The following is a 72,089-nucleotide window of genomic DNA, read 5'->3' as shown; positions in this document are numbered from 1 at the left end:
CTAGCCCCTAGAAAACCCCCTCCCTCCCCAACAAGCTCTCAGTGTAAAAGGCAGAGCTTTCCAGCTAGGCTATATATCACACTTGATCACAGGTATTACCCAATTAAAGGAAACCTTATGTGACCTTTATCAATAACCTTTAATTAACTGCTTACACTTCGAGGAGCCCCCCCCCCCTCCCCCCGGAGATCTATACCTGGCCCCTCCTTTTCCCCCTCCACACCGCATCTCTTCGGCAAAAATAGATGATCTACAGGCTCACAACGTGAGCTTGTAGATCGGCTTTTTTCATAGAAATGTGGCCTATTGAGACATGACCAGTATTAAAGCCGGGACACTACGGTTTGTGTGGTTAATTATCTTTGAGGTTATCTGCTAATGCTGCGGAGCTGTATACAGGGAATTGTTATTGTTATGTTGTTATTATGTTAAGGGCATAGACCTGGGCGGCATGTGGCTCAGGGGTATAGAGTAGCCTCGGAAACGGACGTTTTCATTTCCAGGGAGAAAAAAAAGTCTGGGCCCGAGTCCACTTCAATTTGGCATACAGTAGCACAAACGTTGGTCTCTCTCTGCTGATTTCTGATATTCTGCACCATTGTTAAATTGACGCAGACACGCACACACGTACACACACTGCTCTCTCTCTAATTAATTAGTCTCATGTCCTGCAGATGTGTCTAGTTTCTCCCGGCGGATTCTGCCGGGAGCTGCCTATGCCATAGAAAGCATATAGGTGAGTTCCAGTCTAGGGGTAGAGATAGAGTGTAGAGTAGGGGTAGAGTTCGGCTGGATGGGAACTGTGAGCTTCCCAGTTCGATCCCGGGCTCCCCCAGAGTTAGTGTTGAAGTGTCCTTGAGCAAGACTCTGAACCCCTAATTGCTCCCGATGTGCAGGTTGGTGGCTTGCATAGTTTTCTCCACCAGGCATTGGTATGTGAATGTGTGCATGTATGGGTGAATGTAATGCACAATCTATATGTAAAGCGCTTTGGATAAAAGCGCTACAGTATATTAACCATTTAGACTTGCTTGTGGAGTGGGATGGGATGGTTCTGGGCCCTATAAGTACCTCCAGTTGGAATGGGTATAGGGGTACTAGGTGTACTATGGATTGTTGTTGGGTTAAGGATCACCCCTAGATATTTGGAAGGAATATCATCTGTCTATCTTTTGTACTCATTTACATTGTTTGTTTCCTTTTGCTGTAGCTGGTGTTTTTGTGTTGTAGTTGCTATTTTGTCCTGCTCGTCTTGCCTTGCATGTCCAAGGGCAACCAATATACATGTAAATAGCATTCACGTCGTGCTCACAGCATCCCATCTCTTCCAGAGTTTGGAGCTAATAATGCTTGTAATGTGTTGCAGCGTCCCAAACATAGGGTCCTGACCCCTTTTTAAAGGTTGTGAGTTAATGTCCCATTATTATTATTATTATTCATAAGGAATTCTGAGATTTTGCAGAAATGTAGTGTGAAAATAGCTGATCAAAATAATCCACTCAAGAACGATTTAAAGGAGCGTTCAGTGATTTGGGTGATTTGGAAAACCCACCAGTCTGCCAAGATGTGCACATTCAGTGCACAGTGGGGGGACACGCAACAGGCCAACAGCACACACACCGAGGCCCGCCCCTGCTCGATCATGATTGGCGGAAGGCCCCTCTCTATCCTGATTGGATGAAGGCTGGGACACCTAGCCAAAAACGAAACCTATGGTTTTTTGACCCCAGGGGTTAACTGGGGACAGGGAGGAACTCCTGGTCAGCACACTCTATAGTAGGGGAGGATTATCACAACAAAACAAAAGAAAGTGATATTTGAATTAAGTGAAATCACTGAATATACCTTTAAATGCAAATAGCAGATTTGCGATGCTGTGAAAAGACAGCCGAGAAGTGGAGACATTTTCTTTGGCTACTACCTTAATGTCGCTGGCCTATTTACCGTGTTGTGGTGTGTCCTCCTGTCAACAGAGTTCCCACAGAGAGAGCTACTGCTCGTTAGAGTTGCCCACTCGCGTGACAGGTGGAATGACTCGTACAAAAAAAATGGAAGCACAGAACCGTGGCCGTGATAACTTTCACAGCATATAGTGGTCATTACTCATTAGGGTGCTTCTTCTGAGTTTCCGGCAGACTGGACTAGAGACGCCCGTTGGCGTATATATTGCCTGCCACCATCTTCGGCCCACTGCCCACTGTTTGTATACTCTCTGACCTTATAGCACAAGGTGCAGGCGCAGGCCTGCAGAGAAGAGGAAATCAATCACAAAGGAAAACAGAGCACTCCAGTCTCTCCAGCAGTGTGCTCAGGACAACTCACCTGCTGTTGTTTCTTTCCCGCCACATTCGACACCACAGAGTCTATCCTGGTGTTTCACAATGTGTAATCTCTCAGGACATTAATTATCCTTATGCTCGGGTGGAATGGTTCAAGGGGGTGTCGGATTATTGGGATGGCGGATGTTAATCTGACATCCCAATAATCCGACAACCATAAATCCGACTACCCAATATTCCGACCATAGAACCCCATACGAACCCTAAACACACGCAGAAGCCATGTGAGTCTTAACCGGCCACGTAGTCGGACTAACAGCATGCTGGACTAACCCGTGCCACCCGGTTCAAGGTACAGGAGAGTACAGCAACTTGCAATGGGTTCTGGTCTTCAAGATACTCAAGAGTACAGGGGCGGCCTTAAGGATCGGGAGGCCCCGTTCATGACGTCATCATTTTAATTATTAATAATTATTAAAAATAATAAAGATAATACAAATAATAAATTGTGTGTATTATCGGACTTCAAAGCATGAACAGCATACTCAGCCAAGTAGAAAATACACAAAAGCAGCTTGCTTGATTAATTTTGTTTTTACTTTAAGGTATAACTGGAAGGCAGCATAGGCTATAAAATGATGCAATCTGTCAGCGCTGCTAGTGCAGTGAGTGCACACACTGGGAAGTGGGAACAATTACAACCAAACAACACAGGTCAATGTGACATGACAGGTCGAATACCTGCAGTGATTATTAGCTGCTGCCAACTAGTGGTAAGCGGACGTACAGGATGAGGCTGAATAATTGACAAGGCTGATTGGAAGGCTGCGATGCAATATTACTACTACTACTACTACTACTACTTCATTTTTTTATGTTATGAAACATATATAAGGCTGCCACTGAGTACAGGGACACCTGTACCCACTTCAATAATGTACAAGACAATCACAAAATATTAGCATCATTAAAATGTGTCGCCATGAGGCGAGGTTAAACGTTGCAACAGTGCAGTGTGTTGTTCTTTAGGTGAAATTAACTAGGCCAGTTTGTGTCGCAAAGAAAAATAGGAAAAAAGATAATAATAATCTAACTACCGGTACCTATTTAACTATAAAACCAACCCCCCCAAATCAGAGCAGAGGGCCACCTGTACTGGCCACTCAGGTAAAGAGCCATGCGACAGGAGTCTGCCCGGAGTCGTCCGCAGGTCGGGGATAGAGTAAAGTAAAAAGCTACTTTTTTTTTGTCCTGGGGTCCATGGAACCATCTGTGAAAATGTGCAAGTTGATTGGCCCAGTTCTCCTGCATCCTCTGGGTCTCTCGGCTATCCTCCTCCTCCTCCTCCTCCTCCTCCTCCTCCTCCTCCTCCCTCGTATACACTGAAACTTCTACCTCCAGGTTCGGTAGGAGCCATGTGGGAACAGGAAGCTGGACTACAGTAGTAGTACCCCCCCCCTCCCTCCCTCCACTCCACCCCCTTTACTCTGACTTTGATAACAAATCTCCCTCCACTTCCTCCCCATGCAGTCCCAGATCTCCTCTAGCAGATGTGAGCCTGGGTGAACTTGTACATCATGCCCATACGTTTTGTCCACATACTGTAGTGTCGAGGCTATACTGTAGTTTCCTTCTTCTAAATAGACTTAGCTGTGTCTCTCTCGTCTCTCCCGTCTCCACCAGCCGGGCTGAATGCCTCGATGCACACCCCTTAACGCCTAATGTTCGCACAACATCCACTTTTCATTCCTTAGGGTAGAAGTGACTCGTGATCTTTTAAGCGTACACAAGGAGGCAGAAGTACTCCTGCGAATTTGTGTGTGGGCGTGTGTGTGTGCGCGTGTGTGTGTGTGTGTGTGTGTGTGTGTGTGTGTGTGTGTGTGTAACACTTTTTTTGCCGGGGAATTCTTCAAAATAAAGAGTGCCAGCAGATATGGCAGATTTTACTCTGAGAAGCTCCTCCCTTCAGTTCCCCCCCAAAACCGGGAGGCATAATCTTCCATTCTTAACTCACACTGGTCACGCTAAAGTCGTTCTAGAAGTGTTAATATTCCAAACGAGAGGCATGCTGAGGTCAGAAATGAAGACAGAACATTGTTCTTCTAGAGTTCCCTAGATTAGGAGTTACGAGCCATTCGTTTGGAGCCGTAAACAAGGACGTGAACGGCAGTCCGCATGTGCGAAACAGCAAGGAGAGTACACTTCATTATCAAGGGCCTAATATCGACAGATATCATATCGTGAGGACGGTACCCATATCGTCCCACCCCTAGCATGCGTCCGTGCATGAGTGCATGTGTGTGCGTGCTTGCATGTGTGTGCATGTGTGAGTGAGCGTCTGAGCGAGCCTGCCGGTGTATGCGTCCTCGCGTTTGCACGTGTGCTCTTTGAATTGCACTATTGCAGGTGCAAGCCACTGAAAATAACTGGCGCTGCAGTATATACTATACTGGCGGTGTTGTTTGAGGTTAGGCCAATTCAAGCTGCTTTGGCTGATGCAAATCAACAGGGTTGTGAGCAGAGCTGCTATACGTTCCTCCATCGACACGACTAAGACAAATACAGCTCTGCTGCATTTTGTACTAAGAAACGGGGGTCCCTTTTTATCTGGGCCGGGGATGGTATGACTTTTCATGTGCCTGTGCAACAAGGCCTGCAGAACGAGTCTGAGAGCATCTGTTCCTGGCGCACACACGCGCACACGCACACACACACACACACACACACACACACACACACACACACACACACACACACACACACACACACACACACACTGAGAAAAGGGTACAGAGCTGGATGGAGCAACACAAGATGTGAGCCCAAAACATGCTCTCTGCTCTCTATCGGATAGACCGAACCATCTGCACAGTGCACATTCATGATCAGTCCTGATTATTTCCTCATTGAACTGCCTGGCAACAACAAGGGCTCCCTCTCTCATGTCCTTTGTTGTAGCCGACGGGTCCCCCCCCCCCCCCCCCCCCTTTGATTACGATGACAATGGAGTGTCCCGGCGTAATGAGAAACGGTCATTGTTGTGTATAGTATCTAATAGAGCTGTTCAGAATAATGTCATCCCTAAACGCCGCCACGCAGCTGCCACTGATGCCCCAGTGTTGTCTTATCTCGATACACGTTGATATTAATAAGATACACCTGCTCTCTCTGTCCCAGGCCTGTTCCACAGAGCCATCATCCAGAGTGGCTCGGCGCTGTCCAGCTGGGCCGTCAACTACCAGCCCGTCAAGTACACGCGCCTGCTGGCCGAGAAGGTGGGCTGCAACGTGCTGGACACGATGGACATGGTGGACTGCCTGCGCAAGAAGAGCTCCCGCGAGCTGGTGGAGCAGGTATAGAATGGCCTATCTTGAGAGCTGGTAGATACTTTTCTTCTAATGTATGGAATTTCTTAGATTTTTCTTTCATTTCTTCATGAAGATACTGGAAAAAAAAGTTTTTGTTTAATTCATGAAAGGTTTAGCTTTTTTTTTTTTATGTTTTGAAATAATAAACCAAATTTCCCTGCACCACGACCCAGCTGTGTGAGGAACCGCAGTGTAAATCTAACACGTTCCGCCGCCAGGACATCCAGCCAGCGCGCTACCACGTGGCGTTCGGGCCCGTGATCGACGGCGACGTCATCCCCGACGACCCCGAGATCCTGATGGAGCAGGGCGAGTTCCTCAACTATGACATCATGCTCGGTGTCAACCAGGGCGAGGGCCTGCGCTTCGTGGAGAACGTGGTGGACTCCGAGGTCTGAAAACCCTCTTCAGACATCTTAGCCCGTAGCACTTGCCCTAGCCTTGACGACCGTACAGCCGTTTGCAAAGGCTCAACTTTATGTGACTTAGATAGCATTTTATGTATAGACATAGCTTTCTATAGTCAGTGCATACGCATAGTTTAATTATATAGATTTTCCACTGTTAGCTTACGTATGATTCTTTCTTGATGACTATTTTTATGTATTTGACGCATTACCAATTTACCATGTTCTGTTCTTGATTACTGTATTTGGCTCTGGATTAAGAGCGTCTGCCAAATGCCTGAATTGTACATTTATAAATTGTAGGACGGCGTCTCGGGCAACGACTTCGACTTCTCCGTGTCCGACTTCGTGGACAGCCTGTACGGCTACCCGGAGGGCAAGGACACACTGCGCGAGACCATCAAGTTCATGTACACGGACTGGGCCGACCGCGACAACCCGGAGACGCGGCGCAAGACCCTGGTGGCGCTGTTCACCGACCACCAGTGGGTGGAGCCCTCGGTGGTGACGGCCGACCTGCACGCGCGCTACGGCTCGCCCACGTACTTCTACGCCTTCTACCACCACTGCCAGAGCCTGATGAAGCCCGCCTGGTCCGACGCGGCGCACGGCGACGAGGTCCCGTACGTGTTCGGCATCCCCATGATCGGCCCCACCGACCTGTTCCCCTGCAACTTCTCCAAGAACGACGTCATGCTCAGCGCCGTCGTCATGACCTACTGGACCAACTTCGCCAAGACCGGGTGAGTGGCGTGAACGTTTTGGATCGGTGCCTAACGATGAGTGGCCGCGTGTGTCTCTAATGTCTCCATGTGTCTCTATGTCTCAATGTCTGTCTGTCTGTTTGGGGTACGAACAGCTCTAATGTCTCTAATGTCTCCATGTGTCTCTATGTCTCAATGTCTGTCTGTCTGTTTGGGGTACGAACAGCTCTAATGTCTCTAATGTCTCCATGTGTCTCTATGTCTCAATGTCTGTCTGTCTGTTTGGGGTACGAACAGCTGCAATACGTCTCTAATGTCTCCATGTGTCTCTATGTCTCAATGTCTGTCTGTCTGTTTGGGGTACGAATTAACAGCTCTAATGTCTCTAATGTCTCCATGTGTCTCTATGTCTCAATGTCTGTCTGTCTGTTTGGGGTACGAACAGCTCTAATGTCTCTAATGTCTCCATGTGTCTCTATGTCTCAATGTCTGTCTGTCTGTTTGGGGTACGAACAGCTCTAATGTCTCTAATGTCTCCATGTGTCTCTATGTCTCAATGTCTGTCTGTCTGTTTGGGGTACGAACAGCTGCAATACGTCTCTAATGTCTCCATGTGTCTCTATGTCTCAATGTCTGTCTGTCTGTTTGGGGTACGAACAGCTGCAATACCGCTGGATGACCTAAAGGGACTTGAGAAGCCTAAAAGGGCCATTCACACTGAGCACTATAACTATAACTAACAATAAAACGGTACAGTTACAGTCCAGTACAGTCCAGTACAGTACAGTACAGTACAGTCCAGTACAGTCCAGTACAGTACAGTACAGTACAGTACAGTACAGTACAGTACAGTACAGTACAGTACAGTACAGTACAGTACAGTACAGTACAGTACAGTACAGTACAGTACAGTACAGTACAGTACACCAATCACACGGGTCACGGGTGTGATTTTTTTATCCAATGGAAATGAAGTACTAGGAATATCGCTGAGGCGCTGATCATAGAGTAAAAGCTTTAAGAATAGGGGAAAGAATGTGTCCAGGTGTAGCCGGTGTAGTAAAGTTCCTGCCCACCACTGCGTAGTAGACTAGGGATTTGAATTGTCGGCGGTGCCTCTGGCTTGGCCCGGGAGCTCCAAAGGACATCAAATTTATGGCCATTTACTGTAGGAAGCTGGCAGGGAGGTTTCTGTCACTGCACTAGCAACTCAAATAGGTTCGTGTTCCTCTGCATGCATGCGTCACGTCCTCCGGGAGAAACTCAATAAAACTCAAGGAGACACGACGTGCAGAGAGAAAGTATCTGCAAAGGCACAAGGTCATGCAGCACACTCCAGATCTTTTATCATTTATTTATCTCTCACGGACAAGCAATGGGCACGTTTTGACCCTCCCCAGCATTGAGAGAGGTAAATAAAACGTGTGTGAAAAGAATGCATGTATTATGTGCTGGTTATTTCAGAAATCCAACAACTAATGTATCTTTTGTAAGTCATCAAGGATCAGATGGAATTCTTTGACGCACATCAAAAGGGTTTGCGAGTACTTCAAGTGCACTCGAAAAACACACCACTGCAGAATCGTCGGTGGTTGCTTTTTATCTAGGGGATGATGGCAGGGCTTTCTTTCTTCGTTCGAGCAATTCATGTGCCTTTGCTACAAGGCCTGTAGAACTACAGCATCTGCTCCTGGCACACATGTAAACACACACACACGCACACGCACACACGGTTCATTACTGCGAGAGCATATACTGTAGAGCTGGATGGAGCAACACAAGATGGAAGCACTAAATGTGAGAGTCCCTCTTCTGTCTGACAGGCTGAACCATCATCTGCACATTCATTATCACAGTCATCATGATTTCATCATCGTACTGCATGGCAACAAGGGCTCTCTCTCTCTCTCTCTCTCTCTCTCTCTCTCTCTATCCTTCGCTATGCGCGTTCCAGTTCCATAATGTGTTTTTCGGTCTCTCTTCGAGATCATCGGATGGAAATTCTCTGATCTCGAGCCGAATTAAGGCCAGGCAGGTGTTATTGAATAAAGAAGAATGCATAAAGACCTGGAGTGTCAAAGACACAGTCTTTTCTCTGTTTATGAATGTTTATCAAGTCAATAATCACATTTTTCCATCAGGCAAGTCTTTGTTTTATGGGCATAATAGCTGCAACACCATCACGCTTCAACAGCCACTGTTAATCGACAGAAATACGAGTAAAATAAATATTATCTTGGCTCTACTGAGAGAACTCCTGTGCTCTGTGCAAATACTGGAGGGAAAAAGAGTGAATGGAAACAGACAGAAAGCATTGTTCAGCACACATTTCTTTCCAGCTGTGTTTTTACGCTTATAGCCTTCCTGGGACTGCAGCCTGAAAACCTGAGACCAATCGAATCTGAGGACAATTAAATGTCCCCCTATGCAACGTGCACAGGCCGGCGCCGTGCACTCGGCCGACTGTTTAGGGCCGGGTACGTGTGTGACCGCCTGTGACATGTCGACTTGTGTATGTGCACATGCACTTGTGTGTGTGACCGCACGACGCACGTGTTTGGCTGGAAACACCTTCTACGCTCCATTATACCGAAGCCCAAAAGACACAGGGGCTTATCAGCGAGGCATATCACACTCCTGCACACGGCCGCATCGATCCCCCTCTGCCCTGGCCGAGTCGATCACTTCTGCCCCCGGTGACTTCCGCTATGCCCACACCGTTCAATTCCCACCCCCACCTCGCACAACGCAGCTCCATTTGTATGAGGACTACTAGTAATCACTGCTAACAGCTGAAATGTAATGTGACAATCCCCGTTACCAGAGAAATATTGATCACGCAGTTATCTTACATCTCTGTTTCCTATCCGTCTCTATATCATTTGCTGTCCGATCAGCTATCGTTTACATTCAGTTGTCTGGCCGCTAGGCTGACCTCAGGGTCTTCAGGGGTCTTGAACCGCTAATGTGGTTAGTCTATGTTTTGTAATAATAAGCTAAATCTACAAAGTAACTAGTAACCAAAGGTTTCACATAAATGTAGTGGATCTGAGATGTAGTAGAAGTAAGAAATATTGGAAATTAAATTAAATGTACTCCCACCACCACTGCCGATCAGCTATCGTTTACATTCAGCTGTCTGGCCGCTATAGGCTGACCTCCGGGGCTACAGGGTCTTGAACCGCTAATGTCAGACGAGAACAGATAGACTGATATCCGCTCCTCCAGGACAGCGCAGACGCCACCTCCGTGACCCTGCGGTCTAAATAGCTGTCCCTCCCGCCCACCTGGCTATCCTGTCTTATGCAGATGGAGGAACTCCATCGAGTTTCTTTTTTAGAAATGCTACGCTAGAGGTTTTCTACGTACAAAATAAAAAAAGAGGAGAAATGCGGTGTGATTTTGAGGTGCCCGGCGGAGGTAATGACGCAGCGCGTTAATGCGCCGAATCCCCCCGTAACCTTGGACGTCACGTTTGTCAGTGCGCTTCATTCTGATGGATTGTGACAGCCTGCCCACATTTTACCCTTAACCGCACCGCTCGGATTCCCTGCAGTGCTGCGGACAGCTACTGGGCTATCTGTTCCTCTGAACTAACCTGGCTTTCACCCCAGCCTGGCAGGACAATTCATGACAACAAAACTGCAGTTTTTGACTCTGCAGAGTATTTCGGGGGGGGGGGGGGGGAAGCTGGGATATCCACCCCAGCTGATTGCAATTAGAATCTGTGGGATGGTAAACTGGTCCTAGATGTCCGCCCTGCGGCGTGTTGCCTTGGCGTCTCTCCAAACGGCAGGATTAGGCTCAGGCCAGAAGCATGAGCCACTGAGCTGCTAAAGAGCCTGGGATTTAGATGCCAGGATAATAGAAAACCCAGAGTGGTGCTCAGAGGGTCGTTTTGTTCAGGCCCAAGTAAAGGTTTCTAGCACCAAGCCCACAGGGGCAAGGACACCAAGCCCACAGGGGCAAGTAAAGGTTTCTAGCACCAAGCCCACAGGGGCAAGTAAAGGTTTCTAGCACCAAGCCCACAGGGGCAAGTAAAGGTTTCTAGCACCAAGCCCACAGGGGCAAGTAAAGGTTTCTAGCACCAAGCCCACAGGGGCAAGTAAAGGTTTCTAGCACCAAGCCCACAGGGGCAAGTAAAGGTTTCTAGCACCAAGCCCACAGGGGCAAGTAAAGGTTTCTAGCACCAAGCCCACAGGGGCAAGTAAAGGTTTCTAGCACCAAGCCCACAGGGGCAAGTAAAGGTTTCTAGCACCAAGCCCACAGGGGCAAGTAAAGGTTTCTAGCACCAAGCCCACAGGGGCAAGTAAAGGTTTCTAGCACCAAGCCCACAGGGGCAAGTAAAGGTTTCTAGCACCAAGCCCACAGGGGCAAGTAAAGGGTTCTATCACCAAGCCCACAGGGGCAAGGACACCAAGCCCACAGGGGCAAGTAAAGGTTTCTAGCACCAAGCCCACAGGGGCAAGTAAAGGGTTCTATCACCAAGCCCACAGGGGCAAGGACACCAAGCCCACAGGGACAAGGAAGTAGGTACAATTCAAACCCTAAAAAGGTAGGCTACTGTATATTTCCAAATAGCAGCCTCCTTCCAATAGCCGCCTGGTGCCGCCTTTTGCGAATTAAACATCCCTTCCAAATAACCCCTGTGGATAATTTGCAATTTCTTCAGCCCAATTGGAATTTGCAAAATAATGGCCCGGTGCAGGCCAGTGCAAAAATATGTAAAAGCCACCTGGTTCCACCGGGCTAGACTATTTGGAAATATGCAGGTATCTCTCCTCATATAGGCTTTGTTTTTAAGTTCATCCTCTCCATTCAGAGCACACAGGGGAGCCTCGGATGCCACTGCCCGTCCCATTTGCCTCTGGTAGACCTCATTATAATTAAGACCCAGCTGAATTAACCCCCTCCCTCCCCCGTGCTTGAGTGGCCCGTCCAAGCCAGCCAGCCAGCCAGCCAGCCACCCTGCCTGTATCTCCATCAGCCCCCCAGATGTTCATAATGACTTGACCCAGATTGCGCCTCCTGCCCTCCTCGTCTGTAAATAGGCTGTTGAAATGTGCGTGACACCATGTTGAGACACACTTGACGGCTGCATGTCAACAGTGCTCTCTCCGGTAGTGGTACTATATGAACATAAAAAATAATCGATTCAGAAATGCGTTGCGTTTTCGGGCCGTGCACAATTCTGCATCGATGCAGCAACGTGACATAAACAAAGCCTAAATGTAATTATAGATCATTTTAATACTGCATGTATTATATAATTCTAAATAAAATGTGTGCAGGCTCAGTATCTGACTGCTTGTATTGACAATGCATTGTAGAATCCTGCAGACATATAAAAACATGCACACACTCAAATCTTCTTACAGTGCAGATGTGTGTGTGTGTGTGTGTGTGTGTGTGTGTGTGTGTGTGTGTGTGTGTGTGTGTGTGTGTGTGTGTGTGTGTGTGTGTGTGTGTGTGTGTGTGTGTGTGTGTGTGTGTGTGTGTGTGTGTGTGCGTGTGGGTGTGTGCATGCGTGCGCAATTGTGCATGCATGCATGTACACATTGCATTGTGAGGCTGTGGTTGTCCTGGTCAGAAGTGTTTCTTGCCTCTGAGAGTTATTATTTTCCTCCCACCTGGCTTGTTTTACTAGCCTCCACTGTCCACTAGCACAGTTACAGGACCACATGCTGCACACACACACACACAGTATATCTGCACTTCACTATACAAACATATGTACGTATACACACAGTACATACAGACAGTCAGAACCTGACAAGTCCAGACAACAACACAACTACACACACTGAGCACTGGCGTCACCTCAGAAAAGACAGCATGATGAAAGGCTGTACAAGATCAATCAAAATAGATCATTAGTGCTGGTGCATCAACAGTTTCCACACTTCCTGTGTGTTTTGCATGTTAGAAGGCCCCCTATCGTGTGTGTGCGTGCGTGTGTGTGTGTGTGTGTGTGTGCGTGTGCGTGTGCGTGTGCGTGTGCGTGTGCGTGTGCGTGTGCGTGTGTGTGTGTGTGTGTGTGTGTGTGTGTGTGTGTGTGTGTGTGTGTGACTGTGAGAGAGCCCTGCCAGTTAGTTAAACAGCAGAGCGCTGTCATGTATTGGATTTCTCTCTCTCAAGCCCACTCTCTCTTGCTATCACTCGTCTGTTATTCTGCATGAAAACAGCCTGGTTTACATTTCTTACATGGTCTAAAACATGCAGTATTGATCGCGCGGTGTGCACAGGGACAGCGGTTGGCTATAACTAAACAAATGCAGACAGAGAGCACTTGTGTCTCGACGGTGCACACACGATACCGCCACAATGCTTTGATTTACAATGCGGCGAGTTGATTCCCGTTTCTTTTGTTTTTCGTTGAGCGTGTTAAATCGAACGGCCCACCCCTTGCAGGGTTAACGACGCGTATTCATCAACCATTACTCCCCCGGCACTCTGTTTGACCCCCGTGCACACACCGCCGCGACCTCTTCACCCCTGCTTTCCACTAATTACATCACTCATCCCACTCTGCCCCACTCCCTCCCTCTCCCCCTACCTCCATCATCAACATTTCTCTGGATGCTTTCTCACCTCCCACCCAACAACCCCCACCGCAGCTGGCTCCCCTCACCCGTCCTCCTCATTAAGGCCGACTCCACAGAGCCGGTTTTCGACCGGTGGCATGACCTGGCCTGGCCTGGCCAAAAGTATCAATACTGCAGTGTAGAAATACTATGTTACAAGTAAAGTATTGGTATCAAAATGCACTTAAGCGACGGATTGTGAGCTTGTAGATCGGCTATTTTCAAATGGCCAAAATGTATATGTACATGAAGTGGTTAATGTATGTTTTTTAATAATAATCAAAATACAAAGTCACTAGTAACTAATGTTTTAAAATGAACGGAGTGTAGTAAAAGTACAACATTTGGATCCTAGATGTAGTGGAGTAGAAGTAAAAGTATTGGTCTTTATGTGTGTAATATGTGTTTTTAGATATTTTAGATTTTAGCAGTGAGCCCAGTGCCTATGATGTCATGGACACTGAGCTAACTTACTTCCTGGACTACATGTTGTCTCAGTAAGACAGCCCTCCCCCTATCCACAGCTTAGAGTATATATTAATAGAGACGGCACCGGATTTCTCCTCCCATCCACTTGCATTAAGTTGCTCAAAAGCGCATGAGGCGATTTGATTTCACACGTCCTTCCGGGTATAGGAACATACTGTAGTGCATTCTAGGATGGATTGGGCCAAATCGTGAACTAGGACAGGTGTGTAGAGAAAAAGCCTTGTCCACACCTACTAGGACAGGTGGGTAGAGCAAAGGCCTTGTGCACTCCTACTAGGACAGGTGGGTAGAGAAAAGGCCTTGTGCACTCCTACTAGGACAGGTGGGTAGAGCAAAGGCCTTGTGCACTCCTACTAGGACAGGTGGGTAGAGAAAAGGCCTTGTGCACTCCTACTAGGACAGGTGGGTAGAGAAAAGGCCTTGTGCACTCCTACTAGGACAGGTGGGTAGAGAAAAAGCCTTGTGCACTCCTACTAGGACAGGTGGGTAGAGAAAAAGCCTTGTGCACTCCTACTAGGACAGGTGGGTAGAGAAAAAGCCTTGTGCACTCCTACTAGGACAGGTGGGTAGAGAAAAGGCCTTGTGCACTCCTACTAGGACAGGTGCGTATAGGAGCCGGCGGCCTTAATGCCAATCATGAGAAGAAAAGGGTCCCACACTTCACTTGATGACAACGTTTCGGTCTAAATGTCCTTCATCAGGCATGATCACCATGCAGGCAAACAGAACAAAAGAAAATACTTTCTGGCCTTGACAGCCCGTACATCCAACAGAAAGGTCCTATCTGATTGCATTAGACAACGTTAAACAATGTTAAACTCTCTTTGCCTCTCACTTTGCCACTCGATTTGCCACTCGATTTGCTATTGACTTCATGCATGCGCATACCCTCTATAACCTGATTAGCATTAGAGCAGCGTACGGAGGTCATATGGCTTGTTAGGAAGCTGTATGTCATTGATCGGTATCCCTGCTGTGGCCATGAATGCAATAAGAAGGGCATGAGTGGCGGGTGGGGGGGACAGACAGATGGCGTTTGAGTGTGGCGTGCATGTGTGCAGCTCTGTGAGTGTCTGCCACTCATCTGATCCAATGATGTCCATACAAAACACAGCTCAGCCTGTTCAACCGATGGCAGAGCGGCCGCACGATGCCATGCAGCACTGTTCATACAAATGGATGAAAGAGCTCAGGCCCAGTGATCTGCCAAAATAGAGAGAGATGACAAAATAGTCTCCCTGCGGCCCGCGGCAAACAGAATTCGACTTGGTAGCGAGGGATATTAATTATGAATAAAGAATGAGGCACTTTGGGTAGCGATGGAGTACCTGTCCACCACCGTGGGACCTAGAGGTTTGGTGCTTGGTGAAGTCTACATGAACACAACTGGTCAGAGTTTGGAAGTGCTGACAGAAAGTAGCTCATAACATGTTTACGGTGGATTTTTATGAAACACACTTTGCAGATAGAAAGAGGATAATTCAAGCTTTTTGTACAGCTGCTGTTGGTGAGTTTGACTTCGTTTAATACAATCAGATTGGACTTTTCTGTTTGGATGTATGGGCTGTCAATTGCAAATTGCAGCTAGTTGCCACCCTGCCATTAACTTAATGTCAAGATGGCTGCCGCGTGCATATGGTCTATGGCATGTGAGGTATGGTAAAATGAATTGGCGACTCTAAATAGAGATGTGTGAAAATCCAATGCACTTTACCCTTCTGTCATAACGGAAATTACAAATAGGTGTGCGCCTTAAGTTGTGTTACCTGGTAAGTAGATAAACAACTGCAGGGGATGAATTTGTTACACATGAACAACCGCAGCAACAAAAGAAAGTTAAAAAACAGGTTCCAAATTTGCATATTTTAAAGGCTTAACTAAGTGAACATCGGTGCCACCACATTAATGTTCCTTCATTGTTGTATATACAGAGCTTTACACTGCTCGGATATATTCACCGACCTGGAGTGGAGTGAAAATAGATTCTTGTCGCCCGCCTCGGGGCACCTAAACGTGTCTTTTCAGATGTGGTGATGGCTCGCTCTATGATCACTCAAGCGCTTCAAATTACACCAGGATGAAAAGGGGAAGGGAGGTACATGGAAAGAAAAAAGAAAGAAATTTATATTCATTCTTTCTCCCGTATCTACCGGTATATCTATATCTTTTACATCAGCCGCAGCTTGCAGTGAGCCAGGAATAGTATAATCAGTTCAGGTCTCACAGGGGAATGTTTGAGCTGTGTCATTCCGCTAGCACAGAGAGACGGTGACAGACGTTATAGAAAAGGTGTTTATCATTGGTACAAGGGTTTCAGATGGACAGTAGACTAGTAGACTAGTCCCAGAGGTCATCTTACAGGCACACAACACACACACACACACACACACACACCAGAAAAAAACACAGTCAATCACAGATACAAACACAACGCGCTAACCCCGGCCGGTCAAGGTCAGCGTGGGCTCTGCGGGTCACACAGGGTGGGGGGGGGGGGGGGTGCAGGGTGGCTCTGGTGAGATGAAGGAGCGGTTTTATAGCACCATGGCGTGCCCAAGTGGCCCCGGCCATATGAACACATCAGAGGAAATCAGAAAGGCCATTAAAACGCCTGTTTTTATGGGTGTAATAATCCCCCCCTCAGCCTGGGAGGCAGGCCACGGTTCCCCTACTTGCCTATACTACAACCATCCGGATTAAGTGGGGCAGCCTGACAGGAGGCAGGCTATCAGCTAATGCAGTGAGGGGGGAGCACAGAGAGAGCCCAACAGGGCCACAAACATGGCATTATGACGTGGTGGCGCATATGCTACACCGAGCCCAAAGCACACAGCGCGCTCGGTGGGTGTTTGAACAGCGGCAAGCTGTGTGATGATTTAACCTGTGACGCTTCGGATGTGTGAAACGACCAAAGTGAGCGTCGGGGTTTTTTCTTTTAAGTGCAGATGTCGGCTTTGAATTGAGGTCGTCTCGGGGCAAATAAAACGGATGGACAGGTGAGGAACTGCTTACCCTTTTAGCAGTCGTTCCCCTGCACACAAACGCACACACCTACCTCAGGTATTTTGGAATGATTAATATTCTAAAGTAGACTTTAAACTCTGCGACCTATCGATGTGCAATATTCATTACATTGGCTTTTCTGTATTTCAGTGCCTTCTATATTAGGATATATTCAGCTGTGACTCAGCTGACATCACAGACATTGTGTGTGTCACTTCACTTCCAAACGCAATGAAAAGATCAAAGAGTGCCACTGTCCAAACATTTCGCCAGTCTCCTTCCTGCATGTCTGGTGATACACAAGTCTTAGGGCTTCCCCCCAGCTTAGCAGAATGGCTTATAATGTTGTCGCATTTCATAGCTGGCGTGTGGCATTTACACAGATTGTTGTCAGCAGGATATTATGGCGCTGTGTAAATAAGGCCACCATTGAGCCAAATGCTGCAGGAAAAATAAGAAGTTCAGCACTCTACACTGCACTAAGGCGGATCCCACAACGTTGTACAGTAAGCAAGCCTAGTTCAGACCAAAGATTTGCGATGAGACTAAACCGGTTTAAGCCGGATTTATGCTTCATCACACAACGGCGCCAGGTGCCGAGAAATAGACGATCTACAAGCTCACCGCATTGTAACTTGTAGTCTTGTAGATCTGCCATTTCGGGCACACAACACCACCATACGACGGAGAATAAATGCAAGCATGTTCAGACCAAAGTTTTGCGTTGAGACTAAAGCGGTATAAGCCGGATTTATGCTTCGTCACACGACAGCGTCAGGTGCCGAAAAATAGACTGTCTACAAGCTCAACACATTGTTGTAGTCTTGTAGTTCTGCTATTTCCGGCACACGTACACCACCACCATATGACGGAGCATAAATGTAAGCATTATAACGTTGCATATTTTTTTAAATCACAGCGTTCTCTCAACCCTCACGTGTTACGCATATTGCTTTAACCCTCTAACACCCGCATTAATTTCTACTTGCAAAAAATAGATTTCAACCTTACTACTACTTTGTACTACTAGGACTGACACAAAAAAAGATGTTAAAAAAAAAAAAAAAAAAAAGTTTGATGAAAATTTTATAATAATTATATAATAAATTAATAATTTACATTTGGGGGATATCTTTCACAATAATGGATAAAACATGTTCTAGACATTCTAATGATCACAAAAAAACATATATTACAATTATTTTACCTACTTTTAATTAGGGTAAAGGTCAAAAGTCTTAGGTTAAAAAATGTTCAAAATCGCACAGAGTCCAGACATTTTTTATTTGTGTGAATTTCAGCCTCTGTGGGGGGTGTTTATATGCAAATATCATGACCAATGGCATTGAAATGGCATTGCAATGAACATCACTGATGACGTTTAGGTGAAAAAAGAACAGAAAAAAAAAATAATAATTTAGTAATTAATTCAATTAAATTTGTTGCTAAAAAGCAACTCTGGGTGCTAGAGGGTTAAAGTTGAATTCAAACGTTGCAGGGTAGCCTATACAGTGTTGATTTTGACAGCAAATTTAGATTTTAGTTTGAATCGTTTTCATTTAGATTTAGTCACATTTTAGTCACCACACTGGACGCGTTTTCGGATTTTTAGCTGCGTTTTTCCGTCAGTTTTCCGAAAAACACGTGCAGTGTCCAAACCACCTTTAGTCTATAGTTTTAGTCGACTAAATATCACAATATTTTAGTCGACTAAAATGTATTTTGGTGGGCCTTGATGCCATCGGTTCCAAACTAGCATTTACCTGGGGACCCCCTGGAACTCCGTCAAGGACACCTGGGGGTCCCCAGACCCAGCTTTGGGAACCACTGGCCAATATAACCCTCAGCAGCACGCAACCTGTCCAACAACAAAGACCGAGCTCAGATCTCTACCTCAAAAGCTTATGGTTGATGACTTGAAGGTTTTACCTTCAGAAGCCTAAAGTTGTTCAGAGGGACGTACCCCGTTTGCTATTGACATTGCAACAATTACCCGAGCATATGTGTGTGTAATTAGATAAGGCAGCCAGTTGTTCTCTAATGCGGCAAATCAAATTAACTAAAGATGCCACATTGATTTCTTTGTGTTCCCTAAATTATTCATCTTCTCCTGCACACTGAAGCAGCCAGCCAGCCACCGCCACGCGGCGTGTTGAAACCCCCGCTGCTCCCAATAGGCTCTGATTTGTTCCGTGAGATCTACCGCAGATACTTTGTACATATTTTTGCCATCACAATTTTACAGATTGATCCCCATGAGAAGAAAGCATTTACGGTGTTATGGAGGCGCCAGGAATTCCCATTAACTGAAATTGCTCTGACCCACCAATGTGATTGGTTGTCATCCGTTCGCGTGTGTGTGTGTGTGTGTGTGTGTGCGCACGCGCGTGTGTCTCCATGTCTAGGGAGAGAGGGAGAGAGAGCAGAGGTGGAAAAAGTACTCACATTTTTTACTTGAGTAAAAGTATCAATACTGTAATGTAGATATACTGTACATACTGTACAAGTAAAAGTCCGGAATTCAAAATGTACTAAAAGTACTCAAGTAAAGTACAAATACCAAAAAAGTAGTAAATGTACTTATAGTTACTTTCCAGTTTCCACCACTAGAGAGAGAGAGAGAGAGAGAGAGAGAGAGAGACAGAGAGAGACAGAGACAGAGCGAGAGAGAGAATCCTGTGAATTCACGAAGCGCCTCTGTTCCAGACGGCCTTGCATGCATGCGTGCGTGCGTGCGTGCGTGCGTGCGTGCGCAGGTCTCTGCTGCTACATTGACGTGCTGCTACACTGTGGCATGTTGTTGCGTCGCGCGGGGAGATCAATATGACCTTACCTCCGCCGCACGCTCCTTTGAAACTTAATTACTGATATGCAGCTACAAAGTCATCATAGCCCCGGCTGTCAATATTCATCGGGGATCATTACAGGCCTAATAAAGGAGGTTATTTACGGGCCGCTCCACTGACATGGCCCGTGCCCAGGGACTCGGATTCAGCCGTCTCAATTTGCTCTCCCATTCCATCCCATCTCTCTCTCTCTCCCCAATCCCCCCTTCCCCTCTCTCTCTATCCCATATCCCTCTCCTTCTGCCCCCCCCCCCCCCCCCATGCCACCCTCTCTCTCTCTCTCTCTCTCTCTCTCTCTCTCTGCCTCCCACCTTCTCAATATCAGCCTCTTTCTCTTCCTCCCTCTCACGTCTCCCAGAAGCACTGACCTGAAAAAGAAAAATTGACAGCAGCAAAAAAAAAAGCAAGCAGGAGGGTGGATGGAGGGTGAATTCTTGTAGCGTGAGCTTTTAATTCACTTGGCGGTGTTCGGAGCGTTGCAGCCAGCGCCAAAAAAATGGAGCTGCCACATCCCCAAATCCCAAAGTAAATTTGAACTTTGTTCGCCTCTGACTTCGCTCTCAGACCCTCACAGGGATATTTGGTGACATTTACAGAAAATGTCTCACAGATTCCTGGCCCTTACACAACAAAACAGTCCATTGACATCGACTATTGTGTTTTCGAGGCCACAGCACAATCGTTTTGCATTCTTCAGCACAAGAGAAGTATATTTTTTCCATTACATTTGAAGCAATAACACACACACACACACACACACACACACACCAACAGTTGCCTGATTGCCCGTGGCAAGTAAATAAAAAGGTTCGGGAAAGTGGAGTTTGCGTTCTGGTTGGCCGAAGGGCAATTAAGCGTGTTTGAAAGAGGAAGCAACAGTCTTCGTTAAATATCATTGGTTATTCATGAACAAATAATGCTCAATTCAGATTTCCAGAATGACTGTCGCCACTTGGCAGTTATCGATTGGATTAAGAATTAATTTGATTTACTTTTCAGACCTTTGGGCAAGTAGAACTTGACCTGTACGTGCCAAACGGGCAAGTGTCTCTGTGGCCCTAGTGTCAGTGTGCACACACGCACGCACCCACACACACACACCTCTCCTTCACGAGCATCCATGCCTGACAGTATAGCAACCTGGTCACATGGCAGGGTGTGACTGTAAGAGCATATTATGTTAATGAATTCACGCAATACATCAATAGCTTCAGTGGAATGGCTGCATGGCCATGATGGATGCTGAGAAGTGAAAAGTCAAACACTGTCCTCTCTAGATCAAAGCTGGTACTGCATCTTGGCACGCACTCCTATCCCGTTCCGTCTCCCTATTCCTCCCTATGCGTTGCACAGGGTGCACACCATCTCCCTATTCCTCCCCATCCCTGTCTGTGCGTTGTACACGGTGAACACCATCTCCCTATTCCTCCCCATCCCTGTCTGTGCGTTGCACAGGGTGCACACCATCTCCCTATTCCTCCCCATCCCTGTCTGTGCGTTGCACAGGGTGCACACCATCTCCCTATTCCTCCCCATCCCTGTCTGTGCGTTGCACAGGGTGCACACAGTCTCCCTATTCCTCCCCATCCCTGTCTGTGCGTTGCACAGGGTGCACACAGTCTCCCTATTCCTCCCCATCCCTGTCTGTGCGTTGTACACGGTGAACACCGTCTCCCTATTCCTCCCCATCCCTGTCTGTGCGTTGCACAGGGTGCACACATTAGCTTCCGCTGCAGCGGTCACTAGTCTTCCTGGGGTCCACATAAAACATCACAGCATAAAAACAACATACAATAGGCCTATACATGTACAAACAACTGACGCATCTAAATCTAAATTACAATTACATTAAAATGCCAAAGATATATATAAATAATATAGGTGTACAAAAGCAGTCAATCCAATTGTGTGATCTCTCCCAATAATATTTTTTAAGAGATTAAAAAAAAAGAGTATTCACTTTTTATTTCTTTTTTTTACAGAGAATTCACTGTTGGGATTTATTCCCCTGTCGACATTGATCCCCCACGTCTTGTATACACATGCACAGACACAGGCATGTGTGTAGGCAGATACAGACACAGATACACCCACGCACAGCTGATCTGCAGCTCCCTCTTGGCATCTTGATTAATATGGTCCACTTTCCATCAGTACACTGGAAGCTAATGCACACAGCGTTGCCTTCCCCAAGCAATTAGCAGAGGGGGGCCCCACTGGCGTCACATTATCAACAACTAGATGCCTCCTGACGTGAGCCCTGGAGCCTGCTGACTTATTCATATGTGTTTACATAAAAATAAAAATAAAGCCCCATCCTGGTTCTTTGAATGGAGGGGGGCTGCGTCAGACCGAAAGACGCGATACCTACCTTCAGTGGTGGAAGAAAGTGGAAAAACATGTTTTACTTAAGTAAAGGTATCAATGCTGCAATATATAGAACAACTATGTAAGTAAAACTCCGGAATTAAATATTTACCGAGTAAAAGTACAGAAGTATTGGTTTCAAAATAAGTACCAAAAGTCGAAAGTACTCATTGTGCAGAATGTCCCATTTCACCATTTTATAGGCTATAAAATCTTAGCAGATCTAAAATCTCACAATGTGTCGCATTGCGACGCATCGTGAGCTTTATAGATCGGCTATTTTCAAATATGTTTTGTAATAATAATTAAAATCTCCAAACTAACTAGTAACTCGAGTTTTAAAATAATTGTAAGAGTAGTAAAAGTACAATATTTGGATCCGAGGTGTAGTGGAGTAGAAGTAAAAGTATGGGAAATGCTCAAGTAAAAATATCTCAAAATTGTACTTAAATACAGTACTTGAGTAAAGGTACATAGTTACTTTCCACCACTGACAGTATCCTAAGGAACTAAAAACTTGTAGGTTCGTTGATAAAACATAAATCGGATGTTGGGAGACAGACAGGCATGCTATGCCGACAGGCGACAAAGACTAAAAGGGAAAGCCACGCTTCAAACATGGCAGATTATGGCGATAGAAGTGATTTGGGCCGGAACAAATGAATGAGCAGACACCATTTGGTCTGCCATGCACTGTATCACTTCAAGACAGATAATAGAAAGGTCTGTAGTAATACAGTCCTCAACCACAGACACCTGGATCTATTATTAATAGCCATCCCCCTTGTATTCAGGGAGTGTTTGCTTTTGTCTGGTTGGAGGAGTGCACCGTGGGCCGGGCTTTGTGCCAGACCAGATCAATACATCCGACAGTCGTAACCGAGCTGACCTTTCACAGTGTTACTCAAACTATATCCGATGCCGTGTACCATTGTTTAATTGATTCATATCTTCCGCAGCATGTTAGGGGATCTCTCAATGTCTCCGGCTGACACTGCCTCGCAATCTCTCTCCCCCACATCTCTTGTTCTCTCTCTCTCTCTCTCTCTCTCTCTAAACAAAATACATGTGGTTTTACGTTTTGAAGCAAAGGCTTCGATATCCGACGTGAGGGGAACCTCTTTACTTGTACGATTTGTGGTAAAACTGTGATTTGACAATAAAGCTGACTCTCTCTCCCTCTCTCCCCCCCCCAGGGACCCCAACAAGCCAGTGCCGCAGGACACCAAGTTCATCCACACCAAGGCGAACCGCTTCGAGGAGGTGGCGTGGTCCAAGTACAACCCGCAGGACCAGCTCTACCTGCACATCGGCCTGAAGCCGCGCGTGCGCGACCACTACCGCGCCACCAAGGTGGCCTTCTGGAAGCACCTGGTGCCCCACCTGTACAACCTGCACGACATGTTCCACTACACGTCCACCACCACCAAAGTGCCGCCGCCGGAGAGCACGCAGAACACGCTGTCCACTAAGAGGCCCAGTGGAAAGTAGGGCCCCGATGTCGCAAATTATTACGCGATATAATTTCTATTGCACATTCTATGATTTGCAGTTCTAATCTATACTTTAATTTTTATTTGCCAAAAATAGGTATTTTGGTCTAAATGGTCTCTTACTCCATTTTCTTTTCATTTGTGTTACCTTGTACTGTAGGTGGTTGTACTGTTAAGTAACTTGAAAATTAACCATGAAAACCACATGACAAAACATCGTGAAAATATTGTGTGTCGTGATACTGCTTGAAAAGATATGGTGGTATTGTAATGTTCCAAATGTCCCATCCCTAACTTGCATCTTGTGCCCGTGACAGCCCCAGTGGAAAGACGTCGTGGCCGCTCAACACCAAGCGTCCGCCCATGTCGCCGGCCTACAACAGCGACGACAAGGAGTCGTGGGAGGACGACGAGGAGTCGGGCCCCCTGGTGGTGGAGAACCCGCGCGACTACTCCACGGAGCTGAGCGTCACCATCGCCGTGGGCGCCTCGCTGCTCTTCCTCAACGTGCTGGCGTTCGCCGCGCTCTACTACCGCAAGGACAAGCGGGGGCGCCAGGACTCCAACCACCACCACCACGGGGTGGCCAGCCCACAGCGCGGCCAGGCCACCTCCAACGACATCGGCCACCACGGCGCCACCACGCCCGAGGAGGAGATCATGTCGCTGCAGATGAACCAGACGCACCACGAGTGCGAGGTTGCGGGCAACTCGAACGAGGGCGCCCTGCGGCTGGCCTCGCTGCCCGACTACACGCTCACGCTGCGGCGCTCGCCGGACGACATCCCGCTGATGACGCCCAACACCATCACCATGATCCCCAACTCGCTGGTGGGCATGCCCAACCTGCACCCGTACAACACCTTCACGGCCGGCTTCAACTCCACCGGCCTGCCGCACTCGCACTCCACCACTCGCGTATAGCTTTAAGGGAGGAGGCCCGGAGGTTAGCCCAGCCTAGTGCGCGAGAGGCGGAGGTGGCGGGCTAGCCGCGTCGGTGTTGGACGGAGGACGAAAAAAAAGAGAGCAGAGAGAATTGTGTTTTATAAATACCACGGAAAGGGTGAGGGGGGGTTCGGCGATGGGGAGAGCAGGAGGAGTCGGATTAAACGCGAAGAGATATAAATAGACTTTTACTACGAGGAGAGTCACTGAAACACTCTCCGTGGATGTCAAGTTGTGCAGAGCTGCCAAAATAAAACTGCTTGCCCCCCCCCCCCCCTCGTCCCAACCAATGGAGAGGTGGACCTTTCTGCAGTGTTTGTCTGTTGTTTTCTTTTCTAAATAATCATTTTAAAAGCCTTTTTAAGCAGACTGAGGAGAATATATCTACACGTTTGGAGGTTTTTTTCTTGTTCTTGAATTCATACCGAAAACAAAGAAAAGTGCTTTTTATTTCCCATTCCGTCACTCCTCCTGCGGGAGACATACCAATAACAATGGCCTCTATACGTGAATACTCTCGCGCAATGTTTTTAATTGCTTTTTTCGGGGGAGGGTTTTTGTTTTACGGTTCTATGCCTTACAGAAGCTTGTTTTGTTTAGTTTTCCTATCACGATTTGTATTCTCTGAGACTATTCCGAGTGGAGTGTGTTATACGCCGACTTAGACTCAAAGATGAGAGACTAAATCCTGGTTGGGAACCTTGACGTGCAGACGTGGAGATTTTAAGCCCATTTTGGGCAACCCTATTTTTTGCGCTGCATAGCCACACAAATGGTGTCATCTTTTTTCTTTTTTTTTGCTCGTATATAAATGATTTTCTTTGAGACCGACGACTCTTGCCACGAGGTCAGAAGGCCGAGATTAAAACAATGTTACTGTGATTGTTTTTGTTAAAGGAAAAAAAAAAGAAGTGCATCTTTTACAGTCAATTTATCTGTTAAAAGCTATCTGATATTATCTCCACAAAGTGTGCACGTACCACATGCTGCTTAGAGCACCTGTGTGTTTGTGTGCATGTGAAAATGGTTTCCGGCGCACCCACGTGGCATACGAGACTCCAGATAAAGGACGAGACAGATTGTCTGAACGTGAGACAGAAGAAGCAGTGTGGTTGTCTGCGCGCGTGCCTATGTGTGTGTGTGTGTGTGTGTGTGTGTGTGTGCGAGTGTATGTGGGTGTGTGTGTGCGTGTGTGTGTGTGCGAGTGTGTGTGTGTCCGTGCACCCGTTTTGTTTTTGGTTTGTTCGCTGGGTGTATAATGTGGCCAGTTGGGGCGGGCGGGGTTTATCTACTCATGTCGTTAATTTAGTTTCACCACCACCAGTGTATCTGCTGCGTCTCTGGGTGTCTGTCTTTGCGAAATAGCACTTTTGTTATTTTAAGAAAAAGTTATATATATATATGTCTAATTATTATTTTTTTGCTTAAAAGATTATAAAAATAAATTGATTATTTTACGTGTAAGAGATGAAAAAAAAATAGCTAAAGATTCAAGCAAACTAACTGACATGATTCCATTGACTTTGTAAGAGTTCCTCTTAAGAAGCAGAGAGTGGCCTGTTTGCACTGAATCAACCTACATCAGTGCACACTTGTATTTCTTTGAATATATATATAAATATGGGCATACATACATATATGTATAGGGCTTCTATGGAGATATCGATCCGCTTGGCAGGTCGATTACTGAATAGCACCAACATATAAAATCAAGTCATTTCTATGTAATGTTGTCGTCCTTCACAACAACATTCCGACCCAAGACCACTCTAGGTGACTTTGTAAGAGCTCTATATGTATATTTATGTATAAATATATTTAATATTTATTTATGTATACCAGATGCATACATGCTGATTGTGCCATGTGCCAAATTAAAACTGTAAAAATGAAGAGGAGGGTTCTCTCAACTTTTTTTCCACCCTCTGGTGATCACTGTTTGTTTTTCTACATATTTTACAGTTCCCCTTTCAAGAAAAGAAAGGAAAGGAAAAAAAAACTTGCAGCATGTTCATGTCTCCCTAAAGGATTTCCTTTCTGTACCCCTCTCTCTCTCTCTGTCTCTCCATCTGTCTGTCTGTGTGTCCGTCTCTCTCTGCGTCCCCCCCGTCCCCCCCTCTCCTTCTCTTTCACTCTCTAAAATAAGCTTTGAGAAGAACAGCCTTGGGGGTCTATCTGATTGCAACATTTCACTCTTTAATTCATGCAAAGTCGTGCATGCAGCGATGCCATGGACCGTGGTGGGACAAGTACTCAAATGTTTTACTTAAGTTAAAGTTTCAATACTTCAATGTAGAACTACTCCGTTACGAGTAAAAGTCACACAATGGTGTGGCGCATTGTGAGCTTGCAGATTGGCTATTTTCAAATGGCCGAAATGTATATAGGGCTGAAGTGGTTACAGTAATGTATGTTTTGTAATAGTAATCAAAATGGTAACTAGTAATTAAAGTTTTCAAATAAACGTAGTGGAGTAAAAGTACAAATGTTTGGATCCGAGATGTATAGTGGAATAGAAGTACAGAAAAGCATTGGAAATTGAAAATACTCAAGTATAAGGTACTTAAGTGAATGTTACGTTCCACCACTGACAGCATCCTAGTAAAACACTTACAGAAGAGGCTCTGGGGTTATGGTGCAGTGTTATGATAGACCCTGACTACTGATCCAAACTCAGCACTCCATCTATCTCTCTCTCAGACTCTTTTACTCACGAGGGCACCGAGTCATTTTCTTATGAAGTACCTACACTCCTACAGTATCTCTGGCACGTTTAATGACTGCAGACGCAGTCAAGCGGACGGTACACTGTCCGGTCAGCTCATCGCTCGTCCAGCCTGCCGCCAGCACAGAGTGTGAGAGAGAGAGGGTTATTTGAGGGGAAGTGCTGAGCGTTCCACGGATCTTTATGAGTCATCTCTCGCTCGTCCATGCCGTATATGGGCGTCACGTTCCTGATCAACCGCTCTCTCTCTCTCTCGACTTGAATCATCGTCTCCAATTCGTTACGGAATATAACCGATCTTCACCTAAATAACCCCAGCGTGTTTATTTGTGTATAATTTACTTGAGAATCTGTTATGTTGGGCTGCAGCAGTAATTTTCCCAGAGTTTCTCATAAAGGAGTATTGACTGTCCTGTTTATGTCTGTGTGCCTGGAATATAAACATCCAGCAGGTGGAAAAATAACTTGCAGTCCGGCAGCCGACAGGCTTCTTTTGTTTAAAGTGGGAAATTTGGTATATAGTCTTTATTGGCCAAAACTATTGTCTATATACATACATTCATGAATCCACTTGCTGACCGGCTGAAAATCCCCTAGTTTGACATGTCACATGCTATACTTAAAGCATAATGAGATGTTGACATTTGACATTTTTGCCTTGTAGAGAATGACAATGGTATGGTCACATATAAACATAAACACCTATAAAACAAATGGCTCAATCCTGACAGCCAACCAGCAAGTGGATTCATGAATGTATAGACAATATTTTAGGCCAATAAAAAAAATATATATATATATACCAAATTTCCCACACCACAACCCTGGCTGCCGGACTATTGCATTTTTTACTTGAGTAAAAGTATCATATTTGGCATTTTATATTTCTGCATGGATAGTTTTTTGTGAGGAATGCAGACCATGTCGGTTCAATAAACCAATGCAGCGGTTGAAGAGTTGCCCGAGCGAGCGGCATTATCGCCATGGTGTTCACTCAGCTCCATCTGAGTTGCATATCACTTTTTATTTAATATAGCTCCAAGTACTTCACGGCCGCTCTATGACGTTAGTAACTATTCAAATCAAAGTCATAATTTAGGCAATGTAGACCCCCACCCGTATGCTTGACATCATTTGGCCCTGGGGAGGAAACAAATTAGTTTTAGGTGAGTTTTAAGATTTTGGTCTTGCATGTGCAGAGGTCAATCAGGGAGGACATTGGGTTTAAATGAGAGTGTATTTATTGTATGTATGAATTATTTATTATAATGTATTATTAATAGTTTACTATATGCTGTAATAACACATAAATTCTCAACCATAGCTGCACGGTAAACAGTTTACCAAATGAAGCATTGGAATATTTGTATCCCATGAGCCAAAATATGTCATCATGTACTCTCTTTGTAGGTTTAATCTCATGATCTCATTCCATTCTTGACTCGAAATAGTCTGAAAATGCAAATAGCTCAGTGTTCAAAGGCCAGTATAGTTCCCAAACGTTTTAGTTCGAGACCCAAAATAAATATATGGGGCTCGTCAGTGCCTTATACCTTTATCCCTAAACTTCATTGCCTTTTAAAAAAAAACAAGCTCAAAATGTGTAGATCGGCCATTTAAAAATGTTTTTCAAATATAAAAAAGGGCAAAGACGTTGGGGTGCATACGTTGGTTAGACATACCAACAGTCCTACAGTCATTAGTCAGACAAGAGCCTCGGCCCCCCAGGCTGTGAAGGTTTGTAAATATAATCCATTTCTAATGGATGTCTTGGCCTGGAGTGTTTCAACCCTCAACCACTACACTCTCCAGTTGGCGGGTCAGCAGTGATTGGCCAAGTCACTGCCCCTCCAGGCTTCCAGCTATAGACAAGTCCACGAAGGGGAAGCCATCACCGAGGCGCAACCAGCACCAGGAGAGAAGGCCTGTGTCCGTCCTTGTCCACACTTGGCCTTACTGTGTATTTGAGTCAAGGGAGCCTTCTCTGCGTCTGTGTCACTGTCATAGTTGTCGTTGAATCTGTCCCATCGAGTCTCTCTTCCTCCCCTCCTCCCGGGAGACTCTTGCGAGTGCTGCAACAGAGGTTGCTAACCCCTGTTGCCCTGCCAGACTTTCCTGGAGGTCAGCTGTCTCTCCAGTGTCACTGACCTTCCTCGGTTGCCATCCAGACTTTCCTGGAGGTCACTGGTTGCCCAGGGAGTTCAGTTTGTAAATACTATAGATGAGTCTAATCCATTTCTAATGGATGCCTTGCCCTGGAAGAGAGGTCATATATTGCGGAAATATATTGCCCATAGCCCCCTACACACCAGAGTTTCCCAGACAATGGATATTACTCAATCTGTATTAAAGATTAATTCCTTCTGCCTGCATGGTCTTTAGTGACAGCTGAGCCTGGCAGTCCATGATCTTCCTTTACAGATGTTAATGTTTTGTTTTTGTTTCCATTTAAATTGTATTTTAACCTGTACAGCACTTTGGGTGGCCTGGTCATTTTAAATGTGCTTTATACATGTTGTGTTGAGTTTATTTAAGATGCAGTACACTGAGTACAGTGATCTATATACAGTACAGTGGTCAATGTATGGGGTCTATTACATGTGTATACTGTATCTAATGGGCTATATATTGTATGCGGTGCAGTGGTTTATAGATACAGTACAAATGTCTATACACTATACAGTAGATGCAGCACAGTATAGTCTAGATGCAGTACAGTGGTCTCATACAGATATAGATGCAGTACAGTGGTCTCATACAGATATAGATACAGTACAGTGGTCTACTTGGTACTTACAGTACAGTGGTCTTGTGCAGCTATAGATGCAGTACAGTGGTCTAGATACAGTACAGTGGTATCTAGATGCAGTACAGTGGTCTCATACAGCTATACGGTAGATACAGTACCGTGGTCTCATACAGCTATAGATACAGTAAATTGGTCTCATTTTTACAATAGGCGGAAATTGCACAGACAGCCTCTCCAGTGTTCCATATAGCATTTCCGCAGGTCTCATAGGGGTAATAAAACATCAAAATCTGGATACTAGAGGTCCTATGGATGCAAAAAATCCAAACTAGAAAAAAAGATGAGGTGGGTGCGCGACTGCGCGTGGACCCCTCCTGGAGCCTCCACTAATGCTGTTGAAACCAGTGTTGAGTTTTCAACACCAGCAGATAACATCACTCTTTTATCAAGTCCAGAGTCTCAACACAACCGTTATGATATTTTACAGCACTATGTGCCTCCGTACAGGCTTTATGTTGATGCTGATCTTCCTTTTCCAACAGCACGTGGCACCTGCCTACAGAGCCAAAACTAATAGTAACTGGTGTACTGACCATGGTATTACTGTGCTTACTGCTTAACTGACCAGCCAACTGGCCTGATCTGAACCCCACAGAGAGGTTGGATTGTCAAGAGGAAGGTGTGAGACACTATATTCAACAATACACATTAACTTACGGCTGTTATCAAAGCAAACCTGGGCTTCCATAACACCTCAACAGTGAACAAAGGCTGATCACCTCCATGCCACACCCCATTGATGAAATAATGTGTTCAAAAGTAGCCCAGACCAAGTATTGACTGCATACATTAATATACTTGACAGTTGGTCAACATTTCTCGTTTAAAAAAAAAGGTTTTTTTTTAGTGCTCTCGTAAAATATTATAATATTTTGAAATAGGATTTTTTTATTTTCATGAGCTGTATGCCATAATCATCAAGATTAAAACAAAAAAAGTTTTAAATACATAATATATGAAAGTTTCACTTTTTGAATTATATTTGGGAAGAAAATGAACTTTTACACAATATTAAAAAATTTGAAAAGGTGCTGTACGTGGTCATATCAAAGGACCATGTACAGCACCCCATACATCTAAACATAAAAGTCCTATTTGATTGCATTAAGCGATGTTAAACGACGTTAAACTGACTTTGTCACTCACTTTGCCACTCGATTTGCCATTCACTTTATGCATGCGCATACCCTCTATTACTCGTCTTTTTAATTATTAAAAAACGGCGAATTAAACACATAAAACAAATAGCAGATTTAGCATATTACGCAGGGGGAGACAATGGATTAAATAGCGTGGAACACGGGTTATGCAGTCAAACTGTGAAGGTGTCGCTGTTAAGTTATGTTGTTGACGCTGCAGCTATAGCCTATGCACTACAGTAGAAATGGAAGGAGGCAAGTCTGCCGCCCGTATTAAAATTAAAACAACTCGTATCATTATGAGCTAAAATATGCCACAGGCACTTTCAAATGGGAGGGCGATACACAAGCAAGCAAGATAGATCAAAGCTGCCAAGTTGTCCTATCACCATTTAACAACAATGCACACCAGGCAGTTCTTTGAAGATGAGACGCGAGTCCAGCTCGGATGCCTCAACAGGCAGCACACACGAGTACTTTTCCCAATCTCTGAATATTTTTAAACACTAGCTTGCTAAATGATTGCTTCACATTGTGTTCACATTCATTAAAAAGGCATTATCCCCTCCCCAGGGAACGGTCAGTCTCAAGGTGCAAGATGACAGACACAAGTGTCTTTGTCTGTTTGATAACAGAGCACATGCAGACATATTTTTCACTAGAATAATGATGATCCTTCATTGATCCCGCATGGGAAATTCAGTTGCCAGTGATTGTGCTTTTTTTTTTATCATGCTGAGTTTGCTTTATACAATTTGTCCCTTGACCTTTTTTCCTGATGTGAAACGAACTGGATTTGTTTAACAAGAAAGTGACTCTGTCTGCAGTATTTTGTTATACTTGTGTGCAGGTTTGGCTCGTATTGTATTGTGTGGGTTCAAGAAAGCACCTGCAGACACTTCATCAACAGGGTTTACAGGACACAGTATTTACTATTTGCATGATATTGATTTGCATTTAAAAAAAATCTCTACAATATTATGAGTGCCAATAAGTCAAAAGGAGGATGTGTGGCTTCTAGACTACACTACTTTAAATTTGTACACAAGACACAGCCATTACACCAAAAAGAGTGTCTGTCTGTCTGTCTGTCTGTCTGTCTGTCTGTGTGTGTGTGTGTGTGTGCGCGCGCATGTGTGTGTGTGTGTGTGTGTGTGTGTGTGTGTGTGTGTGTGTGTGTGTGTGTGTGTGTGTGTGTGTGTGTGTGTGTGTGTGTGTGCAACTCTGTGTGTGGGTCCCCGGAACTTCCAGACCCACAGGAACATGCCAGTGTTCGAAATGGTCGAGAAATGACAGTTACTGTGTGGGGGAAAACACAACTCTCTCTCGCTCTCTCTCATGCACACTCCACATTGTAATTAGCAGGCAACAGTGCAACACTATCTCTCTCTCTGATTCTAAGTGCTAAACGTTGCGCTGCTAATACTCCTCCAGGGCTGCGTGTTGCAGTGAAATGTACCTGTTTCTGCTGAAGCTGAGCTTAAGATCGTCATTGTGGAGAGATATGGTTTTGGAGGCGTCGTCTAAGACAAAAACTATATAAAACAGGGGACGGTAACCGTGACAACGGCGCACATGCGCAGCGACAGCGAAAACTGCGGCCCTAGAGCTAAGTAGAGTTGGTAACGTTCAAAAATGGCCTCGAGAAGCCAGACAGACAGACAGACAGACAGACAGACAGACAGACAGACAGACAGACAGACAGACAGACAGACAGACAGACAGACAGACAGACAGGTCTTCCTTTATCGGATCGATGCAAAGGGTAAGTGGTATTTTTTGTAACAATAAGGTTAAAGCTCCAGATTATGATAGTAATCATAGTCTCCCTGTCTCTCCAGCTCATTATAATAAACACAAAATACATTTATCAGCATCACTTTGTGTCATCACTTCAAATTTCTGTAACCTGTGTGATCAAATCAAACAATCTGAGTACATCCATCACTGCTGTCGTCCTAGTTCATTCTGGCGCTACAAACCTATAAATATGTGTGAGCCAGTTGTGGAGCGCGTGTGTGTGTGTGTGTGTGTGTGTGTGTGTGTGTGTGTGTGTGTGTGTCACCTCGGGTGGTGGGACTCCCTCTGGAGGGTGACATTGCAGCAGCAGCTCCTGGTCCAACGCCACCTCCTTCCCCATCGGCTCCTCCTCAAAGTTCTTCCTCAGGTCTGACGGGAGCCCAAAAGAAAAACATGCAACACATTTTTACCAATGAATTTCCAACACTTTTCCAAAATATTTAACCCAATTTCCAGGCCTATATAACAATCATTCAGCGCAATAATGAGTCTCTCCTATGTGCAATGTCCGGCAGGCAGTGTAGCAACAATAAAGCATAGAATATAGAAAGCTATAATTCTATTGCAGATTCTGTTCCAAATGTTTTTCTACACTACCTATCCTAGGGCATAAGATCACTCTGCGGCACGCAGCGTGATCAGGCCTGTTTGTTTGATTTGTCCCCAAGGACTACTGTTTGTTTGATTGGTCCCTTAGGACTACTGTATGTGGACCTACCTTATCTATAAACTCATTTACATACTGTATATGCTGCTATGTGGACCTACCTTATGTCTAACCTCATGTACATACTGTATGCTGCTATGTGGACCTACCTTATATCTAACCGCATGTACACATAGAGCACCGAAGTCCGACGTCACTTTCAGTCAATACACAGGTTCATGTATTTTTTATTTGCATTGTAATCCCCATAGGGCGATTTTAGGTCGCTTAATATAAGAACTGTGTTTGAAAAATAATCCGACCACCCCGGCCTTTCTGTCAGGGGAGTGGCTGTGCGTCGTTAATGATGTCCATTCATATTTGATACAGCCAGTTTCTGGAGAAAATGGAATTAATATGGCCGTAAAAGCCTTGAAACTACATATGAAGGCAATGTCGCTGCTAATATACGTCACGCCCAGCTGTCAACACATTGCCTTCCTGAGATTCCTCGACGTAAACTCAGCTGGTGGCGACTCGACTCGTACTAACCATGAAACATTAAATATCAATGAAATAAAAATAAAAATAAACGTAATTATAACATTCAGTTTCTGTTGTGCGACGGGCAGTGGTAGTCACATAAGGGACATACATAGGGATGGACATAGGGACATTGCTGTTCCTTGGAGTGGCTGCACCACTCAAAAACCATTCACTATTGGTGAATAGACACTAATGCCCAAACCTAACCGATGGACCATCTCCATTATCAGCAATAATGTGCACTGCATTCTATCACTGTAGTGTATGCTATCACAACATAGTCGCTGCTGCCTGCTGCTGCTATTGTTAATTAGCAGGCTATATCATATTGGTAACACCTGTATGCTTGTGTGCCTTTTTCACGGCAGCCATATGACAAAATAACAGGGTAAGCTAAGCACTGTTTGTTTACCCTGGCTATTATTCTGGCATAGGCCTGTATAGCTGCCGTGGAAAGGGTGTACTGTAGGCTATATAGAAAAGTACAATTTCTGACTTTAGTTTTGACTTGTTTGACTGTTCTAACTTCATAGCTCATAGGATACTTAATTGATAAATAGTAAGCCTTGATGAGTCCATATTATGGTATAGGCCTACGACCCTACGTTACGCTCATCCATAACCCAACAACACTTTGCTCGCAGACGCAGGATGTCAAGTTCAGACGTTTTTGGTGCCAATTCCGTTCCACGACAATTTTGAAGACAATTGTGAAATGAAAAGAACCTTTTTAATTATTTTTTTCCCGTACTTCCTTGATATTTTTATTTTGGAAGCAAAATAATATCAACCAACACACAGACGGTAAACGGTGTGCAATGGCATTGATTTATGGAGAAAAAAAAACAGAGAGGATATATAAATATATACCTAGAGACTATGAGTAGGTAAGTAGGTATAGAGCCTCTTTATATTATTGTTTTGAACTGATTTCAATCACTTGTGTGCACAGAGAGTAGCAATATTGTCCATCTGTGCCATGGTGCGAATGCATTCCTAATTCTTTCGATAATATACATTTAGAACCCTTTCTCTTTTCTCCATTCCTATTGGATGTGCAGTCACTGCAGTGCTGCCAATTAGTGGCCTAGTTGTGGTGTCCATTTCAATGTTGAAGTACATTTTTATAGCTGCTTGCTTCAAAATACTTTTCCCATTTAAACTGAAATTATGCGTTTGATTAAATAAGATTAGATGGTGGACCGTAACAAATTACATTTAGCATACTTGAGTAGCCTTCTGTAGCCTACTTAAGTAAAGGCAAATTTTATATATTGTAGTACACTACACTGCATTTCTAGGAAGGGAAAAGGTAGATTTGCATTAATAATTAACCACTTGAGCCCTATTTCAAATTGTGAAATAAAATAGCTGATACAAGTTCAAACACGCATGTACACGCATTGTGAGCTTGTACATCTGACACTATTATTGATATGTGTTTGTACTTTGTACAAAAACACAATGCAACACAACGTTGTGTGAAGCAACGTGTTGTGAGCTTGTAGATCTGCTATTGTCACTAGTTTGGGTCCCGGGCAAACATCTCATTTCTATCGCACACACACAGACAGACAGACAGACAGACAGACAGACAGTCTCGACAAAAAAGGTTTGGGAACAACTGTAGTAGATCCTCTAAAAACGTGTAGCCTACTTTACTTTACACTACAGTACTTGAGACTACACCTATAGTTGGTTATACATGGACTGTATGAAATGTTGATATGAAATGTTTCAGAAACATCAACATTCAACGTACGTATCCATGGCGAGAGGAAAGACTTGTTAGGGTCAGCCTTTAGGGCAGAAGAATAAATGTTTAAACTCTTCAGACTCATATGGGGAACTGATGCGAGGCACGCGCAAGGAACAATAGGGCTGTTTAGTTACAGGAACAGGAAGAAGTTGTACCAAAGAGGTTGTGGGGATCATGGCACTAGACCCCTTTGTTACGGTTAGGTTATAGTTTACACTCAGAGAGTGGCACAGGTCTAAAATGGGTCACTGCTGAGAGACAACTATCAAAGGCATGCAGGAAATTGTGTGGGAGGGGGGTGGGGGTTCCTGGTGGTAGCCATGGAGACGAGGATGGGGATACACTGCCTCAAGAAGAACCGCCTAATTAGCACCGGTATTGTACCAAGATTTGACTCGCTGCCAGAATTCGACTTCGGCTCATATAGCTATACGGTGCACCATAGATGGGGTAGAGAGCCTGGTTTCTTCTCACAGAGCGCCATGATTAATTAAGGTAGAGGTATGGTGTGGGGGTGGAGGTCAGTGTGCAGCTAGTGGAGTGGATAGCCGGACTAGGGTGCACCGCAGGTGGTTAGAGGGGAGTTGGACGTATATAGGTGTCAGTGTGGAGGTCAGTGGTCTTGTCTGGGAGTTAATAGTTAACTTAGACATGGTTGGGTAGGGTGGGTGTGGGTGTCAGTGCGTATCTGTAAGAACATACGTAGGCGTCTACCGATGCTGTATGCAGAGCTGCGCTATGCGCTAAGGTGCACCATGGAGACAGGGACGTGCACGGATAGACACCAAGTGGTGCTAAAGCACCTTAGCCTGGCTAATAAGCCAGACTCATATCACACTGTCGCGTAATCCGCCGAGAGCCGAAAATAATGCCCTTCTATAGTGTCAATGACCGAAAACGTACATACCGGTAATCAATCAAATCAATGTATTGGATTTGTTTTGCCCCAAATAACAAGTCGAGTTCTAACAAGAACAGTAGAGGAGGGGCGGGGTAGTCGAATTACAGCAGGGGAGTCACATCTCATCACAACACCTGTTCTGAAAGAAAGAGGAGCGGCGAGTTTTACAGTGGCGACACGGCGGTACAGTAACAGAAAAACGGGGTCAGTCCATCAAGAAGTCACCTAAAGGCTTGATTACATCGGCACGGCGCTGCCTCCCATGATGCAACGGGACACAGGAGTTACGAGTGGAAGCACGCCACCCTTCCCTACAGTTATTATGGCTTGTTGTTTTGCAGCTCGGTAATCGTGCTCCAAAGTGACATCATTGGTGTGGATTGGCTGAAATGCCCCTGTGGGGCGACGTGTGACTTCCTCCACAGCACTGAAGAGTGAAGACAAACCCCAGTCTAGGAAATGGATGTGCCAAATTACACAGTGGCCACCCGTAGGGAACACGTGCAGGCGCACAGGCACAGGTGTGTGGTGTGTGTGTGTGTGTGTGTGTGTGTGTGTGTGTGTGTGTGTGTACTGAGGCACTACTGAGAATTGTATTTCTACCAGTGCGCATGTTGTGATATATATTTTCTCTCTCACCCTCATTTCTCTTCTCCTGTCTCTTTAGTCCTGTTCCCTTTCATGTGCTGTATTTTGTTGTGCTTCCTTCTTGCACACTATACTCTATATCTCACCGCACACCTATGCTTTCATCAACCGCCTCTTCCTCAACTCTACAACACTACAATCTAGAGCTGCAGGGCGTCAGTGGGCGATATGGGCAAAATAAAGCTTGTCTGCTTCTAAGCTATTTTTAGTATTATCATCATCAGCTTGCAGAGCTGATCAATGATCGGACTTTCTAGTCTAGTCACATGGTCTAGTGGCAAGATTTTCATGATTGGCTGGCCTCTAACTATAGCCAATGGGACACTAAGCCTAGCCTTACTCATCTGCGAAGAGAAAAGCCTGGTCACAACCTATGAACCTAAGGCAGAGAGTGCATAGCCGGAAGTGTCGGGCCCGGAACATCGGTCAGATGCATTTCCCCCGGATATTATATTTCCCGACCAATCACAGCACTTGTTTCATACACGGAGAATGTCAACAGATTTTTAAAGTGTCAACGTCATTTCCTTGAGCGGTACTTTCACCAAAATCCCACTACGTCCGCCAGATTCCAGCAATGCTCTCTATAGGTCTTGCCCAGCGACCAGCGTGCACTAAGCCCCACAGCCAATGGGGTATTAAACCTGCTCACCTCTCCCCCACCGCTTCATGACTAGAGACTGCAAACGTGACTACAGAAAGCCCCACTAAGGTATGAATGGAATGCAAGCTGTTATACCAAAGACTCTAAAAATGGGACCCAGTGCCTCCCTGCTTGACACTCAGCATCAAGGGTTGGATTGGGGGTAAGTCCCTGCGACATACTAGCGTCATGTCCAGGGGGTGTACTTGTACATCAAGCTGCCTCACACTACAGAAACAGGAGATAGGCTCCTTCCCTAAGGGCCTCATGGCTCGGCAAGGCTACTTAAGCTGATGTATAACGACTTGAGTAAGTGATGAAATGAATACGTGATTAAAACCATATTCAAAGTCCCAGACGATAATATCTAGTCTCATATCATATGATATGGCCAGATGTGGTCAGATGGGGCTACAGAAGCGGCCCAACCATCTGTGAATGTGGAGAAGAGGACCATACGATGCAGCACGGCCTTGTCTGCCCTCTCTACTATACCTAACCAGTGCAGCTTAAAAGATCTCGCAGAGTTCAATAATGATGCAAATGACTGAGTGAAGAAATGGGAAACTGTCATCTAACCACATGCTTCAAAGACACGCGGAAATAAGAAGTATGTCATGACATCAATATAATTTCGATATGTCGACAGATCCTTTTATAATCTGGAGCACTTACATTTTACTTGTTCTCAAACTGGGTACTGGGACCCCCAGGTGTCCTTGAGGCGGTGCCAGAGGGTCCCAGGCAAAATGAGTTAATATAGCATACAAAACGGTTTAACCATTGGCTATGCTAGCTGATCTACAAGCTGCGACGTGTCGTGAGCTTGTATGTCTGATATTTTCTCAAAATATTTCCTCATGGGTGTGCTGCAAAATACATGTTAATTTTGTGGATTTTGTATTTTATTCATTCATTTATTTTTGAAAAGTACACTACAATATAGAATTCCAAATGTACTTGAATAAAAATACAAAGGTATTGGCATCAAAATGTAGGCCTACTTAAAGTACCAACAGTAGAAAGTAGTCATTATGCAGAACGTCTCATTTAAAGTGTTCAAATGTTTAAACTAGCAGAACTACAAGCTCACAATGTGTCCTATTGAAGATCTGCTATTTTCAAATGGCCAAAATGAATGTATACATGTGTTGTAATAATAATAATCACGATCTACAACATAACTATAGTAACTAAAGTGTTAATTGTAATAATTGCAGTAGCTACAGTAAAAGTACAATAGATCTGTGGTGTAGTGGAGTAGAAAAAGTATTGGAAATTGTACAAATATTGATAAACCTCAAACTTTACTTAGTTACCTTCCACCACTGGTCTTTGACAGGAAAATGTTTGAGAACCACTGCTTTATACACTGATGTATGAATGATAAAGTATAGATCAGGCTTTATTAATTTCCAATCACTTAGGAGATCTTGTGTGTGTGTGTCTGTGTCTGTGTGTGTGTGTGTGTGTGTGTGTGTGTGTGTGTGTGTGTGTGTGTGTGTGTGTGTGTGTGTGTGTGTGTGTGTGCGCGTGCGTGTGTTTCTCTGCTGTGAGAAGAACAAGAAAAAACAAGTGAATAATGAATGTTTCTCATTGACCAGTGGAGTAGAACAGACACTCCTGTACTTTAAATTTAAATGGCCTGTTTTCTCTCAGAGGCACGCGCCCACACACCACACTCTGCCAAAACATCAATAATCTGTTATTACATTCTGGAAACTCCTTTTCTTTACCTTCACATAAACAAAAGCTTTAAAAGAAAGGGGAGCATTAAGCACAGGAACTTGTTTAAGCCAACAAAATTAGAAGCCTACAGTTCATCTCTATAATTGTATGAAGAATTAACAAGACTATTAAATCTATATTTATAGAATGTATTTTGTTTACAGTACATTGTGCACACTGGTAACACAATCAGAATAAAATATCTTATCTTCTTTCTGTATTTTATCATAGCTTCCTAATGCTGGGAGAGACATCCAAATTCAATTGTTCTTGTGAGCAGGGAGCCTTACAAAGTCCCCTTTCTGTAAGTGACAGAAGTTTGATGTCTGCTTCTGTTTTTTCTACCCTAAAACGTTGACTCTGTGGGATATTTCTTTATTTTCTCTGCTCCTAAATTAATTTCGCTGCCTGCAGCAAAGCATGGCAGGATATTGACATCGGTGCCGTCTGCGTGTGCGCGTGTGTGTGTTTGTTTATTTTGTCTATCAGATTTTCATGAAACTTTAGAGATGCTGATCAGTGGACAGCCCTGGAGACAAGATCAGCGATTGGATTTTAAAGGTCAAAAGTCAAGGGAAAAACTGAGAACGGGTTGTTGGACTTTAAACAAACTTTATAGGGTTGAAGTGGTTAAACAGACTTTGATGTTATATCATTAACTCCTTTCTGCTGCAGCCGGGGACCTCCAGGAACCCTCTCAAGGACCCCTGGGGGTCCCCCGGACCCCACTTTGAGAACCACTGCAGTAAAAGAACAGTAGCAGCCTATAGTTCATCCGTGCAGCAGCAGCGGTCCCACCTGCCCCCCCTGGACTAAAGCTGCCTGTCGCCTCCATAATAATCTGCCCTCTCTGTAAGATGGATGGCCTGATGATATGGCTGGGGCCGCAGAGACTAGAGCCAACGTCTCTCCCGGTGCGCGTGTGAGGCATGGTGCACACACGGGTAACAAAATACGGGGCAAACGAGCACACCGTAAACCTCCACAGAGCATCACTCATGCAACTCGTCGTCCGGTAAAGCCTGTGCGCAAGGAGACACGCGGGCAAAGCCGTTTCAAGGCTGTTCATTTTCAGCTTTTTTTCCCCGCCGCCCGCCCTCAGCTGTGGAACAAGAAGGGAGGGGAGGAACTCCACGTTAAAAACTCTCAGCTCTGCTGAATCCCTGAATCTTTCAGCGCTTTTCTAATTGCACTTGTCAATTGCAACATTAACCTGCAGAGTTAAGAGCCATGCTTATGAGATTATTCACAGCGAGCAGGTGGGCTACTTTTCTTTGTTTTGCATGGGCTGTATTTCACCATCAGATGGCAGAGTCCTAGATGTGGGTTAATGATGGAGGAGGGGGAAGGTTACATGAACGGACCTTCATAAACTAGGTGGTGTGTAAACTGTAAACTAGGCTGTGATACTACAGTGGAGACCATGTTATTAAGTTCTTCCAGAAGGTTATTGAACGCTATCTCATTCTTTTTAGATAATTTGTGTTAATCTGGGAAACCAGGGCATACACACAAAAACATAAAACGTGCGTTTTTATGATCCACTCGAGTGACTTTTACTTTAGTTACTAGTTACTTTGTAGATTTTGATTATTATTACAAAAAAACACTATAACCATCAGCCCTACATTTCGGACATCTGAAAATAGCCGATCTACAAGCTAACAATGCATCGACGACGCATTATGAATTCCGGACTTGTACTTGTAGCCTTATGGACACTACAGTGACTTTACTAGCGTCAGAACGATGGCTTCCATTTTCGCATTGCAACTTTTCAGGACTGGAAATCCTGCAGTTTCTAAGTGGATTCCACATCATGAAGATAGGTTGAAAAGTGGTGAAGTGGTCCTTTTAAGTAAACGTTTGAGCACTGGCTTTCCACCATGGTAAAGTCACTGTAGTCTGTAGTGTCCACCTTATGGGTAGGAGTTCAATCCCAGCATGATGCTTCCGGTAGTGCAGCATCTATTCTATATGATCACTCTTGGCCGTATTGGGAGGATGAGGGAAGCCGTGTGGGGGACAGTGTTTGCTGCGCCCCAGCATATGGGCTTGGGTGGTGCCCGTCAATGGGCGGTGTTGAATGGGAGGAGTAGGACGGAGGAGCTACATCCTCCCGGTGAGGGTGCCACAGAAATATGTGAGGAGGGTTAATTGGCATAACGACTATATTTTGATTTAATTTATTGATTTATTTATTAAATACCCATTAGCTTACTATGCATCACAGCAGATACTCTTCCTGGGGTGTCAATCATAATCAAAGAAACTACATATACACCATTCTAGGGATGTCCCGATCACGTTTTTTTGCTCCGGTTCCGGTTCCGATCATTTGATTTTGAGTATCTGCCGATACCGATTCTTCCCGATTTTATAGAACACGTTTATGCCATATCACAATATCCCAAATCACAGACAATTTCCAGTCTAATATCATGATTTGGATATAATATTGATAATAGGGATGTCTCGATCAGATTTTTTGGCTCCAGATCTGATTCCGATCATTTGAAAATGACGTGATCGTCCCTCGATTTCCGATCACCCGATCTGATCGGGACAACCCTACCCTACAGGCCTACACCATTCATACAACGCAACACAAAACACTAACTCATGATCTGTCTAATACATTTGATACACCTCCTGAGTGAACAAAAACAGTTTTTACTTTTTATTAAACTCATGTAGTTACTTTCAGAGATTAAAAAGTTATTTGGGATGGAAAGAAGGGTAAAATACAATGGCTGCTCTTAATTTCATTATTTTAAACATTTTACGTTAACTTTGAGCACTTAGAAAAGCGCTAAAAAAATGCAATTCATTATTAAGTTGCATGTCTGGACATGCAGAGGCAAAGGGATCCACTTGTCAAGAACATCTACAAATATGTCTGTCTGTATGTATGTTTGTTTTTGTATGTCTGTACTCAATTATTAATGTTATTTTTTTATATTGTTTTACTGATGACGATAACTGGGGGGAGGGATGGGGTGAGGGAGAAAAAAAAATGGTATGTTCAGACTGTACTAAATTGTTGAAACCTATTACCAATAAACATATATTTAAAAAATCTACAAGTCAGTTCTGTGCTCTGAATTCTTAAGAGGAATTAAATATCAAATGAGGTTTTTTTCTGAGGAACAAGCAGGATGGATGTGTTCAGAATTGTAACTTTTACCAAACCGACAAAGAAAGTCTCTTTTTGTTTTGCATTGTACAAGTTGAACCTGCATAAATCTTTTGCAAAGTCATTTTTAAAAGGTATTTTTTTCCCTTTCTTCTCTGCAAAGAAACTTTCAGTTCCCACAGTAACTCAAATGCAGGTCTGTTTTGCTCCATTGTTCTCGGTTAATTTGCAAATCGAAACAAAACATTATTTTCTTCCCAATGCCCAAAATACATGTGCAGCTGTATCTCACTGACGCATATTGTAAGTAGGTGTTTAGAGGGCTCTCAGCTGAAAGAATGTTATTCAAGTGAAAGTTTGATAGCAGTCTTGGGGCACCATAGGTATCAATATTTCTAATTTATTTCCTTTTTAAGTTATTTCTTCTGCATTGTTATGCTTTCAAAAAAGAAAATAGCAAAAATAGCCGATCTACAAGATCACAAGTGGCCATGAGTACATAACCTAACATGTGTGCTATTTCACTACTCTGGCACAACACTGTCATATGGGCTGTGCACTAAGTGGCTGAACCAGGCAACATTTAAATAGATTTTCTTTTGTTTAATTTGTTTCTGTTTAAGCATAACCTCTCACAGGAAAAACTGTGAGCATTCTAGAAACATTTCTGGAGCTTAAGAAAGTAACAAGTTTGAGAATCCATTTTGCTTGACTAGAACTAGATAGACCACACTTCAATCAAGCCAGGGTGCCGGGGCATACAAGGTTTCACACTCACATTCACCAGAGCTCTGTGCTCCTTCACCCCAACTTCTGTGGTATTGGTTCATGTGCGCTTGTGGTGCTGGAAAAACTTACGATACAGATCTTTAACTGGGCTGTTAAGCTCCGCTCACTTACCCAGACATAAAACACTGCTTAGAAGTTTCATTGGCATCATTAGACATCATGGGACATTCCATGACTGAGAGTAGAATTACAAATAATATGCCAAAGCTATTTAACACGTTTTTTCCCCACCTAACTTCTGCTTTTTGGAAGTGATTTAGGATAGGAAATGTGGCAGATATAAAGACGAGGGATGAATTCATGAGGATTTCCCAGTAAGCATGATGTAACTCTTACATTTGAAGTCTAAAGGTGGTTTGAAGAATGCCATTCCTTTGGAATGAGTATCTCCAAAAGGAATTCCAGTAGTTTCCTGTCCCACACAATGAGGTGGGACTAAAGTCAGAACTAAACAGGAAATAGCATTACGTAAATGGTCCTCTAATGTCTCTTTTGTGCTGATGGGATTGAAACAAAGGAATATTGTGTTTTTTCCTTACAAAGAGGGGGTTTCACATTGCATTTTTGACATATTTCAATTCAAAGTCATTATTTGGAAACAGTGAATTAGTCCTGTATATCAACCAACCAACCCCACAGCTGTTTCTATTGGTGCAAAGCATGCAATATTATACAGTTATGAGAGAATTATTCTGCAATAAGTTACGTAGTTTCATGATTCATGAATAGCTCATGCAACTTTCAAAATGATGTCACATGAAACACAAGTTGCACAACATTGCATTGAGTCTTTTGATGATGGCCCACGCCCCTCGTTTGGCCTTTGGTGAACTGAGCTCTGTCTGCAAGAAATAGCAAAGCAGAGTCCTTGATCCTGGCTCTGGGACCCGCTGGATCGTTTATGCAAGTCCCAGTCTGGATCTGACAATTCAGCTGGAGTGTGGAGGTGGGGGTGTCTGTAGAGCCATAGAGCCAGCTAATTCCTTGGGAGAGCTTTGTTAGCCCGGACCATTTGGAGAGCTATCAAGGGAGATACATAACTCTGGTCTCTCATCATGCAGATGACAGAGCGCTGCGTGCTTTGCATGCAGGACTCATCTTGTCCACGATAAGCTCCCTGCACGGGGCCCTATCCCTGGTTCATTTACTCGTTGTTCTGATAATAACACGTGTCCCCTTTCTGCTATAGTCAATTATGTCTTCATTAGGATGCTAACTAGCGGGGAAAAACAAACGAGCATTGTGCAGCACGGAGAGATTAAGTCTGTGTGACATTTATTACTGAGACGCACAAGTCTATAGGTGAAAGCTGTAAAGGGCATAACGTGGTATTCATTGTTGCTCTGCCTGCCGAGACTGTATTCTCCTGTCTGATGGTGGTATCAATTTATCAGCTAATGAACTGAGTTAGTCCATAAATGTATCATCCTGTTTCCAAGAAACAAGGCACAAATGAGTGACATATCATTGGCCTTCTTACTTTTGTGTGCTGCCAATCAAATGACACTGCCTTAATTAGCAGGTGAAACGCAATACGGAGACTGTCCCACATGATAAATCTAATCCATTCTATCAAATCTATCTATGTAATATATCAAATAAACATGTAGAGCAATTAGTCTGTGCTGGTAAACGCTTGGTGCCTACCCTTGATTTATCTAAACATAATGGACTTATGGACACGGCCCTGTGGCTTACCTGACAAAGTGCATACCATTTATGGCTCAGTTCTTACACAGCCATCCTGGTTTCAAATCTGACCCGAGGCCTTTTGCCGAATGACCTTCCCATATATCTCCTGCCATTTCCTGCCTATCTCCACTATCTCTATCACAGTTATAAATCCTTGAAAATGCCCCTCAGCCCCCACAAAACAATGAATAAATGAATGTGTTCATTTATCCATTTGTGACTATATTTGTACACTCTCAAGAGTTAAATGCACAACACTGACGATTTGTATTGTGTAGGTAAAAAAACAACGGTAGATATTCATATGAATGAAATACACCTATGAACAGAACACAGGAATTTACATTAGTACCCATGAGAAAACCTTTGGGTTTCATCTTCACATGATTATTGCGTTTCTTTCCTTACAGTCACATTGCATATCGCACTCTCTCCTGTTCTCAGAACTTTGGGGTAAATTCCCTTATGTCGAAGACAAGTTTGTTTTTCAGGTTCCTGAACGGCTGTGTCCTCAATCAGTCACCCTCTCTTTTGTCTGAGTGGACCAGATCGCCCAGGAGGATCAGGTTGCCCTCTATGCTGTATGATTACCCATGGTGTTTTAAACACTGCTTCTCTTTTTAGCCCCGCTAGTGGTGTGGCTCTAAGGATGTCTGTGTCAGTCGGTTCGTCGGTCCATCCGTCTACCTATCCACACGTGTTTCATTGTTGAATATCTGACCTGTTTTCTTGTTCTTTCCTTCCTATTCTAGTCTTCTTCCCCATCATGAAAGCTACAAATGATGGGAGTTTATACAAAAGATCACTTCACCCACTGTCACACCTAGGGTTGGGATCCTTTAGGATTTTAACGATTACAGATCTTTAACGCTTCCCTCTTAACAGTCCAATTCATTAACGCCCGGTTCCCTTTAACCATTCCAGGGCGTTCCAAATGGACACTAAAGGTTCATTCATAGTCTGGATTTTCGGTGGTGAGGTGACCACTGAAATAACGTTGAGCGGTGGCGAGTAAAAACAGAGAGAAGGGCTGGGGCGGTGGCGGTGGTTTGCTCTTCACCGCGGCTCGTGACGTCATGTTGTAGTTCGGTGGTCACCTCACCACCGAAGATCCAGACTATGTATGAGCCTTTATACGTCTGTAACTCTGAGAGTGTATACTGTACAGTGTACATAGAACCAAATGGATCCGTAAAGGGTATTCCTGAACGGCATTGGAATTATATAACAGACGTGAAATGCACATACCAGCTCTGTATGTGTAATAGAAGCGGTTCTAGAAATGCTTCCAGTCCCTCAATGTTGGAACGGTTCCTTCGGTTCCTCTGAAAATAGCAGATCTACAAGCTCACATAGGCTATTTTCAGCATGTAACCATGTGGAATATATGCCATAACGACGTCGCGGGCATCACATCACAAAATCAACTGTATATTTCGTAGACTAAACTATGCCTAAAACCAAATCAACAATAATGTGCCGCCAAATTCAATCAACTAATCTCCGATGTGTGCTTTGACATAATTTGTCAAAGCACACAAAGTGTTGCCACTACTGGCAACACACAATGTACAATGTGTGTGCTATCTGTCTACAGGAATAATTTGCCATCAAGTTGTGTTTGTATATAGCTCAGAGATAGATTACAGAGGAGGATGTTACCTTCTGACAACCTCAGCCAACTTCTTTTTTCTTCCAAAACTGCCCATGGCACGTTGCTGTCCTCTCTGTCTTCTGTTGAGAGTGAGACCAGATTTTACTTTCATGGTGCATTTATATAGTGCTTTTATCCGAAGCGCTTTACATAGATTGTGCATTACATTCACCCATTCACACACACACACACACTCATACACCGATGGCGTAGGTCCAGGAAACCACCCGGGAGCAATTAGGGGTTCAGTGTCTTGCTCAAGGACACTTCGACAATTGACACCAACTCTGGGGAGCCTGGGATAGAACGGCCGCTCTACCATCCACTGCCGCCCGTGACAGGCCGTAATATAAATCATGAGCACACGGGGTGTCTGACCAGTGACACACAGTGTTTGCGTTGGTGTCTCTGCAGTGGTGTTCACTGTTCAGCTAGTTCGGAAAAGTTGGTGCAAGAACTACAGAAATGAACTTCAGTATAAGGAAATGCCTTTGTTTGCCTTTAGGCCTCTTGTTTGACGGCGGTAATGTTCATCTTTATCAGCAGCCGAAATTTATATATTTGCGACAGCAGCGGTACAGGTAGAGCGGATAACCAACGTACCTTAAGTTACATTGGGGGTTTTTTCTCCAACATTTTATTTTCAGTCTATGCACCATATTATCAGTCTACGTGGTTCTCAAAATAAAGCGGAAGAGGCACTGGTTAAATATGGCTGTCATTAATCAAACTTGTCAGTGCAGTATTGCAGACACACACGCATCAGTTATACTACATCCACGACGAGGATGGTTTCGTTTGCCAATACTCCCAATCTTGATTCATTAGAGCCTCAAACTGAACTCTGTTTACCTTAAAGGTCTTAGTCTTGTTTCGCTTTCATCATCGTTTTCTCAACGTTTCAGTATGCCCGTTTTACTTTTCAGCTCATTGTTCTCACTTCCTCTCTCCGCCTGGCCCCTTGTGCATTAAGCCCTCCCGTCTGTCTCTCCATCCACCCCCCATCTTCGCCTCTCGTCACAGGCCATTGCCAAGAAGGCCCTGTTCTGGTCAGGAGGGGTTAAGCAGTTGGCCAGAGTTCAGAGGAGATGCAGACGCCCTGAACAAAGCGTTCCATAATGAGACGTAAACAGAGCAGGAACAACATGTTTAAGGTTCAGCGTGGCTTCCCTTTGGACACGACCACTGACGCAATGACCGGAGTCGGGTCCATCAATCATTTTACCCCGTAGACTTTCACAGAGGTGGATGGTATGGCTGGCATGTTACATAATCTTACTGCCGCATGACATTATGAGGGGGAAAAACAACAGTCTAGTAAGCGACCGAAGACAGAATCAGACTTCTCTGACTGTCAGCAGCTAGGGTGAGGTTCCATCACCAATGCACTAGGGAACATTCCTGCCCACACATTGTTCGAGGCGAGGTGTGGCAACTAAGGGTTAGGCAGTGCCTGTACCACCTCAGAGAACTGAGAAAAAGTATAATGCTGCATTCACACAAGCAGATGCAAAGATACAGTCCACCTTTCATTTCCAATGGAAGCCAGTGACAAACTTTTGTAGCTACTGCAAAAGCTACAACAGCTACAAAAGTTGAGCTGGTTTCAACTTCAGCTACAAAGATACAAAGCTACCAATACTGTACGGTGTACGCTGTGTATAGCTTTGCAGCATAAGTCTCGCAGGTATGAACAGCTCCTCCCGGGACCAGCAATTAAGCACTGCCAAGGGTGGTGCCCTTGACCGGCCATGGGGACTTAAATTCCCACCCCACAGGATTCATACACTGCTGGTGTTTGAGCAGAGCTCAAATGATTTTAAAGAACTCGCAGAGAATATCTGCAGTAAGGCAAGCTAGCGCCTGCATGGTCACAATGTTGCTGCAGAGAGACAAAGAGGTTTTTCACTCTATCAGAGTTATCAAACTGTAAATACTCGAGAGCACAGAGCACACACTGCATTTGTATTTTCTTCTATTTTCTTTTCTCTTCTCTTAAATTCCCTGGCACATTTTTGGACTTTATCTTGCTCAGAATTACTACAATTCAGCACAAAAATGTTTTACTATGTATAAACTTTGGTCAGCCTTCATCTGCATTGTAACCGAGGCTCTATATCAAAGAGCCTGAGATCTGGTCTGGGAATTAAAGCCGAGAGGTCACACCTTAGTTAGTAAGGGCTAGAAATGCGATCTCTTGAGGCAGGTGGGTTCAATAGTCAAAGGTGAGTAAGTCACAACTAGAGATCCAAGCTTAATTCTACGGGTGAACCTGCTGAGGCCTTGTATTTATAATATCGTGATGTCATCTCTGACGCCATGGTTGTGATGTCAGAGCGACACTTCGTTCCTTCGTAACATGCATGTATATTGTATATCCAAAATAAATGTAGAACATTCTAAAGTGACTGATACTGATATTGCTTGCACACACTTTAAGTTTATTCAAAATGTGCTACACTCTGGCACACACTTTACTTACACAGTTTATCGTACCCAGTTTTATATTGTGTCTGTTGGTGCATGTCACACCAATATAGTATCACACATACTATATGATTGTGAGAAATAAATCTGAATTCTTTCTCTAGATGTGACACCTGAGGACCTCAGCTCTCACATTTCTTTTTTTAAGAAGACATCACACGTCTGTCAGAAAAAAATGCTGTGATGACTCTGCGATCACCATCCTCGCTCAGCTTTTTTATGTTCCACACCTCTCAGCAGTGCTGTTTACAGTCTTGTTTGGCATATTTTCCAGACAGATTACGCCGCTAATGTCAGCCACAGTAAAATCATAAGTCACGAGTAAAATATCACGCCTCCAACCACAGCTTTCATGTCTGCCTTGTCCTTTCTTTAAGCCGCGTTGCTTTGACGACAGGGTGGAGATACCTGTACACTCGAACAAAGGCTGACATCTGATACACCCAATGCTGTTGACGGAATGACAGCTGACTAACAGAAAGGCTCATATACCTCATATATGATGGATGAGCAAAGACAGAAAGAATATTTAACTTGTTTTATCGCCAATTCAGTCAAATTTATTTTGTAAATGATGCATTTATATAGCGTATTTATCCAATGGGCTTTACATAGATTGTGCCTTACATTTTCACACATTCATACACCGATGGCTGGGAAACCATGCAAGGCACCATCGGGAGCAATTAGGGATTCAGCGTCTTCGTCAAGGACACTTCGACAGCAACTCTGGGGGCCGGAGCCCGGGATCGAACTGGGAACCTTGTGGTTCCCATCGGCTACTCTACCCCTGAGCCACCATTTTCAAATCTGGGTTGCCTGTTGATGACTAACAATAGCGAAGTAAAATCCACTGAAAGGAATTACATTGTTTCCTTCTCAATGCAGCAATGACGCACTTCCAAAACAACCCTACAACCCTCACCATCAGTAGCATGTCATTTCATTTTCATTTCATTTCAACAACACTCAGCTCAGGGCATTTCCTGCTTCTATCCTGTAACAGGAACCAGTACAAGATTTGTGGCACGATCTCCTGTCCTTGCGGTAAAGTACTGTATACTATATGTCACCACAGTCACCTATACAAGACTAGAATGGCAAACATCCATCCTGCTTTAGAAATGTAAAGAAAGACAATGCATGAATATTTTTACTGTGTCATACAGTGTTGATTTCGTCGACTAAAACGACCTTTTTTCACAGATGAAAACTAAGTGAAAACTAAGCTATGATGACTAAAAGACTAAAAGACTAAATATACTGACAATGTCGTCAACAAATAAAAACTAAAATGTTAGGAAGGGAGTCAAGGGACTAGTGGACAAGAGATAAGAAGAGTGTAAAAACAGTCAGTCATTACGACGGCATCAAGGCCCGCCAAAATACATTTTAGTCGACAAAATCAACTGTAGATTTAGTCGACAAAAATCTTATGATATTTAGTATGACTAAAACTAAAACAACACTGGTGTCATACAGCAACGTATATGTGAAACAAACCCAACTACTGCCAAATCATTGAATAGACTATGTGCCTGCATTTTATATATTAAAAGAAAAAGGTTTTGTTGTTTTTAATTATATTATGCTGGACTTATTTCATGTCTTGTTTTGTGGGATTGTCAAGAATCAAGAAGGTTTATTTGCCACTACTCTGACTCATACAGGTACAAGAAGCAAAATGCAATTTTGTGAGGTCCTCAAAGTACTGAGCTATAAAATACAATGTAAATAAAATACAATGGCTATAGAAAATGCAATGGCTCTGCATCAGACAAATGTACGCATACTAGAGCGGTTGGAGGCTCTACAGCAGTGCACGTTGGGCACTGGCCTACTTGGAACGATGCAAGTTGGAAATGCATGCCCCACCCAGATATTATGTCTGTGTCCTTTTCATGCCCATATATGGAGATCTTTGTCAGGCATGCCCCACATATGGAGTCTATAGGGATGTCAGAATGATGTCAGAACAGGCCCTGTCCAGAGCCCGGGCAGGGGCCTTTTTGGGGAGGTTCTGGACAACCATGGGTCCGACTGCCTCGACACCGGGCACTGCACTCCCTGTGGTGGTGTGGAACGTGCGTGTCGAATTTGAGTTCTTGAGTTACGTGGATTAACAGTACACACACACACACAGACAGAGACTTGGTGCATTTCTACATATGCCCCTTATTAGATTTTTGATAGAATTTATCCTGTTGAAAGTCACAAACACCAGCAGCAAATTTTTCATGACCTCCTAAAAATATGTATTTGATATCCATGTGTAGTTGAATTGGACCCCATGGAACAGTGTGTGTAGTTATGTCTTACAGTATGTACGGTATATACATTAATCCCGAAACGCCAAGCTTTAAAAAATAATAATAATGCAGACAGTCTGCAGTCACCTGAGCACCTCTTTAAATTCGAAATGACGCACTTCCCCATTTTAAGCTGTCTTCAGCCAGTGTCGGAGCTAAATTTATGGCTTTCCTGACGCGGTGGCAGAAGTGAAACTCAAGTCAACTCTAAGCATAATCAGGAAAGGCATGCGGAGGCACCGGCACAGACAGAGAGAAGTGGGTGAAAGGCTCCACTGTCATGTGCTGTGACACTTCCAGCATCCCTGTTTTAGGCTCTGTGGCGGCGGAGTCACACGGACTGCCATTCTTCTTCAGCGTTAGTAGGAAGTATTTCAAGAAAAATGAAATGCTTATTATAAAAACTGACAACCCAGGGATACACCAAATATAGTAGCATGAAGGATATGCGGCCCTGTGTGTAGTGTGCTAGATCAAATGACTAAGTGAAACATATGACGCCAAAGCCAAATATAATTGAAGCAAGAAAAGAAAACTTTATTGATATGTATTGTGAAGTCCTCTGTACAATATCAACGCTTAGTAAAAAACTAAGTCTTGTGCAAAATACTTTACAAAATTAAACACAAATATTAACAATAACTGTACATTTCATACTGTATGTCTGGAATGTAAATTCCAGGGACCCAGATCGGCCATTTTCACTCCTTCTCAAACATTTGTTTTCTAATTGGAATTTCTTCGATTTTTCTTCATGAAATGACTGGAAAAAAAACATTGAATTGTGTTTTTTAATTAATTAAAAATTTAGCTTTTTTGGGATTAAAAATAATAATAATAATAACAAATTGTAGGAAACCAAAAATTAAGGGAACCCATGAAAATGTGTCCGCAACCCACAAATGGGTCCCGAAGCAGTGCTCTCGCTGGTCGTCCTATGACGCAGCCTGACAGATGGAGAGGCTCTGTGGGTCTGGGTTCTTGAATATGTCACACATCTGGTTGGGCGCTGCGGGCCGCTGTGTTTCCAAGTGTCTCAGCGGAGTGTTGCAGCAGAGGGTACTACTGCTGTTATTCCACCGTCTGTTGGAGAGCCCAATGCCCTTTTAATTCCTGTTGTTAACCTTTTCCCTTGTAGTGGAGCGGAGCGGACAGAGGAGAGAACAAGGGGAGGGGAGCGTTCGCTGTGGTTCAGATGTGAAGCGTTCAGCCCTGGCATGTCGCCTCTGGCCTCCTCTCCTCTCCTCTCCCTGTCCTTCTGCTCTGCGTGGCTCTCTGCACGTCTCTCTCTCTCTCTCTGCTCACATCTCTGTCCACAGCGTTCAGGAGACAGAATACAATGCATGCAGTCAGTCACACTGTATATAAACACATACACAAATGTCACGCATGCACTCATATAAACAAGCCAGCACTAATGCACACACATACTGTGTGTGTGTGTGTGTGTGTGTGTGTGTGTGTGTGTGTGTGTGTGGAGGGGGGATGGTGCATCTGCGCATGCTTGTGTACGTGTATGTGTGTACATGCACTGAAACACTACAGCCTTAGTTCTGATAGCAGGAAACATGGTGCTCATGTAGTCTAGTCCAGAGGGCCATTATCAATGAGGGCTTAGCAGATAACCCACCTGAGTCCCCCCATGCAGACATGGCATTTACACAGGAGGAGAGAGAGAGAGAGAGGGTCTCCGAGATAAGGGACTATATGGGGGCGTGGGCCTGTATCTCTACACAGGTAATGAACATAGAGGGTGGGTCTGTATCCCTATAGCTATATGATGGACTATCTGTCATATTCTAACCCACCCTATATAGTCCTATGCAGCCCACTCACCAGTGGTGGAAATTAACCAAGTACAACTCCACTATATCTCAAATCCAAATCTTATACTACACTACTTTTTCTTTTTTTTATTAATTTTATTATTATTAGAAAACATACATACAAACATACACTTCAGCCCATATTACATTTCAGCCATTTGAAAATAGTCAAAAGGTCAGTCTACAAGCCCCCGATGGGACCATTGTGAGCTATTTTCAAAAGATTTTTAAACATTTGAAAACTTGAAATGGGACATTCTGCATAATGAATACTTTTGCTACTTTATGTACCGGTACATTTTGAAGCCAGTACTTTTACTCAAGTAAATATTTAATTTTGGACCTTTACTAGATTATTTCTATATTGCAGTATTGAAACTTTTACATAAGCAAAACATGGGAGTACTTTTTTCCAGCACTGCCACTCACCAGCGTACTGTATACTTAGTTTTAGTTTAACCACTTAAGCCTTATACCGTTGCTGTCAGGCAGATATGAATGAATCGCATTATAATAATAATAATTACATAGTAGAAGGATGCCAAGTTTAAAGTAACATTCTGCTGAATATTTACAAAGCATAAAGACAGGGAGGATATGAACATCCACATAATTACCGGTATACAGTACACGGTGCTGGACAACAAAAACCGGGGTAGATTTATTAAAGAGTTCTTTAACTGTCTATATATATAGGGAAATAACAGTAGATATACATTCTCCCTTATAAATAATAATACAACTGTTCCCTCATATTGCTGGGGACCCTCAGGAACCCCCTCAAGGACCTCCGTCTGAGAGCCACTGAACTAAAGGAATAAACGGAGCGTGCCGCGATAGTGCCGTCATTCTTTCAAATAAGTATACGTACCAGCGAGTTCCCGGTCCAGACTGTCAATGAAACTCTCAAGTTCCCTCGTGTCTCCCAGCTTAGCTGAAGGAAGAGAGGAGAGGAGAGAATGTTAGAACCCAGAGAGAGAGAGAGAGAGAGAGAGAGAGAGAGAGAGAGAGAGAACACAAAATGGAACATTTCTGTGGAGAAACTCAGCTAAATTCAGTGGCATTTCCTTTGGACCTAAAGCGGTGAGCTAAAGTAACTCTCTGAGTTGCATAAGACCCCAAATGCTTCCATAATGGAAATAAAATGAATGTCCGCATAAAACTTGACGAAACCTCTTAACCGGCTTGATGCAACCACTCGGCAGTATTTGTCTGCATCTAATCGTGTCAGAAGCCTTGTATGTCCATTCTTTCTCTCTTTTATTCATGGATTAATGCCATATTCTACGCTTCATCGACAATGTCATGCAAAAAAAGGTGATCTACAAGCTCACAACGCCAATTGCATGGTGATGGGTTGCAGCTTTTATTTTCTCTGAAAGAAATGTGGGGGGAAATAACATGGCAGGTTGAATGTGTTTACTTAAGTCGGTCTGTGTGGGCGTTATAAATAGGCCTATTTAAACAATGATAAAAGAGTATGAATATACATGAATATTTAACCCAACAGTAATGACATAAAGTCTGTGCTGACGAACAAAGACAGGCTGGCACCCCCTAATCACCTTCCGAATGTTTTCATCCATGGAGATTGCACACGCACACGCACACACACAGTCTCTAGTGCTAATCCCACCCGTCCCAGCTCCTGCAGAGACCTTTAACAGTTGGAGATGCTACTAAGCATTGTTTTGTAAAGAAGACACAGGACAATCCCCATGCAAATGTCTGTGTGCTGTTTGTGTGCATAACAGTGAGCGTGGACACACAGTCAGTCAGATAGCCATCGCTGAAGACAACACAGTCAGTTGTTGTTGTTCTACCTTTTGGTGCCAGCGTTATGCCTGCTGTGTGAAGCTCCTCCTCGCTGGCATTCAGACTGTTAGCAAGGGAAGCCTCGCTGCCTAGGGGGGGGGGGGGGGGGGGGGGGGACAGAGACAGGCACTGTGTTTATGTTTCAGACACTTACATTGGGCCATGGAAACCTATGTTTTCGTATGCCAATATCTTTGCCTTTATTGAAATGAACTGACTAAATTGACAGACAGACAGACAGACAGACGCCCACTGTGGCTGCCACATGACGTCACTGCTTAAAAGAAAACAAGAAAAGAAAAAAGTCCATAGACTTGGCTGGGGTCCTGTTTTTTTTTTTTGGGGGGGGGGTGCTTTTTGTTAAGAAATTACATTAAAACGTTACAATTCTCATAGACTTGGCTAATTTCTGAAAGCCAGACTCTCAAAAAGAGTTAGTAAGCGAAAGAGACAGAGAGAGAGAGCAGGGGGGGGGGCAAGAAGAAACAATAAAGACAAAAAGAGGAGGTCAGACCGTAGAAATGATAAAAAGCAATAATCTTCTATAATAGTCCATGGGTTGCCCATAATTGTACACGATTAGACGCAAACAATGGTTCACGGGCGGTGACGTGCTCCAAGTGACTCATGATGCTGAGCTTGCATGATGCAATGTAGTGAGCTGGGGTTTCATCATGGCAGCAAACACAGCCAAAACACTTCTAACTCCTAACTATAGACAAACCAAAAGATAGGCTATAAAGTCCATGCAATAATTACAGTTCATTGCATAGTGCGCCAAAGCCATTGTTGCCGGTGAACTGATGATTCTAATAAATGCGTCCTGTTGTGGGTCTCATTTCATGTTAGCCATGCAGAATTAATGTCAATGGCGTCACGTCTGACTCAAGGGCAAATGATGCACATGACAGCATGTAAACTTCCTACTAGCCTCATTGTAGCCCAGTGGTTCTCAAAGTGGTTCCTTGAGGGGGTTTCAGGGAGTCCCCGGGTAAATCGGTTTAACCATATTAACCCTATATCCATCGGCCATTTGAAAATAGCAAATATACAAGCTCAAATGCATAATTAAATGTTTTAACTGGTTCGTCATCACAGAAGGATTGGGCATTATTATTTATTGTAATTGTCGTTTAGTTACTCACTGTAATCGGAGTCTTCAACTCCACTGTCGTCCCCTCCCCCTCCTAAGCGACTCTTGGCGTCCTTCAGCAGACGTTGGTATGTGAGAGGGTTGCTCTGGGAGGAGGGCGCCTTCAGCTCCGCCACCACATCCTGGAACTCCTGCAGCAGTTCCCCCAGCTCCAGGTCCAAATCTGACCGTTTTCAATTGAAAAGGAGCTTTATTGGCATGAGAAAACATACATTTACATTGCCAAAGCATGTGTCAAACTATAATAAAAAACTGTTGAAAATGGTACAATGCCGTACACCAGTTGGAGGGTGTACAGCATTCTGTACACAGAGCTATGCACTATACATATACTATATGCATTATATATACAGGGTATTGACCTTTATGAAACAAATAGCTGCAATGTTGTCAGCGGGATTTTTTTCTCAAAACTATTTAAATAGTAGGCTATAGGCCTACCAGAAAAACCTCAGATTTAAAATCTGACACCAGTGTTTGCAAGATTAGAGGGAAACATCTGAAATAACTCTCCGATATGGTCGAGTGCAGCCGATCAATGAGTGGTGGAAAGTTAACACGTATAATACAAGTTTTTGCCTACATGTACAGTATAATATTGTCTGTCAAGTGGAAACTTTGTATGTGCAAAACTGTTACTTAAAAATATATAGGCCTACATGGAAATAGAAAGAAATAACAGATAACAAGTATACAAAACAAGAAAATAATATCTACAAAGTAACTTACTTGTACCATAATTAAATTTAAATTAAATAATAGTAGGCTACAATATTTCAATTTGCCTCTATGGAAAACTTTCAAACTTTACTATAGGCTACACCGCTACAGTATATGCTAATATATGTTGTACTTTCAGCTGCCTTTCCTCTAAAGTATAGTCTATGTAAAAAAAAAAAATACGGCCTTTTACTTGTAATAGAGTATACATTGCTAAGTACAAAATAAATCTGAATAGGCCAAATTTCTTCCACCACCACACCACTGGAGTGTTTTTTTTCCCTTCTTCTCCGCCAATCAATGATGTAGCCTGCTGGAACAGTGACATGCACCGCAGTGAGCCAATACAAGTATAATCCCAGCGGTTGCGTTTGTTTATTTGTTTATTTATTTTTTACAGTTATAGCCTATTCTCAAAACGGCTGGTATATCAACATCAACAAGGGAAAATACCGTGTCTAGTTGAATTATAGGCTATTTGTGAAATAACATTGGGGATTAAGCTGCAAACTGCTGCATAGCCTATAGGCTGGAAACTATTCCATTCTTTAATCCCGTTGACTCTGATTAATGCGATTTACAACAAACTGACATGAAAATGAGCTTATTCAAACTCTCAACACGCTCTACAAGTTTCAGTCTCAAACAAAATCAGTGGGCTATTAAATGCAATTGTAGTTAGAGCAAACACTCAAGCAGAACCTTAGGACTCACCTGCAATTTTCTCCGTGGACATTGTTGAAGAAATAAATGTATTCATGGCTGCAGTGCTAAGTGCTAATAGAAGAACACAGCTGCTCTGTCTGAACGCACACGGGGCTTTGAAGATGACAGGTCGAGGTCGGGCGTCACGTAGCATGGAGTAACGGAATGAGCGGCGAAAACAAGCAACCAATCGAACAGAACAGCCTCTGATGACGGGAGGAAGTTAATAGAACGGTGCGGAAAGTTTAGGCTACTGTAAAGGGGGCGGGGGGCGCGTAATGGTTACAGTACTGTGGGACAGGAATAGAAACTTATGCAACATGGGTGAGAAGAGAAGAGAAGAGAAGAGAAGAGGAAAAGAAAAGAAAAGAAGAAAAGAAAAGAAAAGAAAAGAAAAGAAAAGAAAAGAAAAGAAAAGAAAAGAAAAGAAAAGAAAAGAAAAGAAAAGAAAAGAAAAGAAAAGAAAAGAAAAGAAAAGAAAAGAAAAGAAAAGAAAAATACTCAAGTAAAGTAAAAACAACAACTTAAAGTACACATACTTAAAAAAATAATTTTTTTAAAAGTATTAAAGTATTAAACTTAAATGCAGTACTCAACTAGAAAAAGTGCCCTTCTGGGCACAGGTCTCCACCAGGAGGATAGGAGTGTGTGTTTGATGTTTGGCAAAATGTTTAGGAGCAATATAAACGTGTGTGTGTGTGTGTGTGTGTGTGTGTGTGTGTGTGTGTGTGTGACGCGGCTTGGCCTGTTGTAGCGCCACCATTTGAAAACTGTCAAGTGGCATTTCTTCCAAAGCCTAGTGGGAATATGCATGCAGTTTCACCACAATCGGACGCTGCGTTGAGTAGTTGAGTAGTACAAAGCGGGCTACTCCTGAAAAGTTTAGAAGCCAATTGTAGCTAATGAGGGTGGATTATGAGAAATCAAACAAACCTGGCTTGATCACATGACTATGGAGAGCATGTGTACCAATTTGAGTGAAATTTGGATAAAATCTGAAGGAGTAATATTAGAAAATGTGTTTTACATATGTCGGCCTCCTGGTGGCGCTATAAAGAGCAGATGTGAAAAATTCCAGGCAAAGGTTTTTCCTTGGCCACTAGGGAGTTGGCATACAAAGTTGCAGTTATAGGTAAAAACACTTTTCGGCCAGTTATGGCGCCACCATGAGGCTGAGTTGAAAATGTTCATGTGGCATTTCCCTAGTGGGGAATGTGCGTGCACAATTTCACGGAAATCACACGATGTGTTCATGATTTGCAGCATTTTGTTTGAAACTGAGCACTCCTGCGAACTTTGGAAGCCAATCTTAGCCAATCAGGATGGAGTCTGAGAAATCTGAAAGACAAGTTTCGTTGAATGGCTCTAGAGAGACTGTGTACCAATTTGCGTGATGTTTGGACAAAATCTGTAGGTGTACTGTCCAAAAACTTGTTTTGCACAAAGCGGCCTCCTGGTGGCGCTATAACAGTCCGTTCTGGAAATTTTGGGGAAGAGGTTCATCGTTGGCATCCAGGGAGTGTGTGTGCGCAAAATGTGGCATCGACCGGTTAACGGTGCCGGAGATTAGCTGTTCACAGACGGCCGGACAGACAGACACACACACACACACACACACACACGGACGGACGGCGTGCAAAACATACTCTCTCCCCATGCCTTCGGCCTGGTGGAGACAATTAAGTACATTCAGTGATGATTTAAAATAAATGATAGTGTTGCTGTATGTCTCCTTCACAAACACATTTAGGCATTCAGCACAGCAGACAGACACCCTTATCCATGAGAGAGACTTAGAGAGTGCTAGTTCAGAGTGAATGGCGTGATGAACCCTGGATAACAAACGACAGGGTAAATGGTCACGTAAATCGAGTGCAAAGAAAACAATTAAGTCGGATAAGATAAACCTCCATCGATCTGGGACCCTGTGGGGAAATTCAGGTGTCTTGGCAGCCAACATGCAGCACTAAAGCATGAAACCCACACAGGATAGATAGATGCAGGCATTACCTCCTTGGTTTGTCTTTGATCTCATTCTTATCGCCCTACTCTTACCCGCCAGGGTAAGAGTCTAAGAGAGATGTGAGCAAGATAAAATGCAATCAAGATAAATACAAATACATGGACTAATAGTCTGACAAGACAGTTAACAGTCTATAAAAAAAATGTACAATCTAATTTATAACCAGAACAGGGCGAGAGAGGGAAAGATATATGATAGACAGTATCATATTCGCTGTTGTCCGTCCAATATATGTACAGTGTCTGGCCTTCAAAAGTCATCTGGATATGGATAATATGTACATAGTCTATCAACAGGGAATATGATGATATACCGTCAACAGAAAGTGAATGCATGAGTGAATATGAATGTGCATGCCGATGGCCTGGAATAAACTCCCACTATACCCTAGACAGGCAGCCTCTAGAGCACAGCTCAAGACCTACTTCTACACACTCTTGCTTTTAGTTGAGATTTTAAAATCTTTTTTTTTCTTTTACATGTACTGTAGTCACTGTTTTATACCTGATTTGCTGCCATTTTATGTTCTTTGCTATTATTTAGCGTTACTGTTTTTGCCTTTGTTCTAATGCTAACGATAGTTTTCTGCTTTTCTCTTTTCACTGCTCTGTAAAGGCATGAAAGGCAAGGTGTAAATAAAGTTTATTATTATTACAGTATGAGTGAATATAAGTGAGTGAAATATTTGAATTCAGAAACCGTTGAAATGTTTTGTGGTAGTCTCTTGGATTTCCTGAATCCTTTGAAAAGTGCAGTTTAGAACAAAGAAATGGGAGTACAGGAGGTAACCATGGAGATAATAGGCTACTAATAATACACTTTAATTTTAAAACTTTTTGAAAAATGTGCTCGACCTCCCGTCTAAGAGTAGCTATGGGCACGCACAATGTTCTGCTCTGCAAGTCCCCAGAGATAATACTAATTCCGTCATTTAGGCTCCTCCAAAGCCTTCCCTCTCATCTCAATAAAAGAAAAGAAAATACAAAGGGCACAAGGTCTGACCACTTTTTTACTGTAAAAATACAGCATGCGTTCTCCTTGATGCCTAGGGTCACACTCACAGTAGGGTGCCATATTATGTATATCTGACCATTATAGCAGCCAGCCAACAATGCCACTGTTAAAAACTTTACATCTGTGCATAAGGGAACAGTAGCCTATATGTTTATCTAGAAATAACATGTGTTAATTAACAAGTATAGCCAACGTACACACATCTACATAGACCAACAAGAATCAAGAAGAAAGAGACAAGAAAGCAAACAAATCAACTTTCCAAATTCGGCAATATTCAGTCACTCAAGTGCAAATGGCAGGTCCTACCCCACCTTCTAGAGGTTCATATGCAACTAAACAAACCTAAACATTATTGAGCATTTCTTGTTGTAATGCATACAGAATTATAGACATAACATTGCTGTGAAAGACAGCAGAGCGTTTTAACAGCATTATAAAGACCTGCAGTGCATATTATGGAAGCGTAAACTTGCACAGCATTTCTTTTGTGGAAGTGCAGATTGTGATGAGACAAATACATTGCCAAAGCTATATTATCATACAGAGGACAGAACCAAGCTGTGAATACCTAACGTTTTCCTGTTGGTTTTCGCAGCACTTAATCGGAATAAACATAATTGGTCACATCACATACAGGGTGAAATTATTATTATGTTGATTATTATTCATTTATTTATTTCTCAGAAAGAGAGAGTTTTAAGCAACGTGGCATCCCTATTTATTTAGGCAAATAACTTCAAAAGTAGCAAATAGCTTTAGATCTGCCATTTGTGACAAATAGGGCTCAAGTGGTGCCCAGGGATTCAGTAATCCTCCTAATGAATAATTGCGCACGCACGCACACACACACACACACACACACACACACACACACACACAGTTTAAACAATCACAGTGTCTCAGTTTACTCTTTCCTATATTTAAAAAAAGAACCAGAAGAACAAGTGTATTGGCTCAACGTTCTACTACCGGCAAATGTATGCTCTACCGCACGGTGGTGTTACGTGCCCAAAAACACCCGATCTACAAGGTCAGTGCGTTATGACCTTGTAGATCGGGTGTTTTTTGGCACGCGACACCATCGTAGGATGAAGTATGAATCAGCCTTAAGCCGTTGTAAGACCATGTAAGGTGTTGTAGGGGAGGGGCCTCAGCCAGGTACAGGAGGCATGCCTACCTGGCTGATCTCGGCACTCGCACTCTCTGGCAAACGACTACGGTACCATGAATGAGGGCTATGGGCCATCATGGGTCTCCAGATAATATGAACCGCCGGGCGGGACTACTGCAGGTTAGTGAATCCAAAATAACACTTTTAATCTGGAAGAAAACAAACCAAAATGTTTTGACACATGCTTGAACGCCTTTTGATTAGGTGTAGGTTTAGGTTTGATTTGATGCAACTGCAAAAGAAAAGATGCCATCGTCTGGTTACCTAATCTTAGGGCGAAAGTATAGTAAAATATTTGAAGCGGCATGGCAAAGTGTCCTTGAGTGGCTGCGTTAGGTTACATGGTCGCTTTCATGTCACGGACTGTATGAAAAGTGATACCCTTCGAGTGCCTCTGTACTTAACGAGCAAACGGCTAATTAGAATATTTCTGTAAATCTAGAAGCCATGATGTCCGAACGTGAATATTCATTTGTAAGAGCCAAGATTTGATTAGTCATTTGATAAGTCCTGCGGGTTTGAGTAATTGGTTTGTGGAGGCTGAGGGATATCACATTACCTTCAACACGTTAGTGCTTTTAAAAGGGCTCACTGAGGCATAAATGCCACCATATCATTATCCCATATCACCATATCATTATCCCAACGAATTAGAATAATCTGAAAAAGTTCATTATTTGCCATAATGTAATAAAAATAAATAAACTTTCATATATTTTAGATTCATTACACAACTGAAATAATTTAAGCCTTTATTGTTTTAATATTGATGCTTATGGCGTACAGCTCATGAAAATCAATCCTATCTCAGTGAATTTTAATATTTTACGAGATTTTTTTAAACGAGAAATGTCGACCATCTGACAAGTATATTAATGTATGCAGTTACTACTTGGTCTGGGCTACTTTTGAACAAATTATTTCATCAATGGGGTGTGGCATGGAGGTGTTCAGCCTGTGGCTGTGTTGAAACCATTGTTAAATGTTCAGTCAATATCAGTGGATCATATTCTTTTTTTTTTTTTTTATATATATATTTTTTATCCCACGATTTTTGTAACCCATTTTTCACCCCTGTGCCAATCATCTACTGTAATCCTGGGCTCTACACACCCTCCGCCAACCTGGGGAGAGCAACGGACTTAACTCATGCTCCCTTCATGCCTGAGAGTCCAAGTTGCACCCTTACACCTGACAGGGGGGAGTTTCCCTGGTTGGACATAGCGCGTGGAAGGAACACGTTATTCCAACCAGTTCCTTTCCCCTCCATCAGGCGCCCCGGCTGGCCAGGGGGAGGCAGTTTTAGAGACCAGGATTACTGCATGTTTTTGTGAGGGTACCTACCCTAGGGGACACGGGGAGAACATGCAAACTCCACACAGAAAGGCCCTTTCGCCAACCCCGCCTTCGGGTATGGGCACTGATGACGCGGAGGAGGAAACACGCAGCCAGCACCCACAGTGCCCCGAGCGGGAATCGAACCCAGGACCTTCTAGCTGTGAGGCGACAGCACTACCAACTGTGCCACCTTGCCCCTCGTGGATCATATTCTAATTCATTGAGATTTTTTGATTGTCATGAGCTGTACGACAATCATCAATATTAAAACAATAAAAGAATAAAAATTAAAACAATGACTTATTTCAGTTGTGGTGTAATTAATCTAAAATATATGAAAGTTTATTTATTTTTATTACATTATGGCAAATAATGAACTTTTTCAGATTATTCTAATTCGTTGGGATGGACCTGTATATGCACACACACACACACACACACACACACACACACACACACACACACACACACACACACACACACACACACACACACACACACACACACACACACACACACACACACACACACACACACACACACACACACACACACACACACACACACACACACACAGTAAATACTAACTGTAGACTGTAATCTGTCTATCATTTTCATTGTGCTGGTGTACTTTCCTGCAAGTTAACGCCTGTTTATTTTCTCCATTAGAGTGTGCTGGTCATTCTGCATCTCAGGCAGATTTTGTGTGGTTCTGATGTCCGGTTTTCCATTCCAGAGGAGAGGGAGGCTGGCATTCGAGTCGGGACCATCAGCAGAGACTTCCCCCCTCCATACCAGCTCCTGACCCAGGACTACCTGTGGATGGCTGGGAACACGGGGGAACTCTACACCACGGAGAGAAAGTTGGACCGCGAGGCGCTCTGCCCCGAGGAGACGCAAGCTAAGGAATGTGTCCTCCCACACAATGCCATCGTCGGGCCCTCCGGAGACCTCATACAATTTCTCGTGGTGTTGGAGGACATAAACGACAACGCGCCTCGCTTCCAAAACGACATGATCCACCTGAGCGTGCCGGAGGACGTGTCTGTGGGGACCCGTTTTCTTTTGGACGAACAGGCCCAGGACAGAGACACCGGGCCCAACGGAGAAGTGCACTACCGTCTGGAAGGTTCCGACGGCCTTTTCACTTTAACAGTGGAAGAAGGCCACGTCATGATGTTAGTAGTGGAAAAGCCCATAGACAGAGAGACCCGGGCTGAGCATCAGATGACCCTGGTGGCCTCCGACTGTGGCTTCCCTCCTCTAAGTGCCACGGCGAGTCTGACCGTCAGAGTGACTGACGTTAACGACAACTGTCCGAGCTTCACCTCCGACGGACCCCGCAGCGTCACCGTCCCAGGGGACGCCCCCCGGGGCACGGCGGTGACTCGGGTCGTCGCCACAGACCAAGACATTGGCCCCAACGCCGCCGTCAGCTACTCTTTCAGTCCCAAAGTCTCTGAGCGGGCCAGGAAGCTGTTTAGCCTGGACAGTCGCACGGGGCACATCACACTCGCACAGGACCTGCAGAGTGACAGCTTCGAGGAGCTGGTGTTGAAAGTGTTAGCCAGCGGCTATCACTGCCCCCCAACAGACACTCGGGTAACCGTATCCGTGCTCCCTGCGGCAGGCCAAGTGCCGGCAATAAAGATCGGGTTCATAGCGGAGCATCAAAACGCGACTATAATGTTACCCGAGAACCAGCCGCCCACTGTCTTGGCTCTCTTGGAGCTGGGGGGGGACGGCCACTTGAAAGGCACGTCTCTGTCCATCGAAGGAGAGGGGCCTTTCACTTTAAACCTGCAGAATGGCAAGTATCTTCTGTCAACGGCGGAGCCCTTAGATTACGAGATGAAAAGGGAATATGATATTTCGGTGGTGGCGGTAGGGCTGCCGGCCGAAGGCGTCACGACTCCGCACTCCAGGCGAGCGATAAGGGTCCTGGTGGTCGACGTCAACGACAACGCCCCTGGCTTCCCACGCTCTCACTACCAGCTGGAGGTGGAGGAGAACAACGAACCCGGGGCGTCGCTGCTGAAGATCAGAGCGGCGGATGCGGACAGCGGCCACAACGGCAGGGTGACCTACAGGCTGGGCAAGCACACGGCCGCCATATTCAAGATGGACCGCGTGACGGGCCGGCTGTCCGTGTCCGTCCCGCTGGACAGGGAGCGGCAGGACGTGCATACGCTCACCGTGCTGGCGAGGGACGGAGGGTCTCCTCCGCTGGAGTCGGCGGCGACGGTGTGCATCCGGGTCCTGGACCAGAACGACAACGCGCCCGCGTTCCTCACCCCGCACTTCGTCTTTTTTGTCCCCGAGAATGTGCCGGCGCTCGCCCCGGTGGGGAGGGTGGGCGTGACGGACCCGGACGAAGGGGAGAACGGGCGTGCGGAGGTGCGCGTGGTCAACGGCAGCGGAGCCTTCGTGGTGGACAATGCCCACGGGACGCTGCGGTGCACCGCCGGCATGGACAGAGAGACAGAGGACCGCTACGAGCTGTACCTCGTGGCCACCGACAACGGCCGTCCCTCCCCCTTGACCTCCGTCGCCAGGGTGACGGTCTTTGTGGAAGACGTCAATGACAACCAGCCAAAGGTCATCCTTCCCAACAGCAACCTGTCCTGTCTGACCGTCCCCACGTCGACGAGGGCAGGCGCCATGGTCGCAAAGATATACGCCGTGGACCAGGACTCTGGACTGAACTCGGACATCACGTACACCATGGCGGCACGGCAGCCAGCCCAGCACAGCAGCAGCCCCTTCCGGCTGGACTCCAGGTCCGGAAACATCACGCTGGCCCAGCATCTGACGGGGAAGGACCTGGGCATGCATCACCTGTTTGTCGTGGTCAGCGACGGGGGCAAGCCGTCCCCGCTCCACACCACCGTGTGGGTCAACCTGCTGGTCAACGAGTCCATAGGACCCTGCCGCCTGGACAGCGTTCCTCGCTCTCTGCCGTACCGGCTGGCTCAGACCCCCACCGAGGCGCCCGTCTGCGAGCTGCCGGAGGAGGGGACCGCCAACCAGGCGCAGCTGACGCTGCTGGTCGGGTCGGGTATGATGCTCGCATCCATCTGTCTGTGTGTGGTGACAGCTGTTTTATACCTGAAACAGAGGCGAAGACGTGCACAGTGGAGCAGGAGGGGACATAATGACATTCCACTCAGGCTGGAAGAGAAATACTGCTCCGATGAGTAATAGGGGGGTGGGGGAAGTAGGCGGTTGTTTGTGTATACCGGTATATGCATATTTCTACACATACATACTGCATTTTAACCCATTAAGCCCAATAATAAAATCAATTTTCAAGTATTTATGTGTGAGTATTCCCATTTGCGTGACTAAATGCTGTTAATTCTGAATGGAGAGGTAATCATAGCTTTACAAAAATAAATAAAAAGTAGACTTGATTAAGCTGTAAGTAAACAAGCCCGCAGTAGTCAGAAAAACAAATACACATGGCACATGCCACATCTGTGCCAAAACAAGCAACAGGAGGTAATCTGACATTAGCTTTTAAATGTGTTTGCACTTGTGAGGTGTTAATATCAATTATAAAACTACAAGCACAAGCTAAGACTGCAGAAGGAAGGAATAAACGTGAAGTACCCGTTGGAGATATAGAGCACAGCTGTGTCCTATTGTCGTATTGAAGCCCCGAAAAGTTGCCATAAGAGCAGTAACTTTAGTCCTTCTACCTGGGGATTAGCTACTACCATGACCCTGAGGAGACTCAGGTCATTCTATTGTCTACCAAGTTGGGATTTCTCAGATTTCCCACTTTTAGTAATGTGGAGTCTCAGGTATTTAGACGCACAAAGGGGTTTAATGTTCCACTGGTGGGGAGGTGGTGAACGTCTCTCGTGGAGCAGCTCGGAGAGGTATATCGAGCACTCGAGCAGGCCCGGGAGGCAGGCGCGCTCTCTCTCTCTCTCTCTCTCTCTCTCTCTCTCTCAAGTCCCTCCAGCAGTGCTCCTGTCATACGATAGCACCTCTTCTCGCCCAGCACTGAGCACACCTGTGCTGGATCGCAGCCAAAGCTACAACTTCAACCAGCTATACGTTGCTTTTTTTCCTTTCTCTTTCTTTCTTTCCCTGCTTAGATGGACGAGTTTTGAAACGACATCACGCTGTGTTCAAAGGAACTACAAAAGAGTGCCTCTCGCGCTGACGTTCTTTGATAGTCAATTACGGGCAAACAGGATAATAAAGGGTTAAGTGCCTCATGCTGCTCCGTAAGACTCTAGAGTGAATCCTCTTGGCAGAATGAAGCTGAGACAAACAGCAGCAACCCTTTACCCAGAGATAGGCCTCTCTGTTTTACAGACCCCTCTGTCTACCTTCCCTCGGATCCACGTACCCTGCTTTAAAAAAAAGTCAAGTAATTTAACTTCTAAAATATCCCAGTGCAAGGTTATGAAACACCATGTGCAGCTTGCCACTGCCAGTAACTGCATTCAACCCCTGGTGAACAATTACAACAGAATGAACAACCTAATGGTTTACTGAGATATTTCTATTTTAGGACAAAGCCTGACTAGTACTTGCTTGCATAGGCAGGAGAAAGCCTGCCATCTACTGGGCAGATTGAGAACTTTCTTTTAGAACTTGCACGGTTGTAGTGGCATTTAGCCAGAGGAATCAGGATGGGTCTCTGTTTGGGCCTAGTGTCCATGCTACACACTCGCTGACTTTGATGCACATTCCGGTTAAATCCGCAAGGGTTCAGGTATGGCTGACAGCCTCTATTGAATGTTTGCCCTGATTAAGACCTGTTGTGGCTGCATGTCGGCATTTTAGCCATGTTTTAACATTAGGCCTTTTTCCTGCTTTTATTATTGAGTGACCCCCCCAGACCATCTGATTTTTCATGACCAAAAATATATCAAAACTGATATTCATAACCAATAACGGAATTAATCTTTCTCATGTAGGTTAATCGAATGATCGAGAGGCATGCACGTTTATAGTGTGTGTGTGTGTGTGTGTGTGTGTGTGTGTGTGTGTGCGTGTGTGTACTGTGTACTGCTTGAAATAATCGCAATATTAATTTGAAGTCATATATCGCCCTCGGTTCAGGGCTGTCCTGTCCCACTATAAAATCGTGGGACTGAGAGCCCTTTCATATCATGCACGCAAGACAAAATGTATGGGTGTTTCTCTCAGACTTTGTAAGTTTGCATGCAGACTTTGCCTTGGGCAAATGGTCCACAATTCATAGCGCTGTGATGTTAAAAACACCGGATGACAGCTGATGCCCAGAAGAAATAAAACAAAAACAAAAACAAAGGAAGGAGCAGGCAAAACTAATTGTACACGCAGGTATAAACACATTCACATGATTCATAATGGCAGCACTGCAGTGGTGGAAGATGTAAAGGTAGCTTCTGAAACGTTCCTATTCTACCCCAGGTTTGAACTTGCGTCTCCTGCATCAAGTGCTGAAATTCTAATTCTTATTCCAACCATTGAGCTAGTCTGTCTGCTTGCGTAGGGGACCGAGGGGAGACAATTTATTTGCGCCTGCAAGCAATACCACTTGTCAACCAATCATGTCAAATCAAAGACAAATATCCCTTCGAGGACAATAAGATTATTTTATTATCATCAGACGCAGAATCTACATGTGTCAATAGTGTCTCAAGTAAATAGTAACTGCTGTCAAATAATAGTGCGGTCATTTTGAATTACACAAGAGTATTGCAGTATTGATACTTTTACTCAAGTAAAACATTTGAGTACTTTTTCAACCACTGAGTAAATGCACTACACTAATACTGGCACCACTGACTGTGTGTAGCCAAGTTTCTACTATGATGGCACTTTCTAAATACGTTTTCATCCGATCTGATCCAACAATAGCCTACTACTATTCTGTTGATAAACATGGAGCTAATTAAATTATGTATGCAGTGAAAGATGAGCCTCACTTCATGTCCACGGATAGTGCCAACTGCCGTTTTCATCATAGTGATGACAGTGTGATGTCACAGTCACAATGTACTGTCCCAGTCCTCATATATATTAGAGCTAGTTCTCAATGCCAGTTTCGGGGGTCCAACAGGAGTCCAGATTAACTCTTAAGGTGCGTTCAGACTTGAATTTAAATATTCGCCTTGGTTCGTCCCGTTTGTGCTGCGCCAGGTCGCACCGCACCCGCTCGAGCAACTTCTCGTCTTTGCATAGACTTTGTATGCAATCGCGCCACTCTAACCATCCAAGACTGAACACACCTTTACGGGGCTGTGTAGCTCTGAGACAGAGAGTTAAATTAACACTCTGTACCGTACTGTACCGTACAGTTTTATTAGATTTTTATTGTTAAAATTATAGTGCTCAGTGTGAATGGGCCTGTCGGTTGCTCAACAGTGCCACTTTAGGTCACCCAGCGGTATTGTTCATACCCCAAACAGATAGACACACATACAGTAGGGACACACAAAGGCAGTCATTGGAGTGGTGTGCACCGCCCAAATAAAGGACAAACACAATCAAATGGAGGTCTGTGTCGTAATCTTTCAGGGTCCTTGAAACTATAAAGCTTTAGAATCACTCAACTAAACTATAGGCCTACTGGAGTCTGGAACCCCCATATACACCCCCCTATGCTCATACTTAATTTAAATCTGTACAAATCGGTTCCATTTGTACACTCTCAAGAGTTACAGACACATAAAAGGCTAGATTTTTTGGACCCCTGGTGGTCCCCGGACCCGGCGTTGGGAACCAGCGCCCTATTGCACCTCTCTTGCATTCACGCATGGCCTGTACGCTGAACATGCAGGTGACGTTAATTAAAATCTGTGAGGGTTCACCAGTCAGGGCAGTTTGCCTGCAACCAGTGATATGTTTCTGCTGGATAGCGTTTGAGCTGCTCTGTTTAACTTAATGTGAATTCACAACACGTCACTTTATCACATTATGCAGCTCAGGAACTGATGATGTTTTGGGGTATTGAGTTTACATTAATTGATGGACATAAATTAAATTGGCCCTGGCCCAAATACTCAGCTAGTAGATGAGCATGGGTGGTCATCTTTTAGGCTTATCATATTATTTTCTCACACACTGTGTGTGTGTGTGACACACACACACACACACACACACACACACACACACACACACACACACACACACACACACACACACACACACACACACACACACACACACACACACACACACACACACACACACACACACACACACACACACACACACACACACGCACACACACACACACACACACACGATTGATGCTCATGGAGGGAAGCCACACATGCATTGACAAAACTATACTTTTATGATGGCTATCAGTGAATAAGTTAACATTAGCCGTGGTCATATGCCCCTGGGGCTATACACCGCCCACTCCACCATTTTCAGATAATGCTGTATTGAATGTGGCTTATGAATATCAGCCACATTTACATAGAAAATAGCAAATCATCATGAAACAGGACATTGTATTTTGAGAGATGAGGGAAAGCGGGAAATGAGAGCGATAAAGAGGGAAATGAGAGTGATACCACCCCGATCAATCCAATCAAATTCAACAGCCACCCCGTCACATCTGAAAGCCTTAATCAGCTGCCACAATAACACAACATACATTGATTCATATGTCAGTCTCCTTCCATCCAAATGATCCAATAGCCAAAAACAGTCAATGAACATGATTAATTAGCCTTGAGGTCACAATAAACCAGCAATAGAGCCCGCAAGGTCAGGGCCTGCACCCACCCACACAGTGCAGTACAGTATGTCACTCTTTTATATCTTTTTGTCCTCAGCTTCGTCCCATAGGGTGTGGAAAACAAGCAAGTAGAGTCAAAATATGAGAGCCATAGACAAAAAACCTGTGCAGTAATGTTTGGAAAACAGTGTGTGGCATTAGAATAGCCCTTTACTCTATTTTATATGTTTGTTCTTTCACTAACTTCATTTTTTCATACAACCCTACATGAGGGCCACTGTCATTAAATTGTCCTGACTGATTTTAGTTGGTTCTTTTGGCCCCGGGGCCATGCAGGGCCCAGCATGCCCGAGAAGGGATCCAGAGAGCAGTTGCCTGCCGTGCTGAATCAAATCCACATCATAACACAATGACTGACAGGCAGCAAATAGCAGAACAGCAGTTTCTTACCTTTTGCAGTGTGGAATCTGTGGATGTCTGTGCGGCAAAGTCTTTGATCAGTTAGCTATTAAAAGATAGAAAACAGATTCAATTGCGTTTGTGACAGCCAGGCAATACAAGGTGAAAGCCTAAAGCAATATCCACGTTTGGGAAAATGAACTATATAGATGCATCTGTAGCAAAGTCTCTTATCTTATAGCTAGAGGTGTTCATTCAACATCTCCACAAAACCTCTACACTCAGAATACTACTGAACATCAGCAGCAGACAGTAGCCTTGTTGTGC

General features: G+C 44.3%; 3 protein-coding genes across 7 annotated transcripts in view; 2 read left to right on the top strand and 1 right to left on the bottom strand.

Moving 5' to 3' along the window:
• The window catches only part of nlgn3a (neuroligin 3a), a 189,173-nt gene extending 163,586 nt beyond the window's left edge, over positions 1-25,587 (top strand). For both annotated transcript variants that reach the window (XM_080774451.1, XM_080774450.1), the window contains 5 exons: positions 5,457-5,632; positions 5,866-6,039; positions 6,358-6,797; positions 23,244-23,534; positions 23,858-25,587. In XM_080774451.1, coding sequence (XP_080630577.1) covers positions 5,457-5,632; positions 5,866-6,039; positions 6,358-6,797; positions 23,244-23,534; positions 23,858-24,464 — 1,688 coding nt within the window. In that variant the 3' untranslated portion in view covers positions 24,465-25,587. The remainder of the gene's footprint in view (positions 1-5,456; positions 5,633-5,865; positions 6,040-6,357; positions 6,798-23,243; positions 23,535-23,857) is intronic.
• Positions 25,588-52,407: 26,820 nt separating this feature from the next.
• LOC308322512 (regulator of cell cycle RGCC) lies at positions 52,408-58,325 on the bottom strand. Of its 4 annotated transcripts, none has more exons than XM_080773806.1 (5): positions 58,125-58,318; positions 56,683-56,853; positions 55,546-55,626; positions 54,590-54,656; positions 52,408-53,191 (listed from the first exon to the last, which is right to left on the bottom strand). In XM_080773806.1, exons 1-5 carry the CDS (start codon positions 58,267-58,269, stop codon positions 52,933-52,935), a joined length of 723 nt encoding a protein of 240 aa, XP_080629932.1. In that variant the 5' UTR covers positions 58,270-58,318; the 3' UTR covers positions 52,408-52,932. The 4 variants fall into 4 exon arrangements, with proteins under 4 accessions (XP_080629932.1, XP_080629933.1, XP_080629934.1 ...); XM_080773808.1 differs by having other exon boundaries at positions 53,048-53,205; positions 54,594-54,656; positions 58,125-58,316; XM_080773807.1 differs by lacking the exon at positions 55,546-55,626 and having other exon boundaries at positions 58,125-58,323.
• A 4,067-nt stretch (positions 58,326-62,392) lies between these two features.
• Positions 62,393-66,865, top strand: pcdh20l (protocadherin 20-like; the record flags this gene model as incomplete). Its single annotated transcript, XM_080773457.1, has 2 exons — positions 62,393-62,446; positions 64,334-66,865. 2 exons carry the CDS (start codon positions 62,393-62,395, stop codon positions 66,863-66,865), a joined length of 2,586 nt encoding a protein of 861 aa, XP_080629583.1.
• Positions 66,866-72,089: the final 5,224 nt, after the last annotated feature.

This window comes from Protomyctophum bolini, assembly GCF_963924005.1.
Source record: "Protomyctophum bolini genome assembly, chromosome: 10".
Lineage (NCBI taxonomy): Eukaryota > Metazoa > Chordata > Actinopteri > Myctophiformes > Myctophidae > Protomyctophum > Protomyctophum bolini.
This window is presented reverse-complemented; position numbering and strand designations above follow the sequence as displayed.

Bases quoted from the DNA above. Each gene is read 5' to 3' on its own strand.
- LOC308322512 (XM_080773806.1), bottom strand. From the start codon at position 58,269: ATGCTACGTGACGCCCGACCTCGACCTGTCATCTTCAAAGCCCCGTGT. The intron at 56,854-58,124 runs GTGAGTCCTAAG...GAAAACGGTCAG, and splicing joins GTCCACGGAGAAAATTGCAG to ATTTGGACCTGGAGCTGGGG. The intron at 55,627-56,682 runs GTGAGTAACTAA...CCCCCCCCCTAG, and splicing joins AGTTGAAGACTCCGATTACA to GCAGCGAGGCTTCCCTTGCT.